At 35.0% G+C, this 59,512-nt stretch overlaps 3 protein-coding genes and 1 pseudogene across 3 annotated transcripts in view; 1 reads left to right on the top strand and 3 right to left on the bottom strand.

Moving 5' to 3' along the window:
* Nucleotides 1–4,014: 4,014 nt before the first annotated feature.
* Nucleotides 4,015–23,437, bottom strand: LOC125657083 (uncharacterized; annotated as a pseudogene).
* A 1,370-nt stretch (nt 23,438–24,807) lies between these two features.
* On the bottom strand, nt 24,808–33,927 carry LOC125655441 (deoxyribonuclease-1-like). The gene is made up of 9 exons (XM_048885725.2): nt 33,895–33,927; nt 32,132–32,306; nt 29,751–29,839; nt 29,166–29,243; nt 28,784–28,902; nt 27,816–27,925; nt 27,224–27,378; nt 26,423–26,519; nt 24,808–24,905 (listed from the first exon to the last, which is right to left on the bottom strand). Exons 2-9 carry the CDS (start codon nt 32,303–32,305, stop codon nt 24,855–24,857), a joined length of 873 nt encoding a protein of 290 aa, XP_048741682.2. The 5' UTR covers nt 32,306; nt 33,895–33,927; the 3' UTR covers nt 24,808–24,854.
* Nucleotides 33,928–36,727: 2,800 nt separating this feature from the next.
* On the bottom strand, nt 36,728–38,460 carry LOC125653978 (forkhead box protein H1-like). The gene is made up of 2 exons (XM_048883672.2): nt 37,891–38,460; nt 36,728–37,449 (listed from the first exon to the last, which is right to left on the bottom strand). The coding sequence occupies exons 1-2, from the start codon at nt 38,282–38,284 to the stop codon at nt 36,872–36,874; spliced, it is 972 nt and encodes a 323-aa protein (XP_048739629.2). The 5' UTR covers nt 38,285–38,460; the 3' UTR covers nt 36,728–36,871.
* Nucleotides 38,461–51,027: 12,567 nt separating this feature from the next.
* The window catches only part of LOC125653977 (G-patch domain and KOW motifs-containing protein-like), a 10,458-nt gene continuing 1,973 nt past the window's right edge, over nt 51,028–59,512 (top strand). The window contains exons 1-5 of the mRNA XM_056145710.1: nt 51,028–51,223; nt 53,582–53,715; nt 55,067–55,209; nt 55,888–55,991; nt 57,296–57,506. Of these exons, the coding sequence (XP_056001685.1) occupies nt 51,078–51,223; nt 53,582–53,715; nt 55,067–55,209; nt 55,888–55,991; nt 57,296–57,506 (738 nt within the window). The 5' untranslated portion in view covers nt 51,028–51,077. The remainder of the gene's footprint in view (nt 51,224–53,581; nt 53,716–55,066; nt 55,210–55,887; nt 55,992–57,295; nt 57,507–59,512) is intronic.

Here is a 59,512-nt window from a genome sequence, read left to right as displayed (position 1 = left end):
AATGATTACACATATGAGTCACGTGATTTGTTCTTCATCAGCTGAAAAAAGATGAGTATTACCCATAATGCTTCTGGAAAAATGTCGCCGTCACTGCGGTATACTTAATTGACAATCCCATAATTAAAATAATTAGATTGTTTAGAAAGTACCATGAACGTTTTTAAATTCCAGACAAGCTTTCTCATAGCTTCAAACGTTTTGTTTTTGCTTGGTTTGAGAGAAGAAGAAAAAACATTGCAGCTAATATGACGTCACAATGTAACTGTTTACATCCACCGCGTTATATTTCCCGCGTTAAATGAAGGGGGGGGGGGGTAAAATGTCTAAACGTCGTGTTGCAAGATGTTAATGGGCTTCGCTCGTCTCAACGGTCACACCGTACAACATATTATGGTCATTGTGATGTTCTACTTTGTAAATACAACCTATCATTGGGTCAATTGCTGTCTGACGTGTTTCATACTGATTGTTAGGCCGTTCTTGGCACACTGATGTTCACTAAAGATTACTCCTCTTACCTGATCAAGATATTGGACTCACGACGGGTGTGACTGGTCGACAGCGGATGTTATCTTCATTAGTTACCTGATTCAACTTGTGGTATGTCCAGGGGGTCCATGTTTGCCCAACTATTGTGTCAATTCCAAGCAAAGAGATAAAATCACAAAGGCAAAGTATTGGCCTTTACCCCTGATTGATGATTTACTAAACCAGTTAGGAAAGGGAAATTGTTTCATTTCACTGGATGTAAAATGGTGTTATTAGAAAGTTTTACAGGAGGAAAACAATACAGAAAAATCTAATTTTGTTTATTACAGAGAATTTAATGACAGTCCAATATAAAATGACATGACACTTGTTTGCTATTATCATATTTGAGTCGTGGAAACGAATGATCTGGAAACTTCATTTTATGTATAAATGCACTGTAAATTTTGTGGTATTAAGCATTCCATTAAGCATCAGTTCGGATTCATTTCGCATCCTAAAAGATTTAGGGACTAATTTGATATAACAGTTGATTTCTGACAGATTATATTATCGTGTGGAAATTCAGCTCCGCATTAAACCAGCACCGGATGTTGGTAATATATGTCTATTGTATGTTATATGAAAGGAGAAGATAACGAACAGTGATCAATCTCATAACTCCTACAAGCAATACAAAATAGATAGTTGGGCAAACACAGACCCCTGGGTCACACACCAGAGGTGGGATCAGGTGCCTAGGAGATGCCTACATCTGTAGCAGTTTGTTATTGATATATTTTTCTTTCAATAATGGTAAATATTTTTTGGTAAATTTTTGACTTCTTTATGATTGATTTTTGCTGACTTAAGAATTTATTCTGACCCATAAAAATTTGGGAACTTGTCTGGTAGAAAAACGTAACACATTTTTCAAGGTTTGGATTTCATTTATGGGATTTATTGAATCCCATAGCCAGCAGAAATTAAAAAAAATTCGGTTATAGGCTTTCTTGCTTCGCAAAATGTAAATGCTTTTGATTATTTGAATAAAAAGATGAGTTGATTAGATTATAGCTGAACATTTCGGGTTGACAACAGACATGTACAGGAATAATTTATTTGAAACATGATTTTCCAAACAATTGGGTGAACGAGCGAAAATGACAGAATATGAATTTCAGTTGGAATTAGAAAATCATCAAGAGAAAATGTAAGAATCGAGAGAAATAAAAAAAAAAAGATAATGAAAGAGCGGAGAGAGAAGGAGAAAAGGCCAATTTCAGCAAGAGAAATTCAAACCGCAACATAGATCCGAAATCGTACCTGTCAGAACTGCATTTCATGCAACTAAAGATATTAGATTAACTCCAAAAATTACAGAAAAAACCAGTAGATCAATATTTTCCTCGATTTAAGAAAGTTGCAGAAAATTTGAAATAACTATGGTATGTTTGGTCAACTTTGTTCCAATGTGCATTGATTGTTAAAGTGACTGATGTATACTCCACACTGGCCAGAGCTGCGAGTTGAGAAGATGATGAGATCAAAGTCATGATCTTAAAATGTTTTGAACTAGCCTTCCAAGCGTACAGACAAAATGTCAGAGTTTTTAAAAATGACAATCAAACATATTTGTAATTCCAATAGAATGGAGGATTTATTTGAACAATGGTTGAGATCTAATAGAATGAATGAAAGTTTCCTCAACTCATCCTAGTAGATGAGTGTATAGAGTGTGTTCATTAAAGGTGAAGATAACGAACAGTGATCAAATTCATAAATCCTATAAGCAATACAAAATAGATAGTCGGATAAGCACGGACCTCTTGACACACCAGAGGTGGGATTAGGTGCCTGGGAGGAGTAAGCATCCCTTGTCGATCTGTCATACTCGCCGTGAGCTCTATATCCCGATTAGGTAAACGGGGTTATCCGTAGTCATTTGACCTAATTATAGGTTGTATTGACAAACTAGATCGTTATAACGACCATAGAATTTGCGAAATGCTGACTTCAATCGAGATTGTTGAAACCCCTGTACCACCAACCTGTTTGCCAGTAGCTTGCCTCGATTTAAAAACTGACCATGCGCAGAAAAAGCTCTTGTGTATCAAATCATCAAGATATAAAACCACATTTAGAACTGTGGAGGCTGCAATTATTTCGCATACTTAATTTATTCTGACCCATAACAACTATTATGAATTTGTATGTGTTACAGTGCACCGATTACAGTAATATACATTTACGTATACTTCTGGTTTTATATTTAACATGTACATTTCTTGTTGTGATTACTTTCCACAAAATCAATGCCCTTAAAATTAAAAGTAATTCAAAATCACTTTAATTCAACAGGGATTCATATGCATTCTACTTATTAAGATGCTGATTTATATTGCATAATTCTAATCTTGATAATCAAAGGAAACTAACCTTAGAGATGACGGTGATGACAAACATGATGTACCTGAGAAGGTTAGAATTTGTGACTGGCATTCTGAATGCCATTTATATATTTCGAAATATAGTCTTTGATATCCTAAAACTCAGGAGATATTTGCTCCTATTTGCACCTGATCACACCTCCGCTATGTCCATAGGTCCGTGTCTGTACTTCTCTTAATTTTGTATTCTTTATATGATTTATAAGATATTGATCACTGTTCTTTATCTTCACGTAGTCATATATATGTACACTATATCACCAGCCCCTCAAACCGGTTGCGGTAGCTAAGTGGTAGAGCGTTCGCTTCCTAACAGGTAAAACATGATTTCCAGTTATGTTCGTATCAAGGCCGCGTTAAACCTAAAACTAAAAACATAGAGAGTGATTGCTCCTTTAACAAAAGCTCGGCATTTATATGTGAAAAAGCATGGTTCAATAGGATGTGGTCTAAATTATGTTAACGAACTGCTACTACAATCCTGAACAGTACTCATACATTTCACAAATCTCAGTTTGCCAATGTAACCTCTCAATGGGTCAACTGCTCTCTGGCGTATTTCATGCCGATAGTTAGACTGTTTTGGCACACTGATTTTTTCTACACATCACTCCTTTTACTTGATCAAAACATAGGGCTTAAGGCGGTTATGACCGGTTGACAGGGGATGCCAACTTATCACCACTCCTGACCCCATTCTAAGTATATGCAAGTATTCGTGTCTGCCCAACTCTCTATTTTGTATTCTTCAAAGGAGTTATGAGATTCATCACTGTTATGTATCTTCATCTTTCATATTTTTAGGCCTAAAACTGTGATATTTCACCTACAGCTGGTGACGTGAGTGAATATTTCTGGAGGGACATAAACCAACCAAACAAACAAAGGAACAAACAACAACACTCAAATGATCAGAATTGTTCGTGCCTTTTTTAATCATATATCAAATTTACAGTGGAAACGTAATGGAAATCTGTAAAATACCAAATCAGTCGCTCAACAAATGCTTGTCAAATATAGTGTCTTCAGTACTGTGCCATGTTCTCCAATAAAGTATTTCCGGTACAGCGTTATGTCCGCGCATTATTTCAATCTATAAACTTTGATTGTCCATACAGACGATATAGGCACGGCGAAGCATCATCCGGGTAGCCGACAGAGAGTTTGCCCATCCTTTGAAGGAATACCAGTTCACGCCTTCTCCGTGGTTGTTGTTACCATACTCTCCATTCAGGTTGGACATATGCCCTGCGTGATACCACCACGCTCCTCTCCATGTTTGAGCATGGGTTTCCAGGAGGTCGTTGTCGTTGTCATTATCATAAGTGGAGAATTGCGCGTTATTGTGGCAGAATTTATGTGAACATGAAATTCCGTCACCTAGAAAACATGCAGCAAATTTACATCATCACCATAACTGACGATATTTTTAGTAAGTAAAATGTACATTATACGATAGTGATGAGCAAAAGAATTTGAAACAATATGATGACGCATAACCATAGTCTACTTGGAATTCATGATAAATTCAGATTTTCTAAAAAATAAAATTAAAGATTTTTTTTCATTGACAAGGTCAGTAAAGGACAATTCTGTATTAGAATACAAAATTGCAATACGTGCAGTAACATTTGTAGAATGACTAAATACAAGATAAACTGCGCGACATTAAACAATAAACCTATGTATTACAACCCTCGCTTGAATAATAGGCCTAGTTTTCAATAATCCACAGCACCTTTTTTTAAAATTTACTAAAGCTCAGAACTAAAAAAATGTCTTTTCACCACATATTGTATACCATGTATATTGTATTGACGTATTTTTCGCATTAGGAACATTGAAGTATATAATTTCAAGATAATGAAACATTTCAGACATGATATGGTTAAGAGATAGCCCCAAATAATTTCTGGTGTATACCATTGAACTATCCATGCCGCTAAGAAATATATAGTCTAGGGCTAGTGATCGCAATAGTTTTAAAGATATTGGACCTTTTACAAAAATGTACGAAAGGGTGACGCTGGAGTGACATCCCTAGGTTTTCTGTTACATTCAAGTGAACCTTTTCTGTCACGAGGAAAGATATATTTCCGTGTCCCTTTCACTCAATATAATTATATGTATGTTGTTCTTGATAAACAATGTATTATTGTTCTCATTTTGTTCAATGGTAAACCTCGTAACCCTGTTATAGCAATGAAAAAGAAACAGGGGTCTATGATTTGATAAAAAAACAAGCATGAATTAATATCATACAACAGATAGAAGGATCTTTTCCATCAAGTTTAGTAGTTAAAGGACACATCTCATGTGTTCAAAGTATACAAAATTATATGCATTTTGCCTTCCGTATGCTTATAGAAAATAATTGTAATAGTTCTTTCACCGAAATATTGCGATCATTAGCCACAATACGGACTTAAATATAAGCTCTGATTTCAAAAAGCCTAGTTAATTAGTTAGGTAGTCACGTGGTACAGTGACGTCATATGCGACCTCCGTCGATCAACTTGTTCTAAAGGTAGCGTTATTTATTTTTAAAAACTCATGCTTTAGGGGCCTGATTTATTTACTATGAATAACATTTATTTCGATGTTGATAAATTTCTTATATCTTTTAGCCACCAGTGCATACAAATAGCGATCGAAATGTAGCGAGGAAAGCGAGTATGAAATCTGCATTTGCAAGTAAATAATGTTTACAAGGAATCGCTGTCTAAACACTATTTAGTAATGATATAGGCCTTTCCGAAAAACATGAGTTATCTCTCTTTGTATTCTTACATTTAGTGTGAATATGACAACTTCTGGGTAGTAACACAGTCAGACTGCGCATATATCATATATATAGTTATATTGATATGGGTGCTGTTCAAAATCGAGAACAGTTGAAATCATTTGTACGAGAGAGTAAGAAAATGTTAATGGAAACAAAAAAGAATTTCTTGATCGAGTCGGGTGTGATTTTTCGGGGGAGGGGTAAAAATTAAATTGGAAATCACGCAGACATTGATTTGTTTACATATGTCTCCAATAATGACTGACATAATTATTTTGTAGGCAATTTTTTTATTATAGATATTTAAAACGTCGAGTGCCTGTGGTGCAAAGATCTTGCATAACATGCCTCCCCCTCCCCCTCCCCACCCCCTCTTTCCAAAATAAGAAAAAATCAATTAAATTAGGAAATCAACGCTCTCATCGTTTTATCAGGGCTAAAATTATTCCACCAATACCAATCGACTCTTTCAAAAATAAACCAGATTGCAATCTTTGGGTAACTTTCTCCAAAGTACCTGGACGTGCAAATCATTTTGTACACTGCAACATGAAGCTAGGATTGTTAATATCAACTGATATGTTTAAAATGCAGTAAAATAGGTAACTAAATAAAAAAACATTTACGCGGGTACGTTAAGGCAGGCTATGAATTTTTTTACTAGGATAAAATCCGCGAACTATGTGACGTCATAATTGAAATAAATATATCACTAAGTATATATTAAATTCCGATTTTATTTTTTATTTAAGTTTTATTTATGCATAAAATAAACCATGCAGCTACTAAGATCCAACGAAATTCGAAATGCTATACCGCTGTTGTGTAATTTCTGTCTGATCAATATGAAAGTAAATTGATGACGTCATGACTATACATCGAGTGACGTTGACACATGCAAGGAATTTGTTTATGTGTGCCATGCTAATATCGACAAAATGTGGAGTATTTGAAATATATGAAATGGGATATATGAAATATACATGTGAAACGCTGAAAATTTATTGATATTAAGAAGGTATGTTGATATGATTCATTGACAATTTTGTTTGACGGAGAAAGCATTCCATTTAGCATGTCGATCCGATTTTCCTCTGTCACACACTGAAATATAACTGCAAAAGTAGCACATTAGGCCGCATACTTTCAGAGAATATTTATACACCGTTTGAAAGGTCATAAACTAATGTGCACGGCAATTACTGATAGAATCGTCTGTTAAGAAGACTTTTAAAGAAACTACATAGCATCAGTGCAAAATGTAAACATGGGCTAGATGGTTTCGTGTTTAAATGTTCAATAATTATTTCTTATTGAAAATGGTGGGATTCTATCAGTAATTATGATATAATATGGGTATTTTACCTTCATTATCGCCAGTTAGACCAATATTTAAACCTTGGGATAATGTGTTACTTTTACATTTTCTATTAAGGTACACCCATGATCTATTTATAACAGTCATGTTATGACGTCATACGGAAGCGCATGTTTGTCATGTTGTTATAATACAAAATGTTCTCATGTAAACAACCAAAATAGTTTTTAAGAGTTAGTAGCTCCCTCTCTCTATGCAAGACAAATTTTAAAAAATTATGCAGTCTACGTGCATAAATGAAGCATGACCTGCCTTAACATACCCGCGTATTAATTTTGTTTAATATTGCTAGACTGATATAATTTTTTTATCATAGACCTGTGTGATACAGGGGGGGGGGCATATTTTCAAATGTACTCTCTGGTGGATAGGTAAGTTTAATCCCCCAATAGAATGCTTTTGACGTCTCTGTATCTTCCCTCTTTTATTCGTTTTAGCCCCATTGCAATCTACTTGATTATGTATAGGCACGTTTAGTGTCATAACAGAAATTGCAATGACAGATTTAGACCCCCCTTTTCGCCACAAATTTACAAAATAATTTAATTAAAACTCCAAATATTTTACTCAAAATGGCTGTATTTACAGGTACATACTCTTGCTGACTATAAATTCAGGGCGTTCAATTATAAGTTATTTTATTTTCAAAACATTGCATGTCTAAATGTCAGTTTAAAGATGGTTTGTGACGACGAATTTCTTTATGGTTATACTTGTATTTGTGGGCATACAGCTGGAAATCTGCCAGTGGCCTCTCATTTACAAGTACAGGTTGGGTTAAATTTTACTCGCCAATCGAAGGATATGGACATTTTCAGAATCCAGAGGTGACAGTCAGACATACATAGACGTACATCGTGGCAGAACTTTCCTCGCTGAATGTACTACAATGATATTGAACAAGTAACTTCTGATATTTTATTATAAATCTGACTGTATTAAAACACGGGCTAAAGATCCTGAGGAAATGTATGCAATATATAATATATACTAATTTCGGTCATAAAACACGTGAAATCCTGTAACAGTGCTTATCTTCGATAGAACCATTTTTTCGCAGTTTATCTGCGTCTTTGTCCAAATACAGGGACAAATGCTACTTGGGTTTTCTATGGCAAAGTCGTCGTGCCGACAAAAAACATTCACGTATTTTCAAAACCTCATACCTTCCTTGGAAAATTGAATGAAATAAACGCTCTCTACTGACAGCAGGTACACCCTTAAACGACACAAAACACCCTTATGTAGTGCTATTTACAAGCCGTTAATGTGATAATCGGTTGGGTTTTTTTTTTTTTTTTTTTTTTTTTTTGTCAATTAAATATAATATGTTCATGAAATGGTTAACAACTGTTTTCAAATCTTCTTGCTCGAGGTCACATATGACGTCACAGATAATGGCGCGTAAAATATCAAAAAATATGCATATTGCAAGATTTGAATTTCATCGCTTTCAAACTCGAAAACTACGCAAACTGTTTCATCTAAAACACATGTAAAGTAGTTTTAGGCGTGATATGATTTAATTTTGCTGAAAAAATTAAAAAGTTTAGAGAAATGCAATGTGTCCTTTAAGGACATGCGCGACGTTTATAACTTTTTCGCAACATTTCTACTAGAAATCTACAAAACTTTGTTTTCTTGATTCTCAATTAAAAGACGATGTGAATATTGTGTTTCAGAGTTTACCAGCAGTTCCGCTATAACGTGCTACTTGGATCCGATATTTGTCATCTTCTCCTGATATATAAAAACTGCCATACTCTGCATAGACAGTCGTGTTTGATTCCTCCAATTCCACACGAAGAACTGTGTAGCCATTGTTAACCAGAGCCCGGATGTTTTCTAGCCCTAAAATTCAGTTGGACATAGCGATTAGAATAAAAGGAATTTGTCATTTCCAATTGCTTACCTTACCATAAACACTAAATGGCATTCCCATGTTCAAGTAAATAAGCATTTTTATATACAGATTATATCGTTTTCATTTTATCTCGATTTCTGTATCATTGTTCTCGGTTTATTCCGATATTTGTATGCTGATATATAACTTCATGGAGTTTTCGTAGATCTCACTAACAGGATAATGGCAGGTGTATGTACATGTAATACTTCTATGTATCTTCACATTACAGTGTACCTCTATTTTCTTTCTTCATTTTTATTAAAACGTGATGTCTGCCCCTTTCTTTATTTTGTATCGTTTATAGAATTTGAGAGATTGATCACTGTTCATCATATTCACTTGTCATCATGAATGACAAAACATGAGAAGATTTTAAACTATTTCGAATATATTATATGATATATATTCAACTTTACACTTTAAGCAACTTTTGTTACCCATCCGGGCTCCAACTGTTATAATATGAAAACTTGAAACAACGACCGTGCTCCTATTCTAGCCGATGTGGTTGAGATTTCATCAAAACTTTATTTCCACTCTGTGTAGATTTCCAATGGTTTTTGCCTTTGATATCTTTATAAATAGTAATGATAGTATTTTCCTTATAAATGGGATGTAGTTGTGAACACTGTGGGTATGATTCTTAATAGATATAGTACCTCTATTTCAACATATGGGGATTTCGACGGAAATGAGAGCAGAAGGCAAATATAAACAAGAATTTTTTCAGAAACATGCATACCCTCCGTGGTGTCAAATTTAAAAGAATCATACACGTGCATAATTTAGTTGACAGTAGGCCCAAAACCATTCAAGACATTGAGCAGATATATCCCTATGTCTAGAGTGGATTGACTATTGACCTTTGATCATTTGACTTAAAATTCAATAGGAATCATCTATCCTCTATATACCAGTGTACCAATTTTTGTGTCAATCAAGCAAATCATTCTTAAATATAGAAGACATCACTATGTCCAGTTTGACCATACACCTTTGACCAGGTAAACACAAGATTAATAGCGGTCAGATCCCTTATGATGTACCAGTGCACTACGTTTGATATCTGTCAAGCAAAGGGTTCTCATGATATCTATTTGACCTCAAACTCAAAAGGGTCACCTATTCTGTACGATGTATCTATGTACCAAGGTTGATGTCTGTTGAGGAAAAGTTCTCAAAATATTGAGCGGATAGTCTCTTTCTGTGCCAAGAGAGAATTGATGTTTTGACCTGAAAATCAATAGAATCCTCTTCTACTCATAACCAGCATATAAAATATCAAGTGAGTGGTTCTCAAGCTATTGAGCGGACGTCATATGATCTGCTAACCGACCGGTACAAAGTTCTGTCCCCTCTTTTTGAAGGGAGCATTAAGAAAAAAAATAATTGAAAATACACGAGGTATGAACTGCAACGCTTTACTCCAGCATATACCTAATGAAACGCTGGTGCGTTTCATATAGTTTGTCGGCGTGAAGCGTTTGTAGTTCATCAACTCTTGTATATTAAACAATAAAATGTATTAATTTTTTTTCAATGATGATACTCTCATAAAACTTTTAGATAGTGTACTTTTATATATTACATGTCTAATCTGTGTTATATGTTGACATATGACCACCGAGGTTTTGGAAATGTCTTGACATTCTATCTTAGAGTAATGTTTGAAAGATGTCAATATAGTACCTCTATTTCAACATATGGGGATTTCGACAGAAATGAGAGCAGAAGGCAAATATAAACAAGAATTTTTTCAGAAACATGCATACCCTCCGTGGTGCAAAATTGAACATCTGATGTCGCATAATAAATCTGTTTTCTCGTACCGTATACTTTCTAGAAGTAAAATTTTCTTTAAATATTAAAAGATTATATATATTGTAAGTGCGGCACTCTGTAGAAGACGTTTGGATATCAAAGATCACTTTATGTCCAAAAAACCCATGGTTTACAGACTATGTTCATTCTGCCAAAAGAGAACGTCGGAGGCCAAACGGCTGATGAGACGAACAAAATTTTCTGTCCACAAGGAAGTATTCATTAAGGGAAAGCAGGTTACTAAACTCTCGCTATATTGTAAAACACAGTTCTACACAAATAAAATTCAGGAATTATGCAGCAACCCATAACCTCTAGAAAGCAATACAAAATAGAGAGACTTTTTTTCATTCCTACCCGTATCATCAAAGTGTTATCCTATAACAGACCGTATTACGTTTACAAGAGTATTTTAAAACGATTCATTTGGCATTCAGCACATGACGACAATATCAGCAGCGGCACATCTAAATTGTTTTAAAGAGGACAATCTTGAATGAATTTAAATCGTAATATATGTAAATTTCAAATACATTTTGAAAACTGAAGTTAAAAAGTAAACATTAAAACAACAATGTACTCACCTATCCAAAACTCTCAGTTGAGGTCACCAAATCCACTTTTATATTCCGCCCAACCTCTTTAGAAGTTTACAGATCCGTCAACTCTTCGCTGAATCATCTAACCAAATTTGTTATTATGAAACTGATGTCAGTATAAATGATAACATTTTCGGCTTTGCCATATTTTCATCATACAACTACGAGCATTTGTATACTAAAACATATCCCAAAACCGATGAGTATACCCCATATAAGCAATACAAAATAGAGCGTTGGACAAACACTGAGCCCTGGATACACCAGAGGTGCGCTCAGATGTCTAGTAGGAGTAAGCATTTGTAAGCAATTATAAGTACAGCGGCGTGTTTCATACCGATTGCTACGCCGTTCTTGACACACTGATTTTGACAACGAATTATATGTTCTCCGTATACCTGATTAATACATATGGGTCATAGCGGGTGTGACCTGTCGACTAGAGATTCTTACTCCTCCTAGACACGTGATCCCACTTCTAGTATATCCAGGGGTCTGTGTGTCCCAACTCCTTATTTTGAATTCCATATAAGAGTTATGAGATGGATCTCTGTTTGTCATTTTCGCCTTTCATTATTCACTGTTAAGAAATAGTTTATAGTGAAGTACTATATCAGATTTGGCGTGTTTTTCTTTACATAATTACCGTCCAAATATGCCCACTCGAGTTCATGCAGTTAGCGAAGAACATTTGACCATCTAATGTCACAGTGTGAGTCATCACGCTACCGATAGAGGGTGTAACGGCATCACATTCGCAATCTGAAAGAAATAAAGAATTCATTCATGTCTTATAATTTCAAATTAGAAATTCATATGTCTGTATATTATATAACAGTAACTATTCATCAATTTACGTTCTAGATTATTGAAATATGCTTTAACGTGCGGTATATGCCCTATGTTCAAGCCCGCTGGAGGAAATGTAATGTGTATATCATATGTATATTTGTTTAGTTTTGCATGACCTGGTGGTCTTATTTTTTTGGTATATAAAATAAACCTAGATGTTACTGGCAGTATTTTTCAACTATCCAAGTATGCACCAATTCACAATTATCGATATAATTAATATAATCCTTAAAATCTGGTGAAAATTTCAGTGAAATCAACACGGGAATATTGCTTGAGAGCATGTCTACAATGGGCGTTTCGTATAAAGCGTCATAGCCTCATACAAAACCGTCATATACCCGGACACCGGAACGTTGATTGCCGAACATTGGGTTGCACTGAGACCGAGGATATACAAAGATGGATACAGACGTGAGTAGCTACACATTATGTTTGTTTTTAAACATTACATCGTTTCATGGATGACTTTAGGTATTGAATACGCAAATGTACTACTCAAATGAAAAATGAATTTAGCATAAGATTGGCATACTACATTGTTTACAAATCTGACACTTGCGCAGTTACTCTCTTCCGCATTATTCCAAACTGGTGACCTCCGATGTGACCTCCGAGGTCAATGCACATCGGACATAACGACCAGGACTTACTTTCGGGAAGACAATAATTCATGAATCAACATTTTGATGGGTTATTTGTTTCAGTTCTACTCTGATGCAATGAAATTGAATATATTCAATAAAAAATATGTTATAATTCTGTTTGTTCTTTCATTTTTCAATTCCTTTAAATTACTGTTTTCATGCTTTAAAACCATGTTCAAAATCTATGCGTTGTAATTCTCATTGATGATCTGAAGCAGATCTGTTTTATTTGATGTACCTGCCAAAAATACAGGTAGTGTTGACATTAAAGGTAAAACTAAGTTCCTAAAACTTTAGCTGTCTATTGGGGGTGGGGGTGGAGGGTCAGTTCGTATGGGGTGTCTTGTAATACACCGATTGACCTTGATGTCTAGAAAATAGATGCAAGACATAAAATTCGTGTGTTTGAGGTATCAACTTCCTATATTTATGTAGCAATGTTCCATGATCTCCTGCATATGGTGTGTATATATTTCAACTGATTCGATACGTGGGAAGTTTGTTTGCGTATGATCAGTTTTTAAATCGAGACAGGCTACTGACAAACAAATTGATGGTGGAGGGATGTCAAAGGCATCGTTTTAAGTCAGCATTTTGTAAAGTACATGGCCGTTATAACGATCTAGTTTGCCAGTACAACCTAGTATTGGGTTAAAAGTTGTCTGACTTGTTTCATACCGATTGTTAGGCCGTTCTTGGCACATTGATTTTGATTACGGATAACTCCGTTTTCCTGACCAATACCTAAGGCTCACGGCGTGTGTGACCGGTCGACAGGGGATCTTACTCCTCCTAGGCACCTGATCCCACCTCTCATATATCCAGGGGTCCATGTTAGCCCAAATCTCTATTTTGCATTCCTTATAGGAGTTATGAAATCATTCACTGTTCGTTATCTTCACCTTTCATATCTAAGTGGGTTTTTTTTAGGTTTTTATTTGTTTATTTCTTGGCTTTGGGAGCTAAAGGGAGCGGATAGCTTGAATGCACGGACTTGATTTCATGGTAAAGAATTCTTGAAGTGTGTAGTGGGGAACAAGAAAATTGTACCCTGGTTAAAATAAAAAAATTCTTATAGACATAATGATTTAGAATGATGGAATAATGACATGTCGAGTCAAATAGAATCGTTATTAGGGGGTAGGGGTGGGATCAAGCGAAGTAGTAGATATCCCACTTGTCTAACAGTCTTGATCAGTAAATATAAAGAATACCACAAAAAGGCCCTAAAGATGGATTTTTAACCAAACTTTAACAATCCTATGGTGGGGTATATTTTTACACTGATATACTTCATTGGTGCAAGCTTACATTCCCATTATTCCTAACTACTAAGGGGTGCGACCACTATCGGTCAATATATCTTACTATATATGTGAAAATAACAAGCTTTGCATATAGATATATCAAAAAAGGGTACTCTGATTTTACGTTCCTGATGTGAAAATTCGTCATTGAATTGTTTTTACTTGTATCTGTCATTAAACATCCATAGCATACATTTTTGTACCTACTGTTTGATTTGACAACAAAAATAGCTCTCCACAATCTTTCTCCAGAAATAATCTATCAAATACAAGTATTTCAGAAGATACCATGTCAAGACATTAGCGAAAGCACGAAACTTCGAGGATCTGATAACAAGTATGGTGCTAGAAAGGGTCAAGGAAGACTAGTAGAGGACATTCCGACTGGTGGTTAACCCGTTCCACCTAAGATTGATTAAGTTTATTGTTACTACTTCGTATATTCTGGATCAGCTCATTGGACAAATAGGACATGTACTTTTTCGCTCCGCTTTTTACATTAATTGGCAAGTCTAAAAACCACAAACATGTAGTCTGCGGTGTAAATACGTTTGTAGATTAGTATAGTTGCAGTGCTAGGTATATCTATATGTAGGTTTTGGTTGGGTTTTTGTTTGGTTATCATTTTCTATTAATATTGGTCACATTATGTAATTATTTTCATTTGTCTTGAAGAAGGGACAGGTCCTCCCGAAAATTTGACAATCTGGTTGTGCCGTAGGTCATTTTAGTGCTTTATATATATATATATATATATATATATATATATTCGCCAAACGTTTGGCATTTATAAGTGAGAATCACGGGTCTTTTGGGTATGACCTTAAAAACGGAGGTTCCGTGTGGCCGCAGACTGTGTAACGCTAAAGCACCCTTAATGCCACGACCCTGAGCGCTAAGCATAGGTCTAAAGTGGTACTTCATCTACAGCTGGTGACGTCTCAATATGATTGAAAACTTTTCAACTGGACGTAAAAAAAAAAAACACAATATTTCCTTACCTATAACGCACTGGCAAATATTCTTACGTCGATCAAAGTAGGAACCCCATCCACACGAGTTTTCCTGTTAAAGATGATAATATTCATCAAAATGGACATAAAATGCATTTTATGATTGTCAGCTTTATGTTGATTTGCGTAATTACCATGCCTTCTCGCATGTTAGTTGAAAACAAAGTCAGACTAGGTGTTCCAATGCCAATAAGAATAAATTCGTAAGGCAGCAATCCACATTATATCGATATAGAACAAAACAGTGTTAACACAGTTGATTATATGACGCAAGTTTTCTACCACACGTCATGTGATGATGTCACAAATGATGGGTTTCCAATGTACACTAAAATGAATTAGCAAATTTAAGTCGTGTGCATGATATTGTCTGATCGGTACTTAAAGTAAGTGATAGCTGTCTATGAAAGGTAAACATAACGAACAGTGATCAATCTTTTCAATCCTATAAGCAATACAAAATAGACAGTCGGGCAAACACAGACCTCTGGATATACCAGAGGTTGAATCAAGTGCCTAGGAGGAGTAAGGATCCCCTGTCAACCGATCACACCCACCGTGAGTCCTATATTTTGATCAAATAAATCTATACATTTCTTTGGTCACTTCTTGTTTGTTAACAGATAAGGATAGATGACATGTACTATTGTTTTGATGTGTCTAATTCGGAATTTTGATGTTCCTCTTATACTTCTAATCCAATCTGACAAGGTAATAAATTCTTTCTAATATTAATCCCATCGTCTGTTATAATAGTCTACAACATTCATAATTGAGATAAAGTTCTAGTGCCAATTGAAAGACCAAGGTTCTTTGAATTTAGGACGTTTTAAATATAAGTGATTTTAGGTCCTCATTTTCAACTATATCGACATCAACAGTAATTACATGTCCAGCCGGACTATCTATAGTTGAAAGAAGACGAAGAACAAGAACACGTAGATGAGTTAAGGATAAGATCTTCTATATCTAGGCACCACATTTATAATGAAAAGGTTCGGATTCAATATTACAGGTATATTTGCAGAAAATACAGGGTGTAGACTTGAACTTGAATTGTGTTGAAATACATGGCTAAACTTTTTATGACGAAGAATGTTGCTTATGTTTACGGCATCTATTCCTTTGTTAGTAACTGAGTTTAAATACCTAGCGGCATGATTCGGAAGTAATACCATCGATAACCCGCTTTGGTTAAAGAGCCTGTGATGGAAAACATCCATAATCATAGAGTTCAGTCTCTATTCTACTTTTGAAAAATCAAAGTATGGACTCGCTTCGGCTTCTTCAAATAACGTATTTCTCAATGGAATATAATAAAATTTTGTGCGAATATGATGTAGACTTTGAATTCTCTGTTGAGGAAAGGTAAACGTGAATCAAGAGTGGTATCGTGTATAACTTTTATATGAACAAAATTTGTGAATTATTGTCACGACGCCTTAATAAGATTTTTGCAGCGAAATGATATTGGATATACACATAACAGGCTGTACAATGTTCAACATGTTTAATATGAACTTTACCAATCTTTAGGTGACTATCTTCATACTATTCAAACGGACTGATTGACTGTAAATATCTTATTGACAAGAAAACACTGATTCAAGACCTGTAACTCACATGCATTTTTACCAAGGTACTTTGTTTAAACTCTTTTGCAATATATATTTTTTCTGACTACTTGGTACTCTGTTTAAACGGTTTTGCAATATCAATTCTTACCAATTCATAACGAGAGCAAGTATCCTTTCCAGTAGTCAGGGACGTTGTTATTTTACGACTCAATCGACAGACATTTCCTGTCGCAGATGAACACATGTCTACAGCATTACAGTCCAAATCGCTGTGACATTCAGCAGCACAATAGGGAAGGGATACGTCTGTAATTCCTGGTGCTAACTCTGATATCAACAGAGACCTGTCAGAATAAGAGATGTTCCCGCGATATACAAATTGACCAGAATACGAGATGCAAAATTGCGGAGTTGATAGAAATAAAAGTAGGAAAATCATTTTCAAGATTCTACTCAGCACTCTCTAGGAAGGAACATTTATATTAGAACCTTTTCCAATGCAATAATTGGTGACTTGTTTTCGAAAACATGAAATTCATTTTCGATTTACTGTATTCCGTCATGATTGTAACATTTACTCTGCAATCGATACGGACACATCAACATCCGGTTTTCAATGAATGTCAAGAGTTTTAAAGTACCAGATCTAAAGCAACTTTACAGGATCGAGGAGTTACATGCCACTTTTATACGAAAGGTCATTTGTTAAGACTATGTAAATTTGCAGAAGAATTCAATTTAGAGATCCTAAATGACGAATCAGGTAATGTATTTAAAGAATACATTACAGTGTCTTTGACATACATATATCTATAGCTATTTATACGTGTAGAGGTCAGCGGGTTCGATCGCCAGTGGCCAGATAGCTCAGTTAGTAGAGCACCTAAATAAAGATTCAGGGGGCCCGGGTTCGAATCCCGGTCTGGTCCGTTGTATTTTCTCCTTTCCTATTACATTTGGTGCCGTGACCAGTTCTTGACAGGTGAAAATTCATGCTAGGGGATTAAGATCCTGGGTTGGTGTCTTCAAGTGTGAAGACATTGAAGGAGTGAGGAATGTATCGGTCAGCCAGGTTTGATAGCCGGTGGCCAGATAGCTTAGTTGGTAAGAGCACCTCACTAGAGATTCAGGGGGCCCGGGTTTGAATCCCTTTTTGGTCCGTTGCATTCTCTCTGTCCCTGTTACAGTTCAAGAATTGTGTATTTTGCATCAAAAGACCTGTATCTATTATGTAACCCTTTTTCTGTGCAATTAACTTATTTTGGTGAGTCTATACTTATTTACGATGGGCAGTGTATGTACAGTTCCTCGATGTATGTATAACAGGAAAGATAATGGAAATATATTCAAATTAGTTCATTTTATTTTGATGAATCTTGTAGCTAAGATAAAAGCATACTAAGCTTCAATACTACCACACATGTATGATATTTTTTATCGATCATGTCTGCTTAGGTAGACATGTAATACATACATTGTATAAAGTAAATACAGTGTAGAATTATATAATCATAGCAAATTTTTTTTTTAAGGAGGGGGGTAGTATCGATGACAGTTAAAAGTAGTTTCTCACAGAGATATTGCTCTCTGTTATCTTCCTGTCTGCAACTGCTTGAGCTTAGCCTCCTAATTGTTTTATAGTGTTTTGTCCGTCTGGCAGTGTACAATTGAATACTGGCAGTACAATAAACACGAGCATGGTGGAACAAAATAATGAAAAGAGACATTTATTAGTTTAGTGATAAGTTATGCATTCACCAAAGTTGTTGATAATTTAAGTGATGATTTTAAGTAAACAAACTTGCTATTTGTTCAACTGATGGAATGGAGTATAAGAGTATTTAACTCTCAATAGGGAAAGTGAAATGTTTTACGCCTTCGTCGTCCTGCAAAAGTACAAGTATTTAAATGTATTAAATCGTCACAACAGCTTGGCAATCACTTTTAGAATCAAGAAAGAATTGTGGCAAATACATATTTTATTGCACATAGATATTAACCGTAAACTAACAACTGAACTTCATGACAAACGGAATGCCTTCACCTTGTCCATCGTTAGATTCCACTATTTATGAAGCAATATTCCATTATCACCTGCATATGCTATCTATGTCTCCCAAATGATTCGTTATACAAGAGATTTTTCCTCGTATGATCAGATTTTAAATCAAGACAGGCTACTGACAAATAAGTTGATGTTTCTGGGGTTTCAACAGCCTTGTTTATAGTGCAATATTTCGCAAATTCTATGGTCATTATAACGATCAAGTTTATCAATAGCACTTGTCATTGGGTCAAATGCTGTCTGAAGTGTTTCATAACAATTGTTGGCCACTTTTTACACGGTGATTTTGACTGTTTACCCGATCGAGATAAAGGGCTCACAGCGGGATACTTGCTCCTCCTAAGCACCTAATCCCACCTCTGGTGTGCCCAGGGGTCATTGTTTGTCCAACTCTTAATTTTGCTTTCCTGATAGGAGTTACGAGATTGATCACTATTCATTACCTTCATTATTTTCATTTGTACACACTAAGTGTGGTATGTTTGAGTTCGATCACTGTTATTTTCACCTTTTCATCTTTTTATATTTTTTCTCGATTTGCATTGGATCAAATTAAACCTCCGCTAGGCAGTGGTCACTTAAATCGTATGTCTTGAAAACAAACACGATACTGTATTTTCACACAGAGTCACACTTCTAAAACTACTTCTGTCAATGGTCATTATCAGTCTATTGATGGGAGTTCATACAGGTTGTGTAATCACTACATACTTTTGTGATGATCGTAGAAACACCATGATTATTAGTCTCGATCATCCAGACGTTTGTGTATACTACACACTTGTCTGGGCCCTTTCTATAGTGGAACAAAGTCCCTGTTAAATGGTGCTGATCTAATAAGCATTATTATGATTAACGACTTTATTAAATGAATGTTTTTGCAATAGTGATTGGTGAAAATTATTAATTCCTTTAATAAACTCAAATAAACGACACTTTATCAAGATTAATTGATAATATTGTACTTCAAATCAGGGTCATCCCAGGTATCATATTTCACTTGCATAATAGTCGCGCATGGAAGAGTTCAAACATATCTTTTCCGGAAAACAAATGTTCTATACGATGTTTCTGATTTTCTTTTAGCCGCACATTTATGCTTCATCTCTCTAGAGTTTGATTCGAAATAGTTTCTATTGGCGCATGTATCACCTTATTGAACTAGCCAATCAGCATCTTTATCAGAATTTTGATAAGCATCCCTTTGAGTTCAGAAAAAAATTATCCCATGATTCCAGACGTTTGTGGGAAGTGAACACAACGTATGGAAGATCGAGACTAAATGATGAAGAAAACTGAAATGACGATTTGATTGAAATTGTAAAACAATATTAAAAGATATTCATTTTTACAATATTTATTTCTATAAAATTTATGTAATCAATACATTTTGAAAAAGAAAATGATATATAACAGTAAAAGATGTATTATTATATTACAGAGAGAAAGAAAGAAAATTGTTAAATTCGTTTTCGAATTTTCCACTACGGTAGGTATCAAACTCATTATCAACCATTTTTACAAGAAATATTGGGGGGTCATAGCAAGAGTTTTAGGTAGGATATTGTAAAACGAACACCCACCTGTTTTTCAGTACATCTTGTTGTATGAATATAATATTTCAACCAGAGGGAATGGGTATTTTGATTATCATCCTTTTATAAAGGATATCCAAAATGAAAGATTGTTTTGGTACATAATATCTGAAAGTTTGTCTTATATCCTTCGTAATGATTAAATCAACTGAGAAATGATTAAGCACAATAATTTTCCAACAGTATACGTTCTTCTGTGTCCTCATCTTTATGGTATAACGTAGAAATACTACAGATCACCTAGATTCTTGCTAATATATCAATTACAAGTATTTTGTATTGAAATCGTTGGAGTGTACAGTTATTTGTTTTTGTTGCTGTTATAAAGGGTTGTTTGCGGATTATTTTTCACTCTACATTGGATACCTCACCCTCACATTGTTTTCGTGTTGTCACATATGAAGTGTTGTTCAGATGTTCATAAACGGACTTTGATTTTGTATATTTCAACACACTGTATATGTTTTATCTAATAAAACAATTTGATATTTATTTCTTAAACATATCTATTCACCTGATTTTGTTTTAGTGGAGGCTCTTATGGAATGAATAATACTTTTAAATTCTAAAAGTCAATCTGCAAACATGGATATGTACAAGCATAACGGAAAAAGTCCCATATCATAGAATTTGCAAAATGCTGACTTTAGACGAGACTGTTAAAACTCCTGTACCATCAACATGTTTGTCTGTAACCTGCCTCGATTTAGAACTTGATGAAATCTTGCGTATCGAATCAGTTGAGTGTCACGGGTCTTTCGTATTTGACCTTAAAAATGGAGTCCTGTATTGCGGCAGGCGTAAGCACGATAAAGAACCCTCGCTGCTACGGCCCTTAGTGCTAAGCATATGTCTAGATTTGTAGCAATTCACGTCTGTGACGTCTGAATATGAGTGAAAAATCACCAGGGACATGAACAAACAAACAAAAACAATTAAATGATGGTAATGTTTCTTGCTCCTCTCAGTCGAAACGTAAAGGAAATCTACGACATGCCAATTCATGCGCTAAACAAATGTTAACTCAATAAACTGTCTTCGGTAGAGCCTCATGTCCATGCATTATTTCAATTGATTACTGTAAACCAAATTTTAATCGCGGTTTCTTTATTTCGCGATTCACCTTTGGTAATATGGTTCCCTGTGAGTAATTTTCGAGATCGAGCCTTTTTAAAGCCTGCGACGGACATTCAAAGACTGGTTCGCGACATGAAATATTCGCAAAGATGGAGTTCTCGCAAATATCGCAATATTTTCTCGCACGCGTATAAAAGTTACTTTACAGTAACCCTAATGGTCCATGGAGACGATTTAGGCACGAAGAAGCATCATTCGGCCAGCTGACAAGGAGTTTTTCCATCCTCTGAAGAAATATCAGTTCACGCCTTGTCCGTAGTCATTGTTACCATATCTGGTACCATATTTAACACGTTATCCATTCAAGTTGGACGTATGCCCCGAGTGATACCACCACGCTCCTCTCCATTGTTCAGCTATGTTTAATAAAACGTTGCTGTCGTTACCCTCATCGTACGTGGAAAATTGCTCATCATTGTGGCAATATCGCTTTGAACATGAAATCTCATCACCTAGAAGACGTACAGCAAATTCATATCATCATCTCAACTGAGGATGTCATGTAGATTTACACGATAGTGATAAGCGAACTAATTTGAAAAAATTGATAGCACATGACTTCACCATCTACTTGGAACATACAATTCTATTTCATTGTAAAAAAAAAAAAAAAAAAAAAAAAAAAAAAAAAAAAAAAAAAACAACAGAAAAACATGGTTAAAATTTGCGCAGTGTACATCTCAGATCTGCATAATGTAAATTCGCGACTTGTGCAACGTATACTTCGTACACCCTACTGTGGACTTTGTTGAGAAATGAATGGTTCTTTCGGATATGATCGTAAAAAACGGTTTGTTGGTTCTTTGTTTACGTTCTGTTGAGAATTAGTCACTGATATTGAAACGTCATCAGTTGTAGCTGAAGGACCGACCAGTTAGACCTATGCTTAGCGTTCACAGCATTTAGCACGTGCAAACTCCTGTCGCGACACGGGACATCCGTACATCCGTTTTAAGGTCATCTCCGAAAGACCCGTGATTCTCAAATATAAATACCAAGCGCTTAGCGAATGAGCACTCGATATCAATGTTTACCCCTTAGGTTTGGTGCAACCATGACAAGATCGGGGTTCGAACTCAAGACCGCTAGGTTACGAAGTTAATACTCTACCACTGAGCTATCGCAATTGGTAACAAAAGATCTCTTATCGAGGCAAGAGTTAGCACTTTAGAGAAACATCAATCAATTGTACATGTCTACTCATGTCATTGTGTCAAATGTTGTCTAACGCGTTTTATACCGATTGTTAGGTCGTTCTTGGCACTGATTCTGACTACGCATTTACTCCGTTTACCTGATTGGAATATAGGGCTCACAGCGGATGTCACAGGTCGTCAGGGTATGTTTACTTTTCACGGGGGTCTGATCCATGTACCAGTAACTTCCCCTCTCCCCCAACCTCCAACTAAAAACATAATGAAATAGCAATTTTGCAAATACTTCATATACCGTTTTTTATTTTACATATGATATCGTTGTACACATGAAGATAACGAACAGTGATCAATCTCGTAACGCGTATAAGCAATACAAAATAGAAAGTTGTGTAAACACAGACCTCTGGATATACCAGAGACGGGATAAGGTGCCTAGAAGGAGTAACCATCCCCTGTCGACCGGTCACATCTTTCGTATTTAATCCTACCAGTGTACTATATAGAAGATTCTTTCCTAAAGCATTTCAAATACGATTAGTTATCCTTTTGTAAATTATGGGATTATTCCTCCAAGTACGATCTTTTATCATTATGATAGTACTTTGTTGGGGAAAGAAAATCCCACCATTCTCCGATAGGATTTTTGTCTTTGGAGGTTGATTCCTATCATTCTCCATGGATGTGTGAGTCGAACCTTTGACTATGGCATACTGCTGAAAATACTTTGAATTTTTATCATAAAGGTCTGGACTTCGTCGTGTCCGGTCTTAAATGTCACACTGTCAAAAAGACGGTTATAAGGGTAGCACTTTTTAAGACAACAAATAATAATCACGATAATGCTCTCTTTGTGAAATATTCATCTCCAAAGTCATCTAATCTAATAGTAGATACGAGATCAAATAAACAAGAATATAAAAAAGCACTACACGAGAGTTGTTCAATATGTAATGTGTATTGTACCACAGCGCAATAACGCTGATACTCTTGAATAGCTGTATTCAATACCTTTCCAACAGTATAAGCAAGAGCCTTCAGCTCCACAACGTTTTAAGCGTATAATCATTTCAATAGAGCCAATCGTTGACCACTGTTGTAAAAATTCGCACCACCATGTCTTTCAGATTTCTCGGACATATGAAGGCAGCCATGGGAGGTTTTTTGAAGACCTATAAAACCATCATTTGTTTCACACACAACACCTAGAAATTACAGTGTACTTGTACCTTTCTTTTGTAAATACACAATAGTCACGAGATGGTCTCCATGGTGAAACTGATGCAGAATCAAACTGCATTGACAAGTGTGTGGTACCTCATATTAAATTTACAGGTACATGTAATCTTGCGTACATAGTTATATGTGGGTTTTCTCTTGTGTGTTTAATAATGCTGTATCATCCTATCTAACGAACAATTATATAACATTAATTTTAAGTAATAGTGGAGTTATCACAACTACGGCTGTATCATATAGTTACATGTATCACGTGACTTGGAATATCAAGAGATCAATTTCTTTTGCATATCGTTAGATCGTATGCGTCGAAACCTCAGTCTGTCTTTATTAATTATAATTCTTCCTATAAAATTTCAATCCATATTATCTCTTTACAAACACAAAATTGATTAGAGGTTAAATATCATTTAACGTCCCTCTTGAGCATCTTACACTCATACGGAGACGTCACCAATGCAGGTAAAGGGCCGCAAAAAAATGAATCTAATTAAAATCAGATCCTAAGATACGTTCACAATCACTACATTAATCTTAAGCAGAATATGCGGCGCGGATCTAAGAAGTCTGATTTTAATTAGATTGGCAAAATTTAGGCCTATGATCTGCGCTTACGGCTTTTAAGCAGGGAGGGATCTTTATAGCACCACACCTGCTATGACACGGGACCTCGATTTTGTGGTCGTATCCGAAGGATCACCTCATTTAGTTGCCTCTTACAACAAGCAAGGAATACTGTTCTAACATGGATGTCCACGGGAATTGCAAAATAAGGAAATGTACATTTGTGATGAGTTGAGCCAGAACAAGATTGCAATTTGAAATACGTTTATTGGTTGCCAGTGTGGGTTGTGTGATTTACCAGCTCAGTCTGACCTCCACTGGGTAGTGGTCACTTAGATCGTAAGCCTGTAAAACAAACATGATATTGTATTTTTCAAACAGAGAAACGCCTCTTAAAACAAGCAAAGATCATTATCGGTTTATTGGTGGAATTCCATACAGGTTTTGTAATCAACATATACCATTGTTATGATAGTAAAAACACCATGAGCAATAGTCTCGATCATACAGACGTTTGTTTATGCTCCCCACACGCGTCTGGATAACAACTGCTTCTTTGTCTGTCAGCATTTCTCAAATTATATGGTCGTTATAAATTACAATCTGCCATAAGGTAGAGTACAATATGACACATTTCATACCAATTGTTAGGCCGGATTTTTATTATCCCATTGTTACCTCCGTTTACCTAATCAAGATTGAGGGTTCACAGTGGGTGTGACCAGACAACAGGGGATGCTTATTCCTCCAGGGCCGGTGTTCCCTGTTAAAAACCTCATCTATCACAGCCATGTGAAAAATATAGGTGTTACAACCTTATGGAAAATATCAAGCTGCCATTTTGTCGGTATATTGAATTTTCTAATTTTCCTCAAAAACAGTTTTCTATTCTTTAGAGAATTCATGAGAAAATTTCTTGGTGTGGACTTCAATTCGACATGTAGATATATCGACGACGTTTTGTCTATTAACAATAACTTTCATTCATATGTCGATTTGAAATATCCCTATGAGCTCGAAATAAAATACACCACAGAGTCGTCCACTTCTGCTTCATACTTAGATATTTCATTGAAAGTAGACATTAACGGCAAACTGACAACTCAACTGTATGACAAACAGGATGATTTCAGCTCCTCCATCGTCAACTTCCCACATTTATGTAGCAAAATTCCATTATCACCTGCATATGGTGTTTATACCTCTCAACTGATTTGATACGCAAGAGCTTGTTCTTCGTATGGTCAGTTGTTTTTTTTTAAATCGAAAGACAAGCTACTGACAAACAAGTTGAAGGTGCAGAGGTTTCAACAGTCTCGATTAAAGTAATCATTCGGAAATTCTATGGTCGTTATAATGATCTAGTTTGCCAATACACTCTATGATTGGGTCAAATGCTGTCTGACGTTTTTCATATCGATTGTTAGGCCGTTCTTGGAACACTGATTTTGACTACGGATAACTCCGTTTACCTGATCAAGATAAAGGGCTCACGGCGGGTGTGACCGGTCGACAGGGGATGCTTACTTTTCCTAGGCACCTGATCCCACTGGTGTGTCCAGGGGTCCGTGTTTGCCCAACTATCTATTTTGTATTGCTTATAGGAATTATGAGATTGATCGCTGTTCGTTATCTTCACCTTTCATTGATCATTGTTCGTAATCTTCACTTTTTCATGATCACCTGCATGTAACATTATCGTACACTGTTTCTTGGGGTTTTTTTTAACATTTGAAGACTTACAAAAGGTGTTGGTGTTCCAAGGCAAACAAAGCAAAGTCTATGTCCAATACCAATATATCTGAATGATATAGATTCGCGAAAATCCCTGGGTTGAAGTTACATTCGTTATGAATACTTACCCGATCATAATTGAGATTTAATGCTAAATCAAATCGGAAAACATCGGCAGTGGAAGGGATTACAGACGCCACCATTCTGCTTCCGGTCACCACGATTCTAAAACATTGTATTCATAAGGTATGTATATATATACATGTTTATATAAAACAACTCCACAGGAATTTAAATGAATTTCTTAATTCTGATATTCTCTCTTCATACTGGACCGCTGTACTAGAGAACTTAATCTTAAATACTTATATCAAGTATACAGGCATATGTGTCCATTGAAGGATTACATATTGTTAAGTCAAAGCTACGTTAAGACTTGCTTTGAAATGATGTGTATGTACCAGCAATATGCAATTTATCTATTTCCATGACATATAGTACAGAAATGAACAAGGCTGTCTTGTCCTAAGATAGATTGAACTTTCTTAAACTAAATTAGACCGACCTGTCGAAAACTATACCGGTCTGCCGTAAACCAGACCGACCTGTCGTAACCTATGCCAACCTGTAGTGAATTAGGCTGACCTGTCGTAAGCTAGACTGGTTTGCCATAAACCAAACCGATCTGTCGTAAACTAGACTGACCTGCCGGAAACTATACCGACCTGTCATCAACTAAACTGACCTGTCAAAACTAAACTATGCTAAACTGCCATAAACTAGACTGCCCTGTCGTAAACTAAGCAAACCTTCCGTAAACTAGACCGATCTGTCGTAAACTAGACTAACCTGTCGTTAACTAGACTAACCTGTCGTAAACTAGACCGACCTGCCGTAAACTAGACTGGCCTGTCGTAAACTAGACTAACCTGTCGTAAGCGCAGTCTGTGGAGGAGGTGGTGGTGTCAGCGTCCCAATCGATTAACCAGTGAAATTTAGGGTCGGAATAGAACGTTTTACCGGACAGTTTTGCCTCCGAAGCATAGGAGCAATCAGCATTGAAATCCCCCATCACAACCACATTCTGGCGAATAAATCACAAAGTCGTAGACACTATCAAATTATTAAACTCACATATGTAAATATTGACTATGGGAAACAATTCAAACTATAAGAAATTGTTTAGAACACAGACACATTGAATCGTGCTCACTCAGTGTTGAAATCAACATCATGTCAGACTGTTAGTAAATCCTATAGAATATATCTAACACAAGGATTTGATTAATTTTTCTGTACGTTGTAGTTGAACCTTTACTGTAGTTGACAAATCTGCAGGATATTGAAAACTAAGTGTTGTTAAAATGTATCTTTATGAAATAGAAAAATATGTGATTCATGCTAATATTTATATGTATAAAAAGTATGATTGCTTCAAAAAAGACAAAAATATGATTAACACTGGACGTTGTAAGAGTAGAATTTACGTGTATCAAATATACATCAATTAGGAAGTAATACCGATATTCTCCAGTGGTTGTAGACATCATAGTATACATTTTCCAGAAAACCGATCTCAGCCACAGCATCAGCAGGTTTGGCGTGGATTCCCGTAACCACGAAAGCATCCCCTTACAAAATCCAAACTGTTTATTGAAGATGAATTAGCCTCAAGAAAAAGGTTCTAAAATTCATTACTTCTGAATTTTAACAATAGACGTAATATACATGCAATTGGGAAGTATATTTATATAGGAACTTTTCAATACATGTACTGAGGAGATATTCAAATTTTCAGAATTTTTAAGACAACGTGTATACTATAATAATATTCTATGTTATTAAGATCGGGTTCGACATTCCCGATACTAATAAGCTGATCAAGAACCCCGGGAAAGTTAGTTGTATCCTAGTACCAGACCAGACCAGACCTCTACAGATCATTTCGCAAAATCTATAGTCGTTATAACAATCTAGCTTGCCAATACACTCTATCATTGGGTCAAATGCTGTCTGACGTGTTTCATACCGATTGTTATGTCGTTCTTGGCACACTGATTTTGAATACGGATAACTCCATTTACATGATCAAGATATAGGGCTCGAGGCGAGTGTGACAGGTCGACAGGGGATGCTTACTCCTCCTTGACACCTGATCGCTATGAGATATTCAGGGGTCCGTGTTTTTCCAACTCCCTATTTTGTATTGCTTATAGAAGTTACGAGATTGATCACTGTTCGTTATCTTCGCGTTTCATCCATACAACTCAGCTTATGTTGAGCGACTTGTATAGTTACTGCACTTAGTGGGCTCTTTATATGTGATAGATATCAAGTAATTCACAACAATACTTGATATTTCAAACTTACACAAGACATATGATATATATCATTTAATCACCCCTACTTTCACTTGATAGATAATATATTGTTATGGTTAACATGTATGCTAAACCTATCTCAGGGTTTATTCTTGACTTCTTGATTACCTGCGGATCCGCCTATAGGTTGAAAAAGAACACTGTATGGTTCCCTCTCAAAATCGTCACTGTAGTCATCGGGTCCGTCGTCATATTGATGGGTTCCGACTAATTGAAGGCTAGACAACCTATGTAAAGTGATAATTTACAATTACAATATACATGTATTTACAATCATAAATTTACAAATAATACAACGCAATACATCAGTCATTTGTAAAAATCGTTTAGTGAATTGTTCTCCATTTAACAGAAAAGAAAAGAGAATTAGTGGCGATCTTTTTTACAACATGAAAATAACCAAACAAGACTTGTTTGATTCGATCTATAGGTCAATACTTGCAGTCAATATTCACGGTCAATATCGACAGTCAATATTCACGGTCATTACCTGTAGAAGTATGCGTATTGCTCTTTGTATGAGGATCGACCCAATCGTTCACTGATGGTCATACCGTAAGGCATGGTGCTGGAAACAAAAGATATAAACCTTTTACAAATAAATCCAAACCATGCTTGAACATTTCTTTACAATGCTGATTATATTCAATGATTCTGTTTTCGTGTATGCAATTGTTCTTGTACATTGACATTTCGTACCGTCGAAACAAAATGATTGTCGTAATGAAGAGACAATGAGGCTGGGCTCCAGAACAAATTATCCAGTTTACTGAACTTTTTTCTATAGTTTGACATCAGGCTATAATCTTCTAAAGATCCATTCAGATTCATTTTAGCATCAATAGCATTGAAGATATCATTTAAATGTTTAACACTTAAACAATGTATGCCAAGTTTAGTCCCCGTCAGAACCTGTATTACAAGAATCAATTTTGGTAAAGCAAATTGGTCAATTATTCACGTGTTACATGTAACCATTGACTACAGAGAGGTCACTCCAGTCTCTACAATTAGTCACGTGTTACATGTAACCATTGACTACAGAGAGGTCATGCCAGTCTCTGCAATTACTCACGTGTTAACCATTGACCACAGTTGTTGGATCGCCTCTCCGCTAACGTCTCGGATTTCCTGAATCAGTATGATGTCATAACGCAGAACTATCTGTAAGGAAAATGAAAATGAGGATGCATTATCCAGCAAAGCCTTTCAGATTTAGATCATGTCTTTTTTATGTTACCAAAAGGGTTCAACGACATTAACCTTTCATATGGAATAGTATGGTATAGCACGGGCCAATCTGTAATGGCGATCAAAATGGCTTCTTGAAGTTTACCTTTCAATGGATCGAGAGGACGTGTATATTGAATGGCAGGGCTATGGCAATATCAAATCATGTCATGGTGGTACAAACGATTAAATGACATTGACTCTGCGATAGTGATGTTCCAATCATCGATTATAATCGAAAATCAGTCTATTGTTGTCAAATTCTAAGCGCTCGATTATGAAAATTTTATTCAAATTAATCGGTTTTTAGATTTTGTTTTCTCAACGGCTATAGTTTTTCACGAATATTTCTGCCGTGGCCTATTTATTAACCTAATTTACCGTAATGGCGGCGCACATGAAAGCGAAAGTATTCATACCCGGGGAATAACGTATGTCTGCATGGTCAGATAGACGTACTTTGATTCAGGCATATAAACGATGTGACCATCCATCAAAGAGATTCTTGATGCGAGTAAAGACATGTGTGAATTACGTAGATTAAATCGCTTTCGAAGGTTACTGTTACTCAATCTGCACGTGCGTAACGTGTTTTCGATCTGATTTGGTTTTTGTTTGTTGATAAAATGTTCTTTCCTTGTCTTTTTTTCTTTGCTGAATTTTAATTACATGTATGCCGGATTACCGTAAATTAATGACATGGAACTTTGATATACAGAGATATTAATAATTTATAACCGAAGCAAACGATATTCATGTTTGGCGCGTAAACCCTTCTAAAAATCCTATTGACTTTTATATATGTAATTAAAGGATACTAAGATAGTAGAAGAATAACAAATGCACACAGAAAATATTCATTTACCCTCTCTCAGCAATAGAAACAACAAATACAAATATAGAAAATATTTACTTACACTTTTTCAGTAGATAAATGACTTTATCATAGAATTTCTCTATGTCCGATTATAATCGATAATTAGTTAGTTACAGTAAACCAATAATCGATTATGAAATTCTCGCCGATTCCCATCACTACAGTCTGCGCGGTTCTTATTTCCGCTAACTCCGCGGTTACCTAAATTACGCGTAATTTCATACCTGCGAACTTCATGTAATAGTTATTGTATATTTATACGACCAGTGGTTATTGCATGGTTTTTTTAAGTACCCCAATGAAAAGTAAAGTTTTTGTCAGGTGATCGCTTGGGTATTTTCCTCTTCCCGCCATGCAAGCTCATCGCACACTTATCGCCCGGTAGTTGATGAGAGCGGATATGCAGAATGTGTCTGATCAGAGCACCTCAACTATGATCACACGATTTACACGATTTGGATTTACAGTTTTTATTCAATGATGACCATGAGGATTTTCTCACAAGCATGTGAGGATCACACATTTCGTGAAATTAAACTGGGAGCTGATAACATGGATATCGACACGGCCGCGAGCCTAGATCTAGTGAATTCTAATTTAAACTCCACCATGTGTTGAAATTGTCAGGTGGTGTTCAATGATTTATTTACCCAGCACAGTTTTTTAAAAAAAATATGCAAATGATGGTTCCGCCCACTAGTGTATCTCCAGTTATTGTACACTTTTTATAAAAGGAAAAACACCACGGCCATGATACAAATACAAGCTATATTCATGTAAACCATATGCAACTCAGCAACATTTCATATCCGTTGACCAAACCAAAACTAAATATTCGCGAAATTATGACTCCGTGAAATTTAAATACGTCTACAGTGTATGGAATTACAAACAAAATGTAACGGGGTCAATTTAAAACAGGGATATTCAGATTGAACGGTAAAAATGTCTTCTCAAGGGGTTTTTGTTTTGGGGGTTTTCGACAACAGGTCGGCGACCACATCATCTGAAGGATCGCAATCAAAATTTAAAATTGCTGAACAATCGGAGATTATAAGCATATGGCGGATTAGCAATCACCGTTCAATCTTTTGCCGTTTCATACATTTGGCACGAAGAATTTTAAAAACTTATAGAAAACCTGATGATGAGTTAATAATTAACAGGAGGATAATTGAGATAATGCAGACTCCTGAGTTGTCTGAAGTCACTAGTACATGTATACAGGGAGACGGTAACCTAGGGAAACACACGCTCATCAGAAACCTAGTGATAAATTTCTCCCGAGACAAATACATGTACATGTAAAGTACAAACTGGTAGGAACCGTTTAAATAAGCACTCTTTACCTGTTTGATATATTCTGCCAACTCTTCGTCAGCCATTTTGGATTTCCCGAAGGTCTTGATGTTGAAGGCGCAGATCAGAAGGTCACGTGAGGCTTTTGAGGACCCCCTAGATACGGAGGCAGAATACGCCACGCTGGCCAGGGCCATCATAGCGAGCAGCACGAAAGTCTTCATTCTAAATTGTTATTGTAGAAAACGCATTACGGTTTTTTAGCGTTAACTCTATTACTACATGTACGTATTTATTATCAGTACATAAAGGTAAATTTCTGTATTTGAATTAAGATTTAGATATTACTACATGCGTTTATATGAGTATCATTTTGATTCGATAAGACATGTTTTATTCAAAAAGTTTATATTGCATATGCTATCGATTCATGACGTATTGTCTGTGTGAAAAAGGACGCCGTGACGACACTGTCTTTTTTATTTATTTTTTTCAATTATTATCATTTACTTTCAGGATCGAAAAGACGACAAAATAGGTCGCTAGTTTGTGGGTTTTCTTTGTTGTCTTTTTACCTCTATTTGTCGTCTTTTCTGCTTTTCGTTTTGTCGTCTTTTCGTTATTTTGGGATGAATAGTCGTTAAATGTCGTGTTTTCGTCTTGTCGTATTTTCGTCTTGAAATAATGAAAAGATGACAAATTGTAAAATGACGCAAATCAGCAACCTCAGCCCCCATACGTGAGCAAGTTTTCTAGCATAAACTTTTTTTTAATCAGAGAAATAGAATGAGGAACAAACTAATATTAAACTGCATTTGAACCGCGAATCTTCGTCTCGCAATTCCATGATACCGAGAACCTTAGGGATACCGATTCCTGTATCAATTAATGCAATTCCGTATGGGGAAGGTTAATTGTAGATAATCACGATAATCGCCATCAAAATTGTCACATTTTTTAAAATCTTAACCAACCGCGGTGCAATTTAGTAGAAAGATGATAGTCTGTAACTGCATAATCCACGTGTATCACCCAGTGTGTATATCTAATCAAAAGCATTATTTATCACGCATATAGAATTTCAAGCTCATATGAAACAGAAAAAAGATAGAAAAGTACTTTTGTAATTTGATACTACTTTATTTCTTATTTTTCTAATTACAAATTTAGAGCCCTATAGTATTAAAAAAAACATTTGAATTGAACATTGCAGTTTCAAGGTATATTCAAATCACTAGCGCTTTCTGGATTTTAACGTTCATCCTCAGGTGAATACAAATATATACAAATATATATAGATATATATTTCAGCATGTTTTTCTTACTTGACAACTACAAACTAAAAGAACATTAATAGAGAGGGTTATTTCTCCTTCCTAATGAATACTTACTCCACACATTTACATGCATGACACGAGTGTATGCATTCACTCTATAAGAATAAATTATTTATGTATTCTTGATGTCGTGTCATCATTTCGACATGCTGTGATTGATAGAGTCACCATATTTTAACGTTGTGTTACTTTCCTAGTGCTACTTATCAAGAAATTTGACATTTGAAGTTTTCTGTCAGCTGAACTATACACTTTACAACAATAACGTTGCCAAAAATTAATAGATTTCAGTTTATTACTGTATAACGTTTAATTTAATAATCAAAAACACAGTTACAAGTCAAACGTTAATACTCCGTATATTTACATGTAAAAAAAAAAATCTCACATATGTAAAAGTGTGAGAGAGAATTTTTTTTTTTTTTTCAATTTTCGGATTATACGTTCTGCTTTTAATTTAGATTTTAGTTACTTACTTGATGCGGTCTCTTCTGTTCGATCGTGACTTCGTGATTAGCCAAGCGATTTATAACATCTTAAGGCTCGTCATATGGCAGATTCTCAAAACATAAAATCATAAAATTTACGGTTAGGCTGACTCCAATATCACCCCAATGTGTACCATCGTAAATCAATATCAAATACACAAGTAATTCGGGGGTCAGGAATTATACTAGAGTAACCATTTTTGGGGGATGAATCTCTCTCTCTCTCTCTCTCTCTCTCTCTCTCTCTCTCTCTCTCTCAAATGAAAAGAGAATATATACACAAATGTTTATGGCACGCCAAATTCACAAAAATGAGCTAAAAATAGTTTCACAGTTTAACTAGGTTTATCGACTGTAAACTATAGTTTACGGACCGTAACTGTGAAACTAAGTTTAGCTCATTTTTTTGTGAAATTGGCCTTACCATATATGTTATTGTAAAGCCAAAACTGTACTGTGTTAGGTATAGGTGCACCTATAAAAGTCTATCTAATACTCTAGAATTGTGGAAAAAAATTGTTTAATTGAGAATATTAGTATAAGATGTAATTATTTAAGAGTGTATGTATCGTATTACCCTTGCCTAGCGGTAGTACCGTAACGTCAACATATTCTCTTCTTCAAATCGCTGTTACTGCATAATGACATAATGCAGAACAATGGAAACGTTTAACATCTTGTGCCATTACAAATTTCTAAATTGATTTTTCACATTATATGTAGGTAATAAAATTGTACACAATGTCTGCTGTGAATAAAATCATCAGTCTGTGATGTGATTAATCTTGTCTTGTTTATAAAATCCATGTATAACACATGGTATTTTTAATCCCTTTACTGCATTTATATTACTTCTACACAAGCCTAATACATTAAATGAAACGTGCACACCACTGAATTCTGGCACTTGTCCCCACTGATTTAATATTTTGTATCTAGATCTTTCACATGCTGTAGGCGAAGTTTATGGGGACGTAATTGTGAGGACAGTTTTTGTCCTCATAGTGCACATCCTGTCCTCACAACTTCCTTCAAATGGTCAAAAACTGTCCTCACTTTACTCTCCCTCTCACTACCAGGTCACTGTTGCGTTGCGACAGGGGATCAAATGTTTCACTGTTGGGGATCCAATACACTAATGCCAGGACAATACAAATACTTGAAACAATGCTTGTCAGTTCAATTGTACTTAGGAAGATTAATTCATCTGCTTAGAATAATTTATGATATTATGATACTCTTTGTTCATATATTATAAAAGACCGAGTGTCTTTAGACTGGTTCAATTACTAAGTTGTTCAAAATGTCCAAAAAGAATTGGTTAATTTAGACAAATGTATTTAGCATGCATGAAAAGAGGTTTTGTTTAGCTGATTAAGTACAAATGTATACATGTGCTCTCCTGTGTGATGTTCATATATATAGATGTATCATATAGTGTTCTTCTGTTTCTGATGAGTCGTTTGACTCAAGGATAATATAAAGAACTTGACCTTGAAATCATTCCAGTTTAACTCGTATGCCTAATAGAAAATATTATATTCTAAAATCCATGTAATCAGGGGGCGGATCCAGGAATTGCGGTTACGGGAGGGGGCACTTTATGAGGCAGGGGGTCTGGGGGCCGCCTTGAGGCCCCAGGAAGCTCTTGGATTTTACAAATTGATTTACCTACACCTTTCTCTTTCTGTTTAGCAGCTTTACATGCTTTACAGCATGTATTGATTGATTTATATGATGATAAAATTGAATTATCAGGCATCGACTCAAAAGTGCAAGCGAGATGTTTATCAATTTTCTCACAATCAGTTTAAAAGGTAATTCCACCCCTCTAGAATTATAGGTTCAATCTTATACTTGATTGTTGATTCTTCGAATGATATATATTAGTAACAAATAAAAATGATAAAATAAATATGTTGCGGTATTAATAAAAAAATATATCAATTAGCACAATATACCTTATTAAAAAAAAAAAAACTGGTTGTAACGATATAATAGTATTTATAACAATACAACAACATAAACTGTTTCTTTAAAAAATATACAAAATGTTTGTGAAAAATAAAGGAAATCTATTGCATAATGGGCATGATAAATAATTCAATGAAAACAGAGTTATTGCTCTTGGATTCAATATTTTGAAACATATAATTGATTACTTCGACTTTTGCAATATTTTATGATAAACAAGATTTTTTTACATTAACTATTGAAAATAGAATGTTCCTTTCATGCATAAATCTTATTAAAATCTTTGCAAAATCTTATGACGTCACAGGAGGGTGGAAATACCTTAATATGTATGAAGGTACATGTATATGAACTCTGGAAAAAGACTTTTTTTTAGGGGGGTGCTTATTTCCCAATTATAACAGTATGATCAGCATCCATTGCAAATCCACAATTCTAGACTTACACATCATTTGTACAAACCAACAGTCTCGTTTTAAGTCAGCATTTAGTAAATTCTATGGTCGTTATAATGATCTAATTTGCAAACGCATAACAATAATTATTGTGAAAACCGTGTTTTACACATTGATTTTGACTACGGATTACTCCGTTTACCCGATCGAGATATGGAGCTCACGATGGGTGTGACCGGTCGACAGGTGATGCTTACTCCTCCTAGACACCTGGTCCCACCTCGGTTATGTCTAGGGGAGTGTTTACCCAACTCTTAATTTTGTATTCTGAATAGGAGTTACAAGAATGTGTGAGGTTAATCCCTGTTCGTTATCTTCACCTTTTCACCTTAAAGAAATGTCTTGCACTCTGTAATTACAATAATCAGCAGATACCAAAACAAAATACGTTCTTTTTTTTAAAAAATTAATTTATGTGAATTGTATATTTGCAAAATACATGTGTGTTGATTAGTAACAATATTGTTGTCAATGTCAACAAACAATGAAACACTGCACTGCATTATTTAACTAACAAGTACGGAATAGTCACATAATCACAAATCCCGAAGGTAGGGGCCGAAGTCTTCAATGAAATCACCAGAGCACTGCGTGGGGATCAAAAAGTCCGCAATCGACTCCAAAGCTGACAAATTATGGCTCTCAGCAGGTGAGACAGCGCCAAACTCCTCAGATGGTATGAAATCCATGACGTCATCTGGTTCCAAAATAGACTGCAGTTCATCAACACCAGCAAAAATATCACTGAGGGAGAGTTCCGGTTCTATAGGAGAACAGGGCGCATCCAGGGAAACGATGCTGGCGTCTGAAAGAATGCGCGTGGAATGCCCGAAATCATGGATATCGTGAGATGATGATGCATCGGAATCCCCTCGGAATTTTTCCATGGATGAGCAGCTAATGCTCACCTCATGAACTGAATCACGTGACAGAAAATCGCTATCTTCATTTGTAGAATCGAAAACACTGCAAAAGGAATCGCACGTGGTGTTGTGATTGTCACGTGGAGCTGAGACATCTACGACCGATCGCTGCTTAGCGGATCTTGGAGACATGCTGAGAATTCGGTCAATTCCAAAACTAAGTCCAGAAGACTTAACTTGGGGAGGCTGAGCTCTAGTTGAGGTAAAAATAGACGAGGGGACACATGTAGGCATGGTCACAACACTGAGTCCAGCGGGCACGGTCCCAACACTGAGTCCAGCAGGCATGGTCCCAACACTGAGTCCAGAAGGCACGGTCCCAACACTGAGTCCAGCAGGCACGGTCCCAACTCTGAGTCCAGCAGGCACGGTCCCAACACTGAGTCCAGCAGGCACGGTCCCAACACTGAGTCCAGCAGGCACGGTCCCAACACTGAGTCCAACAGGCACGGTCCTAACACTGAGTCCAGCAGGCACGGTCCCAACACTGAGTCCAGCAGGCATGGTCCCAACACTGAGTCCAGCAGGCACGGTCCCAACACTAAGTCCAGCAGACACGGCCCCTACACTAAGTCCAGTAGACACGGTCCCAACACTAAGTCCGGTAGGCACATTTTTGGAAGGCTGGATACTACACGGGGTGACACACGAAGGCACAACCTCGGGAAGCTCGATTTCGGGCAAACACAGGTACTGATGAAGACGATTGGGCCAGTTGTCAAACGTTTCCTTGCGTGTCGTCTGCTTCCGGAATGACGTGTTCGGTACCAAAGAGATATCGACGCTCCATTGTTTTTTCCTAGAACTGTTTGGGTGGTCCGACTTGATGAAGTGGTCGTACTTCCGGAGAGCGTTACGGACTTTATCGTACCAAACCTTGTCGTTGCCGTCATACAGTTGAAACATGGACTCCAGAGCACTGCAGATCTCGGTCAAGGTCAGGGCCTTCCTGGGGGAATACCATATGGCGTAAATGATCATGGAAGACATGGTGTATGGAGGAAAAGAGCTACCTCTGCTGGACATTTTGTCTGAAAATGAGATCGAAAGATGAGTACTAGTACTGTACCTAATACTTACGTACGTGGACTATTGAGGTACTAGTTTGATTCATTGTTATTTTACAACTGCTGATCATAAAGCTAGAAATACATTTTTGTCATGGTCCCTTTAAAATTCTCTTTAGTTCAATTGAGCTGAAATTTCGTTGCAGATACTGTCATATGTTTCTATGATATAGATGGGTTTTTCTGTGTATGATAGTAACAAGCCTATACATGTACGTACAACGAAACAGTTTAATGGAGAACAGGACTACATTTGATTAGCAAACTAATATGAAAGTATTTCTCATTTGTATACATGTAGCGTATATTTCATGTAAAACGGCAGTTCCCGTGGAAAAATGATTCAAACGCCTTGCTATATTATGGTATTCTCTTAAGGGTTAACCCGATGTATAAAAAAAAATTACAGAGCTCAATTGGTGCATCTGTTTATGCGAAAGTCACCACTTAAAGGTTTCAAAAACATCATCTAAGTAGTGTACAATTGGACAATTTTCGGCTCTGTGTGCAGAAAAAATGTAACATATGAAAGGTGAAGATAACGAACTGCAATCAATCTCATAACTCCCATAAGCAATGCAAAATAGGGAGTTGGATAAACCAGATGTGGATCAAGTGCCTAGGAGGAGTACGCAACCCCTGTCGACCGATCAAACCGCCATAAGCCCTATATCTTGATCAGGTAAACGGAGTTATCCGTAGTAAAAATCAGTATGCCAAGAATGGCCTAACTATCAGTATGAAACACGCCAGACAGCATTTAATCCAATAATAGGTTGTATTTGGCAAACTATAGATTGTGATAACGACCATAGAATTTGCATAACGCTGACTCTAAACGAGGCTGTTGAAACACCTGCACCATCAACTTGTTTGTCAGCAGCCTGCTTCGATTTAAAATATTATCACACCTTAAGATCTCTGACCTCAAAATTTATCGTGACACTCTTCTTATCGAAAAAGCACATGAGCACCATTACAAGTAAAATATTTTTGGTGAAAATAATTACAATCTTTAAGCCTCTGTTCAAACTTCCTATATGAGGTCGTGAGTTCGTACCATGCTGTAACATATGAAAAGTGAAGACAACGAACTGTAATCAATCTCATAACTCCCATAAGCAATGCAAAATGGGGAAATTAAACCTAAGACGTTAAAATAAATAGTGATTGTTCCTTCTCAAACGCTTAGCATGTAGAAGTGAGAATTATGGATCTTTCGGATATGACCTTAAAAACGGAGGTCCCGTGTCGCGGCTGGCGTTGGCACGATAAAGAACCATCATTGCTACGGCCCTGAGCGCTAAGCATAGAACTTCACCTACATGTACTAGCTGGTGACGTCTCAAAAAAATTCTCGACAGGACGTAAATCAATCAATCAACCTACATATTATATATTACTGAATATCGACCTGCTGTGTGATTATTTCAAGTTGAACTTTCATTGTGTATGATGGATGTACTGACCAGAGTCGAGTAGATCAGGGTGTTGTCGGACCAGAGGATCTACGACATTTTGCCAGAAGTCGTACAAGGTGTGTATGGTACAGTATGTGAAGCAAATGGCAATTTTTTGCATCAAAATTATAGGCCTACATGTATTCTAAATCTAATCATAAAACTACATTGCCTTAATGTAAAATGGTTTACAGCTCTTTTGATGGTGAAATCATGCTTCATACATGGTGCTTAAACTAGCCATTAGAATTTTAGTGTAACGAGCCTCCGTAACCGAATACAAAACGCTAAACCAATTTCTGAAAATCCATAGTATTTACATCCCTTTTGATTTTCTATCTGAAAGATTGATTTCTATATATAACTCCCATTATTAAGTTGCACTAAATTGCACTAGCTATTCATCAATTTCTGACATAAACCAAGAAATTATAACCAATATTTGGCTGTTGTAAACTCTAAATATAAATTATAGAGAGATATCTTGTTTAGTGACAGGGCTATTGTAGAACATATTGCCAACGGATAAAACGTGTGGATGGGGGGGGGGGGGGTGTCCCGGAAAGTTACTTACAATAGAATATTATACATGTATCTTGTGGAAGGTATAATTGTGCTACTCCCTCTTAATAATGTCTATAATCCACCTACTCATTTCTGTCTTTGCAACGACATAGACCTACACTGGTGACGTCGACATACGTATCAAATTAAAATTGAAAATTTTATAATGATATTTATTGTAACCAATTTGTGGCCCCTGGGGGCATGCAATAAAGAGCAACATACAAAAGGAGAAATTGATAGTAGTTACATGTTGGCAAGAGAAAGAAATATAAACTGACTACAGAAGATTATACACTGTAGCAGATGGGGATTATCTGTAATACGGTAAGTGCTTATAGGACATGTACATGTGATTGATATACATACAATAAAGAACCTGTAATATGTACACTTGTACTAGAGCATTAACTTTATTAATCTTTTTACATTTGTTTGGTTTTTGTGTATCCGTCATCATATTAGGAGACGGATTAGATTATTACCCTGTTTTCGACTCCTTATATCAATGTATGGCTGCTATGCAACTGTTATTCTGGATATAATTTATAAATAAAATTTATCATCACATGCATTTAAATGTCTCTCTGTTCTTGTGTCATAAAAGACAACTTATCTAAAGAGGGGGGGGTGAAATATATAGAGGTCCTCTGCACATACCCTTGCGCAATCAAAAACCCAAGTCGGTCACTAATTTACAACTAAGAATAGGCATGTACTTTGCACACTACCGAAAAATGGTCACTTGTAAATGTAAAATTCTCCGTCAAAGAAATATTCGTCACTTTCGACGTTTTAGGATTCCGAGATTGTATACTAAGTATCCTTGACCGTATCATTGATTTAGAGCGTACAACCCAGAAGTGAGAGAAAGTCAAAATCGGTCCAGCAGTCTTGACGGATCTCCGGAATCGAGATGATAGGATTTTTAGCCCTGTCCGGCTTTTTTTGTTGTTGTTTTTTTTTAGGGGGGGGGGGGATACACGGATTTGTACATGGGGAAAATCCTATACTATAACTCCCCCACCTCTGGACGGGAATTCTTACCAAGACTTGTTTTTTCGAGTACTGCATACAATACATGATGATTTCATAACATAATTTACACAAAACAAAAATAGTGGACGCCCCAAAATATATCCTTGGGGTATACTTTGAAAGACTTTGTGCATTATGTAACTTAGGTAAAATATCAGACGAGTTCCACTTTATTTTAGAATGCAAATCACGCTAGATATTTAATCATCTAGTATCAGGGAAAAGGTTTTTACATCCCAGATTGTGTAATAAACCAAATATACTTATTTTGTGAGATAATGTCAAACTCAAGTTTTAAATCGTTGAAAAATCCCTGTCTCTTCAAAACTAATATTTATGATGCAGTCTGTCCTCCATAACTTATATCTCTTACTTTTTCTTTTCATTTGTTTGTAGCTATATTTTGTATATGTCTTGTATTTTCTTTTTTCTTTTTTTAATTATTATTTATTATTATCATTTTTTGTATCTCCACGATTATAATTAAGACGACTTACCATTATCTTTTATTATTTATTGTACTTAATGTACCACCGATGGATGGTGTGAGTGAAAATAAATGAACTTGAACTTGGTACACCAACATGTCTATTTATACTTAATTACAACTCATTGTATGTATAATTACAGTTTGAGGCCATTTTTAAAGTTTTACCAATTAGTTGGAAGGCCTCCATGCCAAGTCGTTACCCCCCCCCCCTCCCAAAAAAACCCGATGTACCTTCATCAATATGTAAATGAGCAGAATGATCTACCAAAACAAATGTGCATGTTTGATATTTATGATATTTATGAAATGAATTGTTCACATGAAAATGATATGTAAATGTGTTTACAAACTATTCAGTCTGTCTTGTTTTCGTCTTTCGTATCATTTGTATACATCAGCTTTGCATTTTTATATATTTTTTTTTTTTTTTTGGTCTCTATTTTATTATTATTATTTGATTGTAATTTGATTTTATCATAATTGTTTATTTACCAATGGGGACAGTTTATGAGAAAAGTAATCCGTTACAGTATATGGTTGTAATCTTTTTGCTTGATCTGATCTTATTTTATTTCCTTTTCACCGCCAAAATAAATTGCACATGTATGTAACTATAAGTTTGTCAAAAACATAAACAATAACCCGCATATCCAAAATACGTTTGCATAGACAAAATTAACCTACTTATAATGAAGAAATATCAGCCATAAAAGCCATAAAAATACTCAAGTAGTTATATCGTTTTATTCAATTTTCGGAATACGTGCTTTCTATAAAATAATTAATGCAGACCAGTGGGACATCATCATATGCAATAATCAAATTTCTTTACATGTAGTACCCCCAATAATACGTTAATTTTGTTAAATGACATAATCTTACTAATGAAATGCTTCAGTGGTTGTTCTCTGTCAAATTTTATTGTTTAGGTTATAAATTCATTATGCAAAATCTTACTGTTTAAGTTTAAATTCATTATGCAAACTTTTACTGTTTAGTTTAAAATCATTATTCAAAATTTTACTGTTTAGTTTAAATTCATTATACAAAATTTTACCGTTTAGTTTAAATTCATTATGCAAAATTTTACTGTTTAGTTTAAATTCACTATACAAAATTTTACTGTTTACTTTAAAGTCATCATACAAATTGCATTGTAATACATAAAAACTTTATGCCATCAAATCCCATAGCAAGAGTGATATTGGGATGTAATTTTATGCATAGTTTGAAAAATCTTATGTATTTATAATTTAAAAAGCCAGAGAAACAAAAATAATCTTAAACAAACTTGATATTGAAGACATAGCTCCAAAATATGGCGCATTACACTAAACTTTCATTTAATAGTTCGTTTTAACATCGAAAGAGTGATATAAGCTCTCAATTGTTTTATAGGAACCCTTTTGTGGGTGGGGGGTCCGAATGATGAAAAAAATATTCCGTCTGCAAATAAGAGATTCTAAAATTCAGACTTCATTTTTGGATCTAAAATCTATTATTTGCAAACAAAATACCTTTTTGTATCATTCCAGAATTTTTTAAAGGAAATTCATATAAAATAATAGAAAGTTTGTATCACTATTTCGATGATGAAATCATATTTCATAAGGTGTATTAACGAGTCATTCAATAAAATTTTGGTGTAATAAGCCCCATTAGAAATAAAATGATATAGCGTATGTGTTTCAATTTTTAAAATTCACATGCATGAATATTTTAAGTCAAAATAAATTAGGATAGTCTTATACTCGTAGATAAAATACAACTTACCAAAGGAAACTTGAAACTTTTCTTCTTAACAATGATGATGGAATCAATTTGATTACAACCTCAAAAAATTGTCATCTTTTATAATACTGGAGGCGCTCATTTTGTAGAATTGAGGGTAGATTTTTAACATTTTGTAAGCGTAATTCCGTTTAACCGTCTCTAAACACCCCCTTTTTGTTAATGTAATGACCCGCTCGGTGTAAAACACCCTGTTATCCAAACCTCGCCGTACAGAGTTTGTATAACGATTTGTCAACTTGGTCAATTAAGGATTTCTGATGACCCTTTAATGATCTAGGGATTCATAAAACGAATGGTATCGGTGCCAGTATGCCATGTGCCAATAGTCGGGGGGTGTTAGACATATTTGAGTCTTAGACTGTTAAAAGTACTTAAAATTTGGATCTGAAAATGGAAATTAAATTAAGTGAAAGAAAATATTAAAGATATTTAAGAATTTGTTTATATTTATCTAACTATCTATCTTTATAGATATTATTTACAGTATGTATATATTTGATTCTTTCTTAAATCTTTTAATCTTTCTTTATTTTTTTTTCTTTATTTTTTTCTTTTTATTATTATTTTTTTTTTTTTTTGTAACGACTTTGTATCGACAATAAAAATAGATTAAAAACAAATAAGATCATAATGGAAAAAATATGCTATTCTAGGGACCATATGACTAAAGTCGTGTGCACATTATACAATCATATAATGAACATGTACATGTAAAACTGTTATTTGATAATTATATTCCTTTAATGCACAAACCACATTAATCATTATCATCATTTATCATTATTTACGATCATAGAAACTTGGATATTATCATTTATTTTATTTTATTTTGTTTGCAGTTATTTTTTGATCGCTGTTAATGACAAGAGTAAATGAATTATTGTTCATCGCGTGGAAAAAAACTTTTAAGGCCTTTCGAACGAGAAATGTTGAATAGGTAGAAGAAATTGCCTGATATGCCTTCTTTTCAATATATAAATCCACCACAGGTTTTTGTTCTTCGACACGTGGTCCACTCAGTTGAAGGACACTTGCTAGGCAATGAATGGGATGCATGGGTTGTTACGTGCATTTTGACTTATTCTATTTGTACATGTAATTAGCACGACTATTAAATTTCGAAAATATGGAGAACCTGTAAAACAAAATGTCTATGATACTCAAACATTGTAATATATTGCCCTTCCCTGTATAACTATACAAATTTGTCCCACTATATTGGACATAACGGGGGTCAAAAATTTAATTCCGAGCGGTGAAATGAATTCATTTTACTGACCTACTTTATTTTTACTGATATAAATGTAAATTTAGTTTCCGTATTTATCATCATGGAAAAAAAATTGTAGCAAGTGACCATAATCGGAATGTTCTACCAGTTGAGGGGTCATGGATTGATCAATCAGCAGTTCGTAAGGTCACCACAATTGTCCTAGGACTGATAAAACAGCATCTTGTCCCAGTATCGGGGTCACAACACCTGTCGGTGATCGGATGAATCAGCAGAGAGATCATTACACCGATCCCTGGACTCAATGATTTGATGCAACATCAAACTTTAAAACATTAAAAATTCATTTATAAAATCCAGGAGTTCGTCTGCTGTTCTCCCTTACAGCCCCTATTCATTAAATTCCCGAATCCCTTTGTATGCATTATGCCCCCACTCTATGTTATGCGGATGGACATATACATTGTGTAGCGTGTGCATGTATTAGTTATATTCTCGTACCCTTTGCAATATTGTTTAAATACTAACCTATACATTTATGTACCTCGATCATGGTACCATTCATAAATGGTTTGAATGAATTGAACTGATGTCAATGGTCAGATTACCACGCCGGTCCTTGGACTGACTTTTGACAAACATTAAAATGGTCATCTACAAATTACGGAAACTATGATAGTATAGTATTTTTCAAGATTAAAAAAAAAACTGTTTTGAAACACATTCTTATTTCCACCTAGAACATTAATTGAGGGTGTTTGTTAGAAACACGTGCCTGTGGTCCACGACAGCTACTTGTTTTTTCACATTACTTTCATTGTTTTAATTTGGTGGATCTACTGCTCAAACCAAAATCTCCTGCATTTTATCATCATATTAACATGTAGTATTTTATTATACCGGTAGAAGGAAAATGTCCGAAGTTTACCAAAAGTGTAAAACGGTTACATAGATTGAAAGAGGGATGGGATAGACAGGGAATTTACACATTTCAGAGAAATTATCGCCGCAAAAAATATCACGTGGGGGGGGGGGGGGTAAGTACATGCAATATCCATAGTTCATGGGAACTAGGTAATTCTCTTATATTTATCTCTTTCTATATTACAATTTTTACAGCTAAATACAATTATCTTAATATTCACTATCATACAACAATTATGAGACATCTTTTGATTATTAGATGCACAGAAACTAACCCAGGTCCTTCACAGAATTCTAAGATATGTTCCATAATAATAGCTCATGATACTTTATGTAGCTTACTTCCTAAACTTGATGTCATTAATGCAGAGTTACCAGAGTTCGACACCATCTCTCTTTTAGAGAAACACATCTTGACAAAAGCATAGACAATAATTCATTATTAATTAATGGGTTTCATCCACCGTACCGATTCGTTCTGACAGAAGTCGAGACACCCGGCGGTGGGATAGCATTGTATGTATCTGATCAACTTGAGTTTTATGAACGTAAGGACTTGCAAACTAATGGTTTAGGAATTATATGTCTGATATACATACGTTCAACAAAAAGTTTCTTATTGGTGTATTATATAGGTCACCTAATTCATTAGCTGATCATCGGAATTATTTTTGTTCCCATATGGAAAAAGTACTAGAAAACAATTTGCCCTATATCTTATTAGAGGATTTTAATGTTATTTTTTTTATCTGAACAAAGTTCACAATTCAAGTTAATATTGCAAAAGCTTGGTCTCACAAATTTGATAAATGAGCCTACGAATTTCACTACAAACTTGGGTACATGCATAGACCTCCTCACAACCAATAATACAGGTTTAATAAACCAAAGTTTTACATCTCATCCAATCTGTAGTACTCATTCCATTACATTACTGGGGTAGAAGTTGAATTCAAGATAACTAAACAATATGCATATAAAAGGGAGATAAGGGGTTACAACAATGTCGATTATAGCAGTCTTAGGGATGAATTAGACTATGTTAACTGGGTTGAGGAAGTTTTCAATTAGCAGAACATTAATGAGGTATATGAAACTTTATAAACATATACCAAGTAAAACTATAACTGTACGTCCTAGAGATAAAGTTTTTATGAACAACCTTATAAGAAAGTTAATGAGGAAAAGAAACCGTATTCATAAAAAGCAATTAAGACTCAAAATCCTGATCATTGGGAGCAGGATCGATATCTTAGAATTAAGGTCATTGATAAAATTAGGATTTCTCGTTATAAATATAACGGTAAATTGTCGAACCAGATTGATAAATCTATACCTGCTAGAAAATGGTGGAGGATTGTTAACAAAACAATAAAAGCAAATCAATTCCATATTTAAGATATGCAGGTAAAACCCACTTACATCCTACTGATAAAGCTGATATTCTTAATGAGCACTTTGCTAGTATATCAACCTTGCATATCAAACCTGAATTACCACCGCATGGACCCGGGCCACCACTGAGCTGCACTATGGGTGATATTAACATTACAGAGCAGGAAGTGTTAGGCCAACTTCATATACTTAACATATCAAAACCACCTGGAAAATTAATTAATGGTCTAATAAATGGACTGTTGAGTTTAATCCCAGAAAAACTGTAACCCTAGATTTTAGCAGGAAAAATACAAGTCATCCTGCAGTTTCATTTGGCATAGATGAGCCAGTAATAAAAAAGGTTGAAACTCATATGCATTTAGGATTAAATTTCCAACAGGATGGTAATTGGAGAACACACATACTTAATATTCAAGCGAAAGCATGCAGTAGATTGAATATATTAAGAATGTTGAAACATACCCTTAAACGGGATTCATTGATAAAAATTTACTTTGCTTTTGTACGACCTGTATTCGAATATTCGGATATTGTTTGGAATAACTGCTTAGAAAGAGATGCCAAATTATTGGAAGATGTTCAAATTGCAGCTGCAAAAATAACAACTGGTTTAAGAATAAATTCATCAAGATCATTATTGTATGATGAACTTGGGTGGGATTCTCTAGCAACTAGAAGAAAAATAGACATACTTTTATTATTTTATAAAATAGTTAATGGACTAACACCCCAATTTTTTCATATATGAATAGCTTTATAGCTTTATTCCTTCAAGTATAAAACTATGGAATGACTTATCTCTTGAAATTAGACGTCTTTCAACATTATCAGCATTTAAGACAGCATTAAAAAAAAATCTATTGCCGAAAACCTATGACATATTATAATTATGGAAATCGAAAAGCAAATATGCTTCACTGTCAACTGCGAAATAATGCTAGCAATTTACATGCTGATCTATTTAATCATTTTCTGAGGGAAAATCAAATATGTGATCTGTGTGGAAATATTTCTGAAACTGTATTTCACTTCTTCATGAATTGTACAAAATACAATTTACAAAGACAGAAACTAATCCCAAGTTTTAGTAATTACAATTAAAGTGTAAACTACTCATTAATTCCATACAATTATAGTAGAATTGATTACAAACTGCCATGTCATAAATTACCTATGTTATTGCAATGTTCAAATTATAGATATCCTTTGTGTTACACTGTATTTATATATTCTAAAGTTTGTATGACCTTGTACTTTCTATGGAGAGGACTTATATAGTCAGTGCCTGCTGTCCAATGCTATTATGAATTATCATAAAAAGATACTGTTTAAATTAAATAGTTCAGATGCCTGTGGTTTCTAGTGCAAGCAAGTACCATCATGTTGTACATGATTTTGTTAAACAATTGTACTAAAAAGTTTTAATAAACTTAGTGTATACCACATATCACTTGTATTCTGGTATGAGAAATTTTGCTGATGTAAAAAAAATAATGAAATTTTTTCCTCACTCAGGTGATCTATTGCAATATAGTTCGTCGTCTGTCGTACGTTAACTATTCCACGGTTTTAACTTCTTGATAGGTTCCTAAATAATTCTTTCAATATTAAGTATAAAGCCTTTTTGGGATAGTTTTGAGGAACCTACATTATAAATTTCATGGCTTTCGCATTTCAGGGGCAAACGAGGTCGGGCAAACATTTCCCAAATTTGATTAATTTTCCAAGTTCTTTATTTCCAATTCAGTTATCTTAAGTGTTTGTTGTGTATTAGTAGTATATATACATATTTGGAAGTCGTCGGGAATTGGATATATATATATATATATATATATATATATATATATATATGAAAGTTTCCCGGGGTTTTTTTTCAGGCCCTTCTCGAAAGGGTGTCGAATGACATCACCTGGTTTGCCTTCAGCGCTTAATTGGCGCCCCTGTTATTTTAAGCCTGATTGCCCCTGAAATCCGAAAGCCCTGAAATCTTATTCTCGTCATAACATGCCCTCTAGCAAAATGATAAATTTCATTATCCCCGGGATTTTTATTTTTAGTTTGTTGAAACCTTGGTATGATGTAATTATATAACAATCAAGTAAAAATATACTACCGAATGTAATCATGTAAAATACTTTTGTGACTAAATATGCAGGATGGGCAAATGTATAATTTCTTTATAAATTTGTTAGGATCAGTGCCTTTATCAAACACCTTGCTAAAATATATATTTTTTTCTGTTTCTTATTGAAAAAAAAATGTTGCTCAAATTTAGATATGGATGCATGGTCGAGTAAAATAATATCGGTTAATGAATATTTGTCGTAAAGCAGAATAAGGACATGGTAGAATAAAATGGCATTCGTCTTCAGTTCGATTAAATCACATGTCTGACATTTTCTGTGAGACCTTGTTACATATGTATGTTTGAGTATCGACCCATTTCTATCAACACCTCGTGTGAAGACGTTCTAACTTTACTCATTATTGTAGCAAAGTATCAGGTAAACATTGTCTTTTAAAATAGTACTGAAGATAAAAACTATAGGGCTTCAATCTCTGTGACGGGGCCGGAATGAGCATATTGTGTTAAATGACAAAACAAAAATATGTCTAAAGCAGCAGGAAATTTACAATAATTGAATAAATGAAAATAATTCTACTTTAGACAGACATTCTTTATTTCCTCTATGGTTTAAAGATTACATCTATCAAATTAGTATTTGGTGCAATATGTTTACAATTGATAGTACTTAAACTTGAAACATAATATCAATAGGAACGCTTATATACAACCATATAAAAATGGAACACAATCAATGTTCATAGTTCATAAAATGTTCATTATTGAATCACACGCATCTAAACAAAATAACGCTACAGCAATGTCCTTATGCCCTTTATCATCACCGTGATGCCTTCCGAAACTGACAGCACGAAGTCCACTCATTCCTTTTCTGGAATGACCTCATTGTCCCTGGATGCAAGAATAGTACCGATTATTACATTTCCCGATTTGTATGTAAACTTGACATAAGTATCTACAGTCAACGAATTTACAATCATGAATATGCATGAGATGTTCGCGACTTAAATATAGGACAGGATAGTCTAGAATAAAATAATGTACAGTGTACTATATCGTTGACATTTCTTTTACAAAGTTTACACGACACTTCATCTGTTTCGTACGTAAAGAAAAAGTTGATCAATTCAAGTAATTTCCAGGTATATTATGTATGTTGAAGGGACAGTGCCTGATAAATAATTTAATTCAATACATTTTTCATTTAACAAAATAATGTACCAAACTGTTGGCCTATATAATCATTTTGTATTGCAACTTAATCAAGGTATCATTAGTTCACAGATTTTGTATACATTTGGTCGTTGAGAATATATTTTAAAAAAAAATCAAAAAAAAATCACTACATTCGAAAATAAAAATGAAATTCATCGGCTATTTGAGAAGAGAGACATGGTGCACATTGATTTTTCATGATTTAAGTTCCAGTTTCTATTTACAGGTGATGATTTATTGTACGGAATTTTACTAGTGGTTATTATTTTTTTTCCAAATATAATTTCAAATGCAGATTTATGCACAAATTTTTCATTACAAAGGTCGCTGTTCATAATTCTTTATACATATATTTTGCCGTTCTTGGAAAGTTGGTGATGAAGAAGCTGAAATCATCCCGCTTGTCATAAAGTTGGGTTGTTGGCTGACCTTTTCCAAAGTAACACCCAACACCCCCCTCCCCTAAACAATGAAAGAAAATGTTTTTAGAGTGATCTGCCCTTGAAGTAGCTCTTCAAATCGTTCGAAGAACGACTTCCGGGGAAAATAAACATGGCTGGGACGAAACCCCTGTCATTTGGTTTCTCAAAGAAAGCGAACAAAAAGGAGCTTACTAAATCGATAGCCGCAGAAAATGAGAAAGGGGAAGACACATCAACTGACTTCGTTATTTCAGTAGACAACAAAATTATAAAAGGGTAAATTTTATGGGGTTCACATGGGTATTTTGGTTGAGACCGAATAATCTCACGTTTTTCCAGTGTTTTTAAACGATGTTGCTGGGAGAAATGCTGCCATATTCAAGAATGGGAGATTTCTCCGCCTGCACCTTGATGTGTAGTCAGTATGTTCGGTTGGAATTTCAACCTTCATTTCATTTGCCGAATAAATAGACAGGGATAGACATTAACTTTTTATCTTCGGGCAAGTAAACTCAAACTTTCACCTGTCCTGATAAAAAACTCAGTCTTCACGAAAACATTAAAAACTTGCTGGCCAGTCGGACCAGTGAACTGTCTGAATTTACTGGCCCACAGTGAAATTTACTGGCCCCCTAAATTTTCATATGTTTATCACATACATTATGGAATGCATTGTCAAATTGTACAATTAATTTACTGGAACTATGGTTATTTCTCGTATTCATATCCACCCTAAGACATCCTTTCTGTCGATAACAGAAAAACAACACAGTACACGGTATTTTCTCTCTCTTCGCCCGCAAACAACAAGACTACAAATTCACGTATTTTTCACAAACAGCCCGAGTGCACCTTAGGAAGTAGCCTTCTCTACCAGCATGAAATGTAAACGATTGATTAATTCTACAAACTATAGAAATTGCATAAAATCAGAGATAACTGCAATTGACGAAGTTCATTTTAATTGGACCATGCAATAAAGCAGCAATTGTCGGTGTGCGGTGCGATACAGAACGCGGCCATTTTTGTTGTTTCAACAAGTTGTTCGTTTAATATTTACGCGATCAACGTACAAGTTATCTTGACAATTACAATTATAGTTATCGTTTTTTACGAAATAAACAAACCACGATGTCCAAACACTTACTTTATGTGCTATTTTTTTTATTTTGATGGTAAATTTAAGCAAATAAGACGTTTAGAATATCTAAATCCAACATTATATTTAATGTGATTTACAAAAAGTCTACAAGTCCATCAGACTTCCGGATTTTTAATTTTCACTGACCCGACCATAAAATTCACTGGCCTCGGTCTTCGGACCACTGAGTTTTTGTGAAGACTGAAAACTTAGTTGTCCAAAATTATTTAGACTCTAATACGCCTATCAACAAGTAATTTTGATGAGCACTCTTTTTGTCAATCGGTGAATAGCCAAGTTTTCACTTCTTTAGAATAGTTTTCCCTGTTTCAAGTCTTCCCTTTGTCCCCTGTGTAAGAGGTTATACCTGTGAATTATGCTATACAAGTTGCATTATTGTAGGTGAATGAAATAGATGAAAAATGTCATTGAGAGTTATAAATAAGAAAATTACAATGGCCATCGTAGGAAAATATCTTTTCACCGCAAAAGAGCGAACAAGGGATGTAAAATGAGGCAAAGTTTTGATACAAGTATTTAATTCAAATGCTCAATGTATTATTTCAATTAAGATAAAATTTAAGAAAGGTATCAGATCAGTTTTTGTTCTATAAAATATTCACGGATGCTAGGAATTTTGTAAATTTTATTACCGGTAAGAAAATACTGAGTACTGGCGATAGCTGTTGTAGTACTGCATGCATTTCTGACACGTGGTACATATCATGCTGCTGTTGGTGTTGATTAAACCTGAAAATTAGGACTGTCAGGTCGCTTGAGTCTCAAGTTTTCTTTTTAATTCTGATTTATTTTTATTTTCAACATTGCCTTTTCATTTATTGTCTTCTTTCTGAGCGTTTACTTCACTAAAATGCTTTGGGAAACAGTTGTGAAGACGCCATTTTCTCACAAACATGACTAACTAAAGATAAGTTGTCTGTCGTATAGTTTATGTTATTGGAACGACTTACTGATAGGATAAGATATGGTATGATCTTCATTAGTAGTCATGGTAGTAGTAGTATTAAAGATAAATTGATAATTCAGTAATTCTGAGTTGGATTTTACTTTCTAATATTTGATATTCATCAAGCTTAACACAATTGTTAAAATAATCGCATTTCCTACTGAAATAATCACTTGCCCGATTAATCACTTGCCCTATCGGGCAAGTGGTATTGAGTTTCACTTGTCCGAACTGGGTTTTCACTTGCATCGGGCAATTCAACAACTGTTAGTGTCAATCAATGTTAAAAAAAGCAGTAAATAAAAAATGACAAAAGATTATAATGAAATTCAGGTTATAGCATTCAAGAAACAACTAGTTTCATTTTGTGTTTGCCTTTACTCTTATACATGTCAGAGAAAAATTGTGATGGTAGCTAAACATTCTGCTCAATGCTCAAATATATGTACTAGTTTGTAAATGTGTGGACATTTGATACCGGGCAACTAGTATACAGCTGGGTAAAATGTATTTTTTAATGTTTCAGAACAAAGCCAGAAAAAGAGGAGAAAAAGAAAGAGTACGTGATTCCACTCATCAAACGTATTAAGTGGAGGAAGGGGGATAACTCTGCTAAAGAGGATGCTGATGAGGAGGAAGCTGTGAAGGAGATTATTGCAGGTATTTCATCATCAATCTCGCCTTCAGCTTCTAAAGCATAGCACCAGGGCTTTCACCAACTTCTTTCTGCTGTTGATTTTAATCTGCAAGTTTGAAAATGAGAATTGCTCATTAGTACTGTGTATAACTGATGTTATATATCAAGGAACAGCATTTGTTAGGAGGTTTGAAAACATTTGTTATAGTTGGGTATGTTATACATTTATTGTATGATAGTGAGGGAAATATGAAGATTTATTCACCCAGTTGCCATCAGGGAATATGATTTTTCTGGGGTGAATAAATCTTCATATCCCTCGAACACTCTTGCAATAAATCGTTTATTATACCGAAACAAAGCAAGACTACAGAAATGCAATTGAAATTGCAAGAGAGAAAAACCCGGTCTCCTTTGGTTTCCCAAAAACCACAAGTGCGGTGTATTAAATTGTACAAGCAACAAAATAAAATAAGATAATTACCTTTATTAAGTTTCCTTTCTCCTTGGATGCTGATTACTTATCATCGGTGATGAAACTTTTGAAAAATTTGTGTATAAGAAATTCTTTTGCACCTTGCAAAGTACGGGAAATATGACTTGGATGCCTTGTAACATCACAATAATCACAGTTTACCTTCATGTAGAGTTTATGGAAAGTAGATGAGGTCCCCCGAGGGATGCCATATACAACCTCCCGAAACATATCAAGGGAAAGTGTATGCTATTTGTAGGCTCAGTCACATGATTTGTTCAACCAATAGTATTTCATTAATCATAATGTCATTCTCTTAAGCCTCAGAGGTATAATAAAAAGTGTTGGTTGGCTTGTTCACGTATATGTCCGGAAAATTTCAGAAGCGTGAACATAATGAAAATAGCATTTTATAAATCTTAACAGTGTAATACTATGCTTTCAGAATATCAGATATTTTTTATACAAATTCAAAGTAAAATAAACATGGTAAATGATCAACCATATGAAATCATTAAAAAGGGAAAAAATCAAATGGTGCTAATAAACTTATCAACAATATACAGACATTGATGTAGTAATCAAATTTTGGGATTATTAACATGAACATGATGAAAGTACTATGTTTGATATTGAGGCTGCAACATTGAAAACAACTTAAGATGGGTATTAAAAACTGCTGTATTTGTTTGTATGATATACAAAAAAAAAAAAAAAAATTCCCTTTCACTAAAAAATTGAATGTATATCATGAAGAAAAACGGGATTTCCCATTCCACTTTGTAAAGAAAAACATAATGTCATTAATCACATGTATAGAAAAAAAAAATTGTGTGCCGGGCGTATTTACATGAAGAGAGAACCAGATGACATAACAAGAAATCCTATTCTATTCTTAGATGCTGCCAAAAAGAATGAGACTTGGGAGGAACATGGGAAGGTAGACAACTCTGACATTGCCATTCCATTGTTGATGCAGAATAAAGTCCCAGAGGGGTTTGAAACAGATGAGAAACTAGATGTATCCCTACGACCAAGTGAGGTAAGAGTTACACTGTCATGTAATATTTACAGGTAGGTATTTTTAGGGAACTTGTACAACAACCTGAATCTTTGATATACATGTATAAGAGAATCGTTTAGTCAGAGAGCAAGCATAATTATCAAATATCAGTCAATGTCTCAACATGAAAACTATCTATTTGAAATGCTTTAATATCTATGTGCCACAATTCAATATTTCCAATATGATACATGTTAATAGAAAAAATTAACACTAATGTTGAAGAAAAGATTTAATTACAAAAATTCAGTTACTGACAATATTTAAAGCAAAATGTTTCCAAACTACCCCACGGTAAGATGCTGGTGGGCTCTGTAGTTTAAACTGTTTAAGTTCATAATTGCTTTCATCAGAATCACAGCTAACAACAGCTTGAATCTTTTTGGAGGCCATTTCGCCCCTCATGCATGTAAAAATAATACGTACATAACCCATGTAATTATACCAAGCACAATTTTTTAAATTTATTAAACTGAAGATTGAGGCAGTGATTCGAACATTGAATGAAGCATTTACATTGGGCAGTATCGATATTTCAGTGAGTCGTTTCAGCCCTAAATATGAAACATCCTGTACTTGTACTTTTATATAGATTTTGCATGTAATTATACAAATTTAAAGTAAAATATAGACAAAGATTTGTGATTTTTCAAACAGCCAGAAGAAGCTGACTATGAGGAGGTACCCATTGAGCACTATGGTATGGCCATGTTACGGGGAATGGGATGGAAAGAAGGCGAGGGCATCGGAAAAAACAAAAAGTGAGTCATGGGAAATCGGAAAATTTCCATAATGAAGATTGAAAATGAGAGAAAGATCATAATTAAATTACATGTAAAATGTAAATAGAATTCTAAAACTATTTCTTTTATATTTTCTAACTTTTCAAGTCCATTTTGGTTTTTAAAAAGTTATTACTACTAAAACACTACTCAAGTAAAATGTTCAACTGGAAAAATTTCAAACTGAAAAAAAAATAAACTAAGAGGTACACAAGTATGCTGAGTGGCTGGCAGTGACCTAGTTGTTAGTATTTGTACACATTTCATCAGTCATTGGCTTCCATTTTAGGTGGGCTCCATTCTGTTTAAGCATTTGATCAATAAAGAATGGTTGACAATATAATGAAGTCACCATTACTGACAATTATCTGAGCATTCATAAAAAATTCAATTCCATAAATTTATTTGGGCTCCATTCTGTTTAAACATTTAGATAATCTTGAGTTTAATTCAGCAATTATTAGTAATTAACCTGACCACCTGAATACCTTGTTGAGCCTGTCACACTTCACCACACTGCTCTCAGACTACAGGTGTGATTATCAATGGGTGTTAGGTATTTGTAATTGCATTATTATCAAGGGTAAACCTTATTAGTTTGGACCATTTGTTTGTAAAAGTCAGTGGCATATGGCATTATATAGGGTTGGGCTGGCATTATAACAGGGGTGTGGGGTGGTTAACATGGGAGAAATAAACCTGTTCTTTAAGATTGTCAGGCAATAAATGGGGCTGGCATTATGATAGGGGAGGGGGATATAATGAGGGAGCACTGTAATATATGTGGTCTAGACAAGCAGAGTACATGAGTTGTCATGATTTATGTTGTCAGTATAGATAGATCTATAATTATACGCTATACACAATAAAAGACCCAAGCCGAAAGAAAAAAATTATTCAGCAGAAATATTGATATCATTTAACATACATGTGTACTTATACTTTAAGAAAGGTGTAAAATAAAAATCATGTGTGAATTTGCAATTCAAAATATTAGACTCTGATGAAGCACTAGTAACTTACAAACTCCTGCCCAAATTGCTGTACTATAATTCCACATTTTTCATAGACGAAATGTGGCTGCACCTGTTAATTAAATGACTATAATTCCACTGATATTTTTCATTGAAGAAATGTTACTGCACCTGATAAATGACCAATTCCACATTTTTTTATTGAAGAAATGTTACTGCACCTGATAAATGACTATAATTCCACATTTTTCATTGAAGAAATGTTACTGCACCTGTTAAATGACTATAATTCCACATTTTTCATTGAAGAAATGTGGTTGCACCTGTTGCTATACTACGACCTAAGGGTCTTGGGTTAGGTGCTGACCTCTCCGAAGCCAAACAGACACAGTGGAAAGGAGAGAATAATCTCAAAGACAAAGAGGATGAAGCCCTCACCATGAAAAAGGGAGTTTACTGTGTCCTTACAAAGGGATCTAATCGGGACCTCTATGGAGTGGTAATTAAACAGAAAAGTTTTATAACTTAAATGTTCTCTTGACATCGTCCATGTTGTTTTTTTTTTTTTTGGTTTTTTAGCTCTTCTGAGCCAAAGGCTCAAAGAGCTAATGCTATGGCCATTTGTGCGGTGTGCGTAAACTTTTTAGAAAAAGGGCTATAACTCAAGAACCCCTTGGCCAATTTTTTTCAAATTTGTTACAGGGTATCATTGGCCCAAGGGCTTTCATACATACTAAATATAGGGATGTGACCCTTTAACAAGGGGAGATAATCAGGAAAATACAAAAAAAAATAGTGGTTGCTAAAAAATCTTCTTCTCAAGAACCACAGGGCAGATTATCACCAAACTTACACATAAGGATGAGGATATGTTGTAGATTAAAAATTGTTCAAGGCATTACCCTGGGGCAAAGGGCGTGGTCTCAAGGTCACTTCAAAGTTTACCTAAATTTAAAATTTTTTAAAATTCCTTAAATCTTAGATATTTTAGTCATTATAAGGACTAGGATCATCAAATTTTGACAGTTGATGCATCTTAGGACCTTGTGTCAAGTTGTCTCAAAAGTAGGTCACGGTGACCTACTTTTTGAATTTTGCAGGTATTTATTTTAAAATTAATTTTGATGCATATCTTGGACACTTTGAAGCCTATGATCATCAAAACTTGTCAGTTGGTGGATCATGGGACCTTGAAATGCGTCAACTGAAAAATAGGTCACCGTGCCCTACTTTCTGAATTTTATGGCTTATCATTTATAGATATATTTTAAGTTGTTATTTCAAATACCGAGAGGTTTAGAATCATCAAATCTTGTAAGTTGATGCATCTTGAGGCCTTGAAACATATTTATAAAAAAGTAGGTCACAGTGACCTACTTTTTGAATTTTGCAGATATTCAAATTTCACATTTTCAATTTTAGATGCATATTTTGGGCACTGTAAAACCTAGGATCATCAAACTTTGTCAGTTGATGCGTCTTCAGTCTTCGGTTTGTGTCGACCAAAAAGTAGGTCACCGTGACCTACTTTTGGTATTTGACAGCTAAATTACTATATTTCAGACACTATTTGACCTACAATCATCAAATTTTGTCAGTTGATGCATCTTGAGTCTTCGGAGTATATTGACCAAAAAGTAGGTCACTGTGACCTACTTTTGGCATTTGACAGTTATATTTATATATTTCAGTCACTAATTGACCTACAATCATCAAACTTTGACAGTTGATGCATCTTGAGTCAACGGAGTGTGTCGACGAAAAAGTAGGTCACCTTGACCTACTTTTGGAATTTGACGACTATATTTATATATTTCAAATACGATTTGACCTACAGTCATCAAACTTTGTCAGTTGATGGGTCTTGCATTTTCGAAGGAGTTTCGACCAAAAAGTAGGTCAACTTGACCTACTTTTGGAATTGGACACCTATATTTATATATTTCAGAACTATTTGACCTACAGTCATCAAACTTTGTCAGTTGATGCGTCTTGCATGTTCAAAGGGTGTTGACAAAAGTAGGTCACGTTGACCTACTTTTGGAATTGGACGGCTATATTTATATAATTCAGATACTATTTGACCTACAGTCATCAAACTTTGTCAGTTGTTGGGTCTTGCATGTTTGAAGGGTGTTGACGAAAAAAATAGGTCACCTTGACTTACTTTTGGAATTTGACGGCTATATTTATATATTTCAGATACTATTTGACCTACAGTCATCAAACTTTGTCAGTTGATGGGTCTTGCATGTTCGGAGTTCGCTGACCAAAAAGTAGGTCACCATGACCTACGATTGGAATTTGACAGCTATATTTCAATATTCAGATACTAATTGGCTTAAAATCATCAAACTTTGTCAGTTGATATTTCTTGGTTCTCAAAATGTGTAGACCAAAAAGTAGGTCACATTGACCTACTTTTTTTGAATTCTTAGGATTTAACTAAAGATTTAGAATACTAAGAGGCTAAGAATAGAAATGGTGGGGTTGTACAATTTATCAGAAGAGCGATTCTAGGCCCTT

This window comes from Ostrea edulis, chromosome 7, assembly GCF_947568905.1.
Source record: "Ostrea edulis chromosome 7, xbOstEdul1.1, whole genome shotgun sequence".
Taxonomy (NCBI): domain Eukaryota; kingdom Metazoa; phylum Mollusca; class Bivalvia; order Ostreida; family Ostreidae; genus Ostrea; species Ostrea edulis.
Note: the sequence above shows the minus strand (reverse complement) of the source record. Positions and strands in the feature narration are given on the sequence as shown.

What these genes read in the sequence shown, in the direction of transcription:
- LOC125655441 (XM_048885725.2), bottom strand. Translation starts at nt 32,305, where the DNA reads ATGAAGACTTTCGTGCTGCTCGCTATGATGGCCCTGGCCAGCGTGGCG. An exon ending in ACCTATAGGCGGATCCGCAG is followed by an intron (nt 27,926 to 28,783) that starts GTAATCAAGAAG and finishes GGATTTTGTAAG; the next exon opens with GGGATGCTTTCGTGGTTACG. An exon ending in ACAACCACTGGAGAATATCG is followed by an intron (nt 27,379 to 27,815) that starts GTATTACTTCCT and finishes TTTATTCGCCAG; the next exon opens with AATGTGGTTGTGATGGGGGA.
- LOC125653978 (XM_048883672.2), bottom strand. Translation starts at nt 38,284, where the DNA reads ATGTCCAGCAGAGGTAGCTCTTTTCCTCCATACACCATGTCTTCCATG. An exon ending in TTCGTGTGTCACCCCGTGTA is followed by an intron (nt 37,450 to 37,890) that starts GTATCCAGCCTT and finishes CCTCAACTAGAG; the next exon opens with CTCAGCCTCCCCAAGTTAAG.